Below are 72,089 nucleotides of genomic sequence, written 5' to 3' on the forward strand. Positions count from 1 at the left end.
CCGCTGAACTTTGTTTGGCTCAGCAGACCGCGGCATCCCCTTTGTCAAGAGAACCATAGCGGCCACTGGACTTGTAATGGTCAAGCTCCAACGCCTTAACTACAGCGTTTGTGGGAAAGAGTGAACTGGCATATCCCTTTGATTTTCCCTAAATTGTGCCTTTTGACGGGGAAAGTAGAAGAAATAATAAAGATAATTTTAGATCCAGCCTCTATATCAAATACAATCAGCTGAATTTACTTCCTTTCCGAAAATATATGCTGGAAAATAGCGAATTTTGATGACAAACAGATCAGGATCAGGCAGGTTGCTAGTACCTCAAGTGATGTCCTTGTAGGCTTCACTCCACTTCACCACCGCTACACTATGCTACACCTTCCCGAAAGGTAACTGGTAACTATTATATTAGTACTAGCTAGCAGCTTGCGAAGGAAAGCCGGTTTCAAAGTAATTGTTTCAGTGCGGTTCAGATGGGGGGGGGGGGGATTTTGGCGCTTGCCCACCCCCCAAAACAAGTAATAATAATAATAATAAATACATAAATGAAATAGAAATAAATAAATACAAAATAAACATAAAAATCACGATCAAGAAAAAAAACAAAGGGAAAGATGAAAAGGTGAAAAAAAAAAATTCTGAATATTATGCCATATAAAAATCGATTTTATTCTAAACCTAAAAATGACTACATCTTTGCTTACTCACATTGTTTTTTTGTTTTTTTTTGACCGATGCGCCATATTTGGCCCCCTTAAAATATTTGTCTCATTCCGCCACTGATTTGTTTCATTTATTCAAAATAGAATACGCTATTTCTTCCAATAACTCCATTGTTTTATATGGCTTTGTGGAATCGTTGGAGGTCTAGAATTACTTCATTAATATGCAATTTTATAAAAAAATCACAAAAAAATGTTATTTTTTTCTCCTAGTTATCAGTTGCATAATGAGCCACAAACTTTGAGAGGCCAGATATGTCTTATAGGCAAAAATCTACTAGAAGTTATGAGCGAGCAAGAAAAAAAATTTTTATTTCTAAAAAGTCAAATTTTGTGTCAGATTTGACATAAAAATTATTTGATGAATAATTTTCATACAAATGACTGGTTCAGAAAACTATTTAACACAGCCTTTCGTTAAAAACTACCCCGGTTGTCCCGAAAAGGTGCGTTTATTTGACTCCCCTCCCACAACCCATTATTTCGAGAGGAGCTCCCCCGGTTTTCTCGAAAGGGTGCCGGGCTAATAGTCCTATACCTCTAGATTTAGTCATAATTGTCTTACTCTTACACTTAGACTATAGTATAACTTAGGCCTAGATAAAATTTTACATTTGACGTTTAAACAACCTTTTTGCTGGGTAGAGTCTAGATCAGTATTTGATTCATATCTAGAGCTCTAGGTCTACCTAGGCTAGATCTAGAACCTTTGATATCTTTGATAGCCTGCGTTTGGCCTATCTAGATCTAGAACCTATTCCAACGTTAGACCTAGATCCTAGACCCTAAACTTTGATTAGATCTAGATCTAGAAATACAACTAGATCTAGGGGGATCTATAGGCCTAGTACTAACAACATTAGGCCTAGATCTAGAGCAAATCTCGATTTTAGATTATGCTATAGATCTATTCTAGATCTAGGTCTAGATCTACATTAGAATAGATCTAGATCTCTAGGACCTTAATCTAAGTTAGCGTTCTTTGTAACTGTTAGACCTAGATTATAAGCACAATTTCCCACAAATGTCTTTCTTAGCTAGTCATCTGGTCACATGAATATTTATAGAAAAGGTTGCCGCGGATCCGCTGCAACCTCCTGTAGATTTATCAGTTCCATTAATGAAGGTTGTGGCGGATCGACTTTTCATTCTGGTTACATTAATATTCATAGAAAAGATTGGCACGGATCCGCTGCAACCTCCGGTAAATTTACCAGTTCCCTAAATGTAGGTTGTGACGGATCCGCCGCAACCTTAAACGAATTGGCGGCAAGACTAATGTGCATGTGAAAAAGCAACCTGGTATATGGAGAAAGAGTGATGACGACCATAAGATCGGTATTAAGACTGGAAACGAAAAGGACTCATATATCATATACGACTTAAAATATACTTGAATAAATTCGCTTGTTTGTTATGTTAAAAAAATAGTTCAGTTCATTTTATTTAAGGCACTTGCTGGCTTGAAACAAAACTCAAATTTCAAGTTCATTTTATTTCCCAGAGTGTTTTTCCCATTGAGACACCGTAAAACAATCGCTAAAATCGTATCCGAAATCCACAACCCGAGTGATTACGAAAGCGCATGAGACCCGAGTGAATAGTACCTGCCGGTTATTATAAGGAAAAATATAAAACTATTGGAACAAAATGTCCTTACCGTTCATTTATTACAACTTATCTTACATTTCACAAAGTTTATCTTCTTTTCCACGCTTCTATCAGTCTCAAGAGCCAGTATCGGTTTCCTGACACGTATTAATTCACTGCCGATTTCAAAACATCGCAAACGCAAATTGCACATTTGGGGAAATCGCAGATCGATTCGAAATCTACCTGATGCAAAAGCGAAACGATCCCGATCTGTAGTCCTATAATGTATGATAAGATAAGCAAACACAGTTCAGCGGAAATAGGCCTAGGCCTAGTCTACACTACAGAGACTAAATGAAGGCGTACCTCATTTGATGTTCGTCTAGGCTCCATTCTATTTCACTACCGATACACGAACATCACTTAAGGTAGTGAAGGCGAAGCTTTTGGACTCGGTCGTTAGGACCTACGCCTCGGGATACATATTATTATAGGCAGGGCTAGGCGCCAGGGGCCTAATTAATTTGCCCTGCATGTGCATGAAACAAACGGAGGCCTTGGCCTACAACATATACGTACCAATTATTTTTGTATCGCCATGTTTTGATTTCCTTTTAGAAACCAAAATAACCATAATAAAGTCTTTACTAACCCTTTGCGTGCGGGCCCGCGAAACCGGATACCTCTTCCTGCGGCGGAACCGTTTTTGTACATTCCTGGTATTTGGATCTGTGGCGGTGTTTTTTCTAATCTATTGCTAATTGCGCCAAACTGAAGTATTTTCAGGATTTTTAGTGAATGTAAAGATGAAAGATCAGATATTTTTCTTTCTAGAACTAAAGGTCTCGCTTCTCAAATCAACAGAATAGTTAAGAAATTTACGAGGAAAAAGTCGTGTTATGTTGTCAAATCTTCGCTTTTTCCCAAGTCAATAGGCACTGTGTACAAAAATGCGTAAGGGCAATCAGCACGCGCGGACAAGTCGGGTTCGATCGATACCGCTTTGTTGTCTGCTCTGGTGCTTTTTTCATTGCCTATTGTCACACGCTACTCATGAATGGTCTCTTTACCCCCTTGTATACAGATCATTTGCAAAGTGTATAATTACGACGATAATCCGTTTTGGGTGAAATCACAGCATACCAAATTTTCCAGAATGAATAAAAAAGGGTGAATATTCCCTTGCAAGTACGATAATGATGCTGCGTAACGAAAGTCCGAAACTATTTTGTGATTTTTGGCTTCTGGGCTTTAAGACGGTGGCCTCAATGTTTCACTAAAAATCGACTTTGGTTTCTTCTTTTCATGAATTATAGTTTGTAATAAAAAAAAAATTGTTCCTGAAGATTGCATACCAGTCTTCGATTTGTTTTCCTGTTGCAATTTCAAAGAGCGAAGGGGGTAAATGTGACTCAAATAGTGGATCTGAAATCATACTTCCCAACGCTTTCCTCGTCTCGTTCTACGTTTCATTTTTCTATCTCCCCTTTTCCCTCCAAAATAACCATGCTACCGATTGCTGTTCGTCATAATGAGAGAAAGTGAATTATTTTTATCTATTGAAATTGTCATGATTGTGGTATCTAAATTAAATTTATTTATACATCTTTTTCAAATATTTGGGTGTTGATTCTCACCAGGGTAAGCGCCCCCCAAAAAATATAAGGTCAACTTGTTTTTTTCTTTCTTTATATGGATCCTTTTGTGCTACGCTATTCGCCAGAAAAACAAAAGAAAAAAAAGAAGAAAGAAACTGGCCAAAAAAATTATTTCATTTTTTGGGGGGAGGGGTAGGTGTAAGATTGAGAGGGGTTTGTCGGGACACGTCAAACAAACGTGTTTTTTTTTTTAGGTGGATGCCTCAACGTAAATTCTCATTCTATTTCCTCAATTTCCGGCGAGGAAACTTTTAGTTCATTGTTAGTTTTAGCGTTTGAACTGATTATGCTTTTGTCAAATTTTCAGTGCAAAAATTTTCACATGGGAGAGAAAGAGATAATGAGATGAAGAGCTTCCAAAACCTAACATGACAAATTCATTCTATAAAATGGCGTGAGTTACAAATTGAGGTGGGGGACTAGTATTCTATTATTCTTTATAAGTAAATATTCATGCAATAGCAAAAGCGCACAGTATGGTTTACATTATACCTTTTTGGTCTATTTCCTTTTTGTTTCCCTCTCATCCTTTCTGTCGTTTTATCATTCTTCTATACATGTATCTCGATTTGCATTTTTTTTTTATCTCACTTGCATCTTCTTCCATCCCTATATGTATCATCACCCAGGGGAAATTGTATTTTTTTTTGGAAGAAAGCACTGTCATGCTCAAGAAGAAAATGTTCTTGCCATGTTTTAAGCGCCTGCCATGTTTTGTCAATAAATGAGTAAACATTTAATTTGTTTAATGTTACTGTCCTAATATGAAAAGTAGTAAGAGCTTTTTGTATTGCTAAATACGCGAAGCATTTAGTAGGTCATCCTGACGAAATATACTAATCTTTCTTTTATTCAGGGCGTTGGCTATTTGTCCCCTGCTCTTTTTATAAGGAATTTGTTTGAGCGTCTGTCATGACTTTCTTTTTGTTTGGGGAGTGCCGATACCAAGAACTGCATGGACGTTTTTATTTTCAAAAGAGCAAAGGATAAACGGTGTTCTAAATTCCTTTATTTTCTGTTTGTTTCCTTTGAAATAGAAGACAAAAATAAGAGCAATATCGGATGAGAGAACGAGAGAAAGCGAGGGGGGGGGGGGGTGTTCAAAAATTTAACAGGGGCCCGTTTTATATAAAATTTGTTTACAAATTTTCAATAACACTTGAAAGCTACTGAAATCCTCCTATTTCACTGGCAGATGGTAAATTTGTTTAAATTATTGCGCATTTGTCAATATAAAATGTACATGTATAATATATTTATAAAACGGTACCAATTAGGGATTTCCTCGTTTTCCCTTTCTCTGGTTTTTAACCTGTAACCGAATGTATTATCTACCGCTTTCATTCCCTTATATATATATCGTCTTTATCCATGTTATCCCCTCCCTTCTACACCTTTTTTCCCCCTGAGTTCTTCTCATTTAAATTATATATGTATCGCCCCCATCCCCCTCAATCCTTTCTGATTTTTTATTCTCAGTACCTGTCATTTTACATTACATCTAACGTCTCCCCTCCCCCTCTCTCTCTTCATCGGAAACGGTTCCGAGAGAATGCCTCGTTTTTGCCAACTTGTATCCATGGTATCGGAGATGGTTGGATTTGTGGGCCTCTCGTCCAATTGCATTGTGGTCATCATGTCGAAAATTTTGGGGGGTTTTCCCCCAGTTTCTCAAATAATGTCTCGAAAAACCTTTTAAAATTTTATATCATCTTCCATTTTCTTTATTGATAACATGGGTAGATATCTTTCGCATAAGACAATATGATGATGATCATCATCATCGTATAAAAATGCACAACTAAACTATTTTTTGTGAACTTCGGGCTTAGGGTTGTGGCAAGACAGAGGCTTCAATCTTTCACTAAAAGTAATTTTCTTTTTTTAGATTTTTTCTTAAATTATATGTCTCATTTAATTCGATTTTCCACGCAGCTATTATAATGATAAAATAATTTTGTTTCTGAAGTTTGCGCACCGGTATTCGATTTGTAATATCCTGAAATTATTTCAAAGTGTTAAACGAATAAAAGTGACTAAAATTGTAAGTCTGAAATCATACCTCCCAACTCTCTTCTTGTCACTTTCTACGTTTCTTTCTTTATCTTACTATTCCCTCAAAAAGAGCCATGATAGCAATTACTGAAAGTACGAGAAAGTAATTTTTCTTGAATAAATTATAGCATCCGTAATCATAAGTGTTTTTTTTTGTTCTTTCGTTTTGTTCGATTATCTTCTTCGTTTTGTTATATTGTCTCCTTGATTTCACAGCCGAAAACAAAGTAATATATAAATCATTAAAAAACATTTACAATAGTTATAATTCATTTTTGTCTCTATCGTTTTCATCGTTCAATCTCATAGTACAGAGGCAGCGGAGTTGGTAGGAAGTTTCAGTCCTCACCCTTTCAGCAAACATGTGCAAAAAAATCAGAAGTCTATATGAATTCATGATTTTTTGGGGGACGGTCCACTCCCTCCCACATTCAGCTCAACCCCTCCATTATAAAAAAACGCTCAGTGGCCCCTGTTTTTTTTTTTTTTTTAATCAGATATTTTGGTTTTGATGCTAACCAGGGTAAGCGCCCCATATGTTTGTTTGCAGTTACGGAAACAATTTGTTTCCTCTATGAATCTTTTCTACCACGCTATTCGCCGGTTAAAAAAAAGGAGAAAGAAATTGGCGAAAAAGTAGGAAAATCAATAAAATTTGGGTCGGTATCAACATTTTTTTTTTGGGGGGTGTAGGTCACACATGAATAAAAGTTTGTAGGATTGAGAGGGTTCTATCGGGTGACACGCCAGACAAACAAATCATCATCCTGTATCATTCTATTTCCTCCATTTCGCGCGAGGAAACTTTTAGTTCATTATTGGTTTTATCATTTGAAGTGATTATGTTTCCGGCAACTTTTCAATGCAAACGTTTTCATCTGGGAGAGAAAAGGAAATAAGGTGAAGAGCTTCTAAAACCTAACCTATTGTAAATTCATTCTGTAAAATGACATGAATTAACGAATTGTGATTTTTTTGTGCCGCTTTACCCCCGTCCCACAGCTCAACCCCTGCACCATAAAAAACATTGCTGTCCCTGTATAACATATTTTTCCAAATATTTTGGTTTAGATGCTAACCATGGTAAGCACCCCAAATGCGATTTTTTTTTTGGGGGGGGGTCGTAACGGGGGAAAAAAGTGGCCAGGACGGTCTTTATTTTTATCTTTTCTACCGCGTTACTCGCCAAAAAACATAAAATCGGAGAAAGGAGACAAACAAGCAATATTAGAGTGTAGGTCAGAACATTTCCATCGGGGGGGGGGGGGGGTATGGCAAGGTCAAACAAGAATAATGATAAAAAGGGTCTGGGGACCGAATTGCGACAAACAAACGTTGTGGGATTTTTTAAAAGTAATCTAACCAACAAATAAAGTCATGTTGTTATTCGTTTAAGTAGATATTCATGGAATTTTAGCAAAAGCGCACTTGTCTATTCCCCCTTTTATCTCTGTCTCCCATTCTCTCTCGTTCTCCGTGTCATCTGAAAATATTTTTTCTATAATTTCCCTAAATGATTCTTCGTTCATCCTTATATGCGTCATCACCCAGGGGTAGCGCTTTTATGCAATATGAATCACTGACGGATGTCATAAGCACCTGTGTTGTCGGTAAATGAGACAATTTTTTTTTTGATACGGTATGTTGGTCGAAAAAAAAGTATTTATAAAAGCTTTTTCTATTGCTAAGTACGAAAAGCATTAAATGGGTCATCCTGCAGATAAACACTAATCTTCCTTTTGTTCGGGGCGTTGACCATGTGAATTCTGCTCTTTTCGGAAGGAATTTGTTTGAGTGGCCGCCCAGACATTCTTTTGTTCGGATAGTGCTGATATCATGAACTACATGGACGTTTCCCTTTTGAAAAGAGCAGAAGATGAATGGTGTGCTTAACTGCTTTCGTTTCATCTTTTTTTTTCTAGAATAGTAGACAAAAATAATAAGAAGGGGGATGATGGGGAGGGAAAAAGTTCAAAAGTGCACCGAGATCAGCTCAAAGTACTAAGACATTACAAGCTTTTTGTTTTTCTGAAAATACAATCGATCGATGAAACCAAGGAGATATCATTCTATCTAGAGTGATATCTTCTTGATTAAACACATAAGACGAAAATGGTGAATAAACGCGTAGCTTATTACGTGACGATCTTGCAGAAAAGATGTTAGCGTATATATTCTATCAGAACAACGATATGGATCAAATCACGTGATCAAAACAAATCATGTGATCAGGCCTTGTGCGCGCGCGTACGTGCTCGTCACAAAATGTATCCTCCCCGTCAGGCTCCAACGAAAAAATCGGGTAAAGTTGAAATGATTTCCTTTTTTCGGGATTTTTCCCCACGTAGCTGTATATTTTTTTTCAATCTGTTATCGAAATAGGTTTATAAAGGAAATAGTGGCAAAGGTTTTAGTACATAACAATTACGAAAAAGCTGAAAAACTTCATTGAATTAAACCAAAGATATATCGGCTTCTGTAGAAGCCCGTTGTAGCTAAGTGAACGACTCGCTGGGCTTCTGTGGAAGCCCGTCGCACGCAAAGGGCTAAGTTCCCTAGCACTGCTGCTGCTGTGATATGACATATCACATGCCTTGCAGCTAGCTAGCCGGCCGGCACGGGTGATCGAACGCGTGAGATGGAAATGGAGTACCGACCAGCTGCAGCTAATTCTTTATCGACATCAGCTGTGCTAGCGCGAACATAATAGTCTCCTTTCCAGTGCCTGAGTGGGAAAAAAACCCGCAGATAACAAGTAAAGAAACAATTCAAATATAAAATAGTGATAAAAAGAAAGAGCGAAGAGAGAGAGAGAAAGAAAGAGACAAAGAAAGAAGTAAAGAAAAAAGACAGCTAGTATCGTACGCAATATTTTTAAAGTGGGGGGGGGGGATTAACCACAATTATGAAAAAAAAAATAATAATGAAAAAAGGTGTCTTTATGCAAACAAATTTTAGGGGGAGGGGTGGAATTATTGGGAGGATGGTTATAAAAAAAAAACAAGATTTGAAAGGGTGAACATTGAACTATCATTTTATCTTCCAAATTTCTTGGTATCTCTACAATTCCTCAGGTTATTTACTTTGTGAAATGTTCATGAAATCATAATTTTCTAGGTTGTACTTATTGAAAAAAAGACGATGTAAAATATTACACCTTTTCTCCATTTTTCCAAACGCAAATATGAAAAATAATAACATGACCATAACGCCCATGAACCATGCACAGTGGCGTACCTAGAATTTTTCACAGGGGGGGGGGCAAAACCGTCCGCCAAAAAAATTGACAAGCAAAAAAAAAAAAGGTCTTCAATCACAAATGAAGGATTTCGTACCAGAAAAAAATTTGACAAGCAAAAAAAAAAAAAAAAAAAAAAGCTTCATGCTCGTCAGGGGGGGGGGGGGGCAATAAAGGTCTTCAAGCTCGTCAGGGGGACAAAAAAGGTCTTTCAAGCTCGTCAGGGGGAGCAGGGATATGTCCTTTGCATGGGTTGTGGCTCGTCGGGGGGGGGGCAGACTGCCCTCTCTGCTCCCCCCGTAGGTACGCTAGTGACCATGCATCATTTCGTGTGTAGAAGGTTTCATTATACAACATACGGGTAAAGAGTTATGACCATTTTAAAATCAGTCGCTGCTCACATTTCGGTCAATTTAGGATTCCCTCGAATATCCCTGGCAGTAGAGGGGTATTGGGCCTGGCAGAGTATTTTACCTGCGAAATTGGACAAGCCACAAAAAAAAATCACCGGCTTTATTTAAGATCAAATCGTCTCTCTTTTATTATTTTTTAAATCCTATGTTCGGCTAGCGCCAATACTATAGGCCTAAATGTATGTCTCTTTATTATTTTTTATCCGAAGGGGGGCGGGGGGATAACGCCCATTCAGCCCCCCCCCCCCCCCTCTGGATCCATGCTGCTATCATCGCTTCTGAAGTGGAAGAAATAAAAAAAACCGGCACAAAGATAACAAAGAATAAATAGAGAAATAAAGAAAGAAACAAAGAAAAAGAGGGAAGTAAGCAACGAAGAAAGAAAGAAGAGGACAGATAGCATCATCGCTTCTAAGGAGAAAAAAATAAGACTCCCCATAGATTAAAAAAAAATTGAGAAAGTTGGAAAGAGAATGGGTAGAAAAACAGAAATACTAATTACAAAGAACGAAAGAAAAAAAAAGGAGAAAGAAAGAATTAGACAAAAAGAAAGAAAAACAATAATACGAAGAGAGAAGGAAATGGAAAAAAAGCATCATCCCTTCTGAATAATTGAAGATCGACGTACATCGCTGTTGCAGGAGGGAAGGGGGGGCGATGAGGATGGGAGATGTGGCCAATTAAAGAACATGAGGCTATAGCTGCATGCACGAGGTCAGTAAAATGCTAGTATAGCACTGAATACTAGCTGAAGCTAGCCGCCAATATATTGCGTAATATTAACTTATGCTGCCATTTGTTTGAAGCGCTAAATTCCACATGCTTAAAAAAGATTTTGAATTGTGACATCCAATCTTGTTAACCTTCATCTCTATTTGGTGATAACATACCTAGTCGTTGTCTAAAAGAGGCAAGGTATTCTCAGTATTTTCATTTGAGTATGTGACTGTTGCGGTGCATTGTACAGACATATGCATAGTACTACTAGTTATGAATTAGATTTGATTTTTAACTCTCATCATTCTAAATATCACTTAAACACATGCCCAAAGTATGGGTTGTAGACTTGCTCTGAAAAAAAAAACGATGCATGTTAATAATTTCTACATCTCTATGTTTGATCTTTGAGCCAAAACGCTAACGTAATTTCGTATTCCTTTAAAGGTTTTGCAATGTGTAATATATGATTTCGTTTCATTTCCAGAGGGAGAAAGTTCGGCCAGTTTCCTTTTTATGTATTACGAAATATGCAGCATATCGAGCAATGCCATTTGTGTACGAATTTTGCGCATACATTCGTAATTCCGAAGCTTCGTTATTTCGAAGGTTCGGATATTCCGAAAGTTCGTTATTCCGAAGGTCCGTATTTCCAAAGGTTTGTAATTCCGAAGATTCGTTAATCCGAAAACGAAATGAGGTTCGTATTTTTGAAGGTTCGTTAATACGAGAACGAAATGAGGTTCGTAATTATGAAGGTTCGTTAATCCGAAAACGAAATGAGGTTCGTAATTCCGAAGGTTCGTTAGTCCGGAAACGAAATGAGATTCGTAATTCCGAAGGTTCGTTAGTCGGAAAACGAAATAAGGTTCGTTTATCCGAAGGTTCGTTAGTCCGAAAACGAAATAAGGTTCGTTAATCCGAAAATTAAATAAGGTTCGTATTTCCGAAAATGAGATTAATTTATTTTGGTAACAAGAAAGGTGTTGTCTTGAGGGCGCTCTCAATGAACTATGCAGTAAACACGTATTTCCGATTTCATCTTAAACTCTGCCAAAATTCACATGTTATACTAACGTGATATAAACTGAAGTAACATATTTTGATTTTTGATGGTTATGTACTTTGGAGACCAAATATGGATCAATCAGAGCAATTAGTAAGTACAAATTCACCCGCTAGTAAGAAACAAAAGTTCAGTCACGTAACTGTAAGTGATTCTCCCCGGGCTGGAACCGGGCGAGAGTATCGCAGCAGCTCGATGGACCGCTCTCGCAACCGTACTCGTATGGACCTTGTGCATGTGATGGGTGATAACACTGACGATGAAGCGGTATTGAGTGGCAGTGCAGCTACCTGGAAAGAACTGTCATATCAATCAGAAGAAGCTCCACCTCAGTGGTTTAAAAGATTTTTCACAGATTTTGAAACCCGAATTGAAGCTCGTCTTGAAAAAATCATTTCCAAGCAGCTACGTGATCTTTCTTTGAAAGTGAAGAAAAGCTCAAAAGTGTGGATTTTGATGTTCGTAATGTTCAAGACAAGATAAAACACCTGAAAGAAAAGAAAGAGCTACTGGTTGAGAAGTTAGACGATCTCGAAAACAGAAGTCGTAGAAGCAACCTGGTAATCTTTGGGTTTCCTGAAGCTCCAGTTCCAGAGAATGAAGACTGTCGCAAGACAGTAATTGATTTTCTGCAATTTGTTTGTGCCGAGGAGGATGACACACGACAAATAGAGAGATGTCACCGAACACCAACCCGATTTTCTGGCAGCTCAGGAGAAAAATCTGCTCCCAGAAGGATCCATATGGCGTTGGCAACCTTCACTGCAAAGGAGAGAATTTGTAAGAAGTGCATAGAGAAGCTGAGAGTCACAAAGTATCAGGTCAACAACCAGGAAGTCAGAGTTTTGTAGCCGAGGATCTTTCTAAACGAGTGCAACAACTCCGAAAGAAGAAACAGGGAAAGTTCCAGCAGCTCAAGGAGGAGGGCAAAAAGCCCTTTTTCTTGTACCCAGACAAATTTTGCTACATAAATTCCCTTGGGAAATTTATTCTCATCAAATGAAAACTTTGAAAAAAGGAACTTGATCTAAAAGTATGGTCATAAAATCTTACCTCAATGTGGAAGAGCATAAGCTATAAAGATGCTATAGAGACCATATGAAAATAAAACTGAAATCTCTGAAAGAAGACGATTTGTTCTTACATAAGAACTTGATTTTAAAGTATGGTTATAAAATATTTCCTCAATACGGAAGAACATACACTATACAGACGCTATAGAGAACATATGAAAATAAAATGAAATCTATGAAAGAAGGCGATTTGTTCCTACTTATAATGTATGAAAACTTTTACATGTATTTCTGTTGTACTTTGCAAAAAATCAACAAAAGCATTTCATTACATACTATAATGGATCTCTTTTCTACAGTTTAAAGTTATAGTAGTGCTGAATTTGGAAGATTAAGCCCCATGTTTAGAAAAAGATGAACAGACAGCTTACCGAGGTTTATTTCAACTATAATAGTTATACTCGACAATTTTGGTTTTTGTATAGATTTTACGTCATCATCTCTATTTGGTGATAATATACCTAAATGTATATTTTCATATACCTAAAGGTATATTATCACCAAATAGAGATGATGACGTAAAATCTATACAAAAACCAAAGTTTTTTAATCAAAATGTCGAAGAAGGTTAACAAGATTGGATGTCACAATTCAAAATCTTTTTTAAGCATGTGGAATTTGGCTAAATGCCGCACTATTCGCATTCGGCCTGGACTGTTTTTTTATTTGAAGTCCTGTGTTTTTTTTTTGTGTGCACCTGCGCTCTTTTTGTTTTACTTGCTCTATAATTGTTTTACATACTTTCAATCATTCTAATCTTTTTAACCCTGATTGCAGCTACCATTCTTACGCAGCCTCTGATTATTATGTTAACCTTCATTGAAACTTACCGGTGCGACTTGCTGGCAGTCACTTTGTCTTTTGTATCTTTGTTACATGTATGTCATCACTGTTTAAGAACGCTCTTCAGGAAGTTCAGCGTTAATAATAGAATCTTATTCCCCATCTTTGAGATATGAATATCATATTAGTTTCTTTTAACTGCCGTGGGATTCAATATTATGTTAAAAGATGCAAAGTATTTTATTACTTAAAGGACAAGTCCACCCCAACAAAAGTTGATTTGATTAAAAAGAGAAAAATCCAACAAGCATAACACTGAAAATTCCATCAAAATCGGATGTACAATAAGAAAGTTATGATATTTTAAAGTTTCGCTTAATTTCACAAAACAGTTATATGCATATCCTGGCTGGTATGCAAATGAGGAGATTATGACGTCATCCACTTACTATTTCTTTTGTATTTTATTATATAAAATATGAAATATTCTAATTTTCTCCTCATTGTCAAGTGATACAATAATTAATTCCTCCCTGAACATGTGAAATTAACATTGTTTAATACTATATGGTTCAGTCAAGTTGGTCCTTATTGTCAAAAAAAAAAAATAATATTGTTTAATTCAAACAATAAAAAAAAAAAAATAGTGAGTGATGAAAATCATCACCAAGTTGTGCATATTACTGTTTTGTGAAAAATAAGCGAAACTTTAAAATGTCATAACTTTCTTATTTTGCATCCGATTTTGATAAAATTTTCAGCACTATGCTAGTTTGATTTTTCTCTATTTATTCAAGTCAGCATTTTCTGGGGTGGACTTGACCTTTAAGATCTATTGAATGTGATGTCATTTTTCTTCAAGAAACCAATTCCTCTAAATCTGACGAAATCTTTTGCAAACAACAATGGAGTGAAAAGGCATGGTTTTGTAGTCACACTTCAAAAAATCGTCGGGTAGCCGTCCTACTTCGTAATCGTGTTTCATTGACTGTTTATTCATTGTTTAGTGATCCCAATGGTAGATGCTTGATCATTTTTGCAACTATTAATGACGTCCCTTTAATTCTAGTCAATTTATATGGTCCGAATAATGATGATTCTATTTTTTTCCTTGAAGTTTTTAGTAAAGTAGATCAATTCAATTATACCTCCATTTTATGTGCGGGTGATTATAATGTTGTTCTTGGATCTACCGATTATCAAGGGTCACGCATAAAGAGTTACTTAAACCTATCGCATGACTGGCCATCCACCCAGCTTTACTTTGCCATTCTTATCTCTGTCATTTTTGCCTTTGTCTTTACCTCTGCCATTTTTACCTTTGCCATGTTTACCTCTAGCTGCCAATTTTACCTCTGCCATTATTATCTTTGCCATTATTACCTCTGCCTTTTTTACCCCTGCCATTTTTACCTCTGCCATTTCTACTTCTGCCATTTTTACCTCTGCCGTTATTACCTGTGCCATTTTTACCAGGCACCTCCACCACTATTGCCCTTCCTCTGCTTTCCCGGATATCATTTTTTGGATTAAAAGACCTTCGGAAAAAAGAACCTTATTTCGTTTTGGACTATCGAACCTTCGGAACAACGAACCTTATTTCGTTTTCGGATTAACAATCCTTCGGAACAACGAACTTTATTTCGTTTTCGGATTATCGAACCTTCGGAACAACGAACCTTATTTCGTTTTCGGATTATGGAACCTTCGGAACAACGAACCTTATTTCGTTTTCGGATTATGAAACTTTCGGAATAGCAAACATTTTTAATAACGCCACAAATGTTCGGATTAACGAACATCGAGGTATAGGCGATTTACGTGTTTCGGAATTACGAACCTTCGGAATTACGAAGTGTGACCGAATTTTGCATTATAATTGTAGTTGAAACTTACGTATTTTTAATGCATAAGAGGGGGGGCGGGGTTATGCTATGAATAATGCATGAGGCCTTGGCTTAGGGAGCATCAGTCCTTTTAGTACCCAGTAGCACGTACGTGAACCGCCTATAGATTATGTATCAACTCAGCGGAGCCCGCCATTATAAAAACCCTCTCGCGGTAGGTCGCCTACATGTAGCAATCTTGTTAGCAACGCTTACGAGCATCGTCTTGCTCACTCTCCAAAATGTCTGCGATATTAAAATCCTAAAAAACCAATGGAATCGTAACATTTAGTAAGGCTATGAATGTTTATCATTTACAATGACTATCTGTGTATCAACCCATATCGAATTTACAAGCAAGTGTGGGTAAGAAGGCGAATTACCAGTCATTGTGATGTGTGATACAATATGCCAAAATTTATGAAAATATAACGTTAATTTTATATAGCATTTCAAAATCCTTAAATTCAATATCTTCATATTTTTTATTGTTTTTAAAAACGTCTTATTACATTTACTAGAATTTTTCCCAACTGATAACGTTGGTAGACTATTTTCTCCATCATTGATAAGAAAATGTCAGGCGTTCAAAATCAGGGCATTTTTTGGTTATATTTCTAAAAGAAAATCGTTAGATTCGAACTACTATACTATTGTTCTCCCGAAAAAGGGTTATCATCTCATAATGTTGTGTACATGATACATAACATTAAATCTTACGAGTGTAGCAATCAATGTTGGATAACATTTTTCACGATGAGTTTCGTAATGAAGAGAAATATCAAGCTCATTCTTAGCACGCGAGCTGAAGAATGACAAATTTTAGCGTGTGCAGGGCAGGGCTGATCGCCCTGGCTGTCCGTTCAGATTATCCAGTCCGATACTGGAGTTTGGTGGTATATTCCACGTTGGTTGGTGGAATTTGCCACCTGACACCTGCAGCATGACCAGTATGAGACTAGATAATCCCGTCCGACACACTAGGGATCAGCCCCGTCTGCGCACGCTAAAATCTATCATTCTGCGGCTCGCGTGCTAAGAATGAACTTGATTTTGTCTCCTCATTACGAAACTCATCGTGAAAAATGTTATCTAACATGGATTACTACACTCCTAAAATGTATTGTTATGTATCATTTACACAACAATATGAGATGATAACACTCCTTCGGGCGAATCTAACAATTTTCCTTTAGAAACATAAAGCCAGGAAACAGTAATCTATCAACAATATCAGTTCGGAAAAAAATATAGTAAATGTAATAAGATGTTTTTTTTTTTAATTAAAAATTATGAAGATATTGAAAATAAGATTTTTTAAATGCTATATAAAATTTACGATATATTTTCATAAATTTTTGCACTTTGTATCACTCATTAAAATGACTAATAATTCATAATATAACCGACACTTGTCTTTCAATTCGGTATGAGTTTGTACACCGACAGTCAATATTAATGATAAACATTCATAGCCTTACTAAATTTTAACGATTCCATTGGTTTGTAGGATCTTAATATCGCAGACATTATGGAGATTGAACAAAACTATGCTAACAGGCGTTGCTAACAGAGTTGCTAGGCGCGAAAATCCGATTTAGCTCCGCCCACTTTTTACGCTGAGTTGGAGGGATTTACGTACGTGGTATGAATGCCATCGTGCACCTGACCATGGAAGTAAAGGATGTACTAACAGAGGAATGCAAATTAATTTATGTTGCTTCCAGTTTCTGAATAGTTACATGAAATACACAAGCACACTGTAGCATTTAGTGGCGACCTTTCATGTCATCAGTTTCATGGGAAACTGAAAAATTATTTGTATTAAAAAGAGAGTGCAAGTATTTCTAATTCTATTTGATCACAAAATATGGATATTAAATACACGACGAAATATATTATTAAGTCTTACCATATGTCCTAAATATTAAGATAATTATTGTATGATAACACTCAAAATTTGGAAATAATCCCTCAGAATTTGACATTTTTTAAAACATCAATAGATAATCGATAAAATATCGATGCGTTTGTGTCTGAAGGCATAAACACATTGGTAGTATATGTTGTCGAAAAGCGGCGAAAGGGAATGATTTGGCCTACAGCATATTTTAAGACAATTAAACAAAAGAAAAATCGTTTTGACACGTCGTGGGTAGGAGAGTACCCCAACCCCTCACTCCCATTGTGCTAGCCAAACATTTGCAACAGTGCCCGCAACTAGGCGACAACATTGTTTCGCCTTTGTAGGCATGCACATCTTCCAAACTGTTTAGAAATCATTTATTTATTGCGGTCAGTGTTAATGCGTACGTTGCTGTGCAAAGCTGTGTCAGAGCTCACTGGAATATTTAGCATGAAATAAGCATGGAGCAAACGACAAGAAATACGTTCATATTTCTGAACTTCATTTTTTTCCTTTTTGCTTGCTATATTCAAGCAAACTTTCTATCAACTCCCAACTATTTGTTTCGAGATATTACTAGGAAAGAGATCAGGCCACCTTATCAGCAATTCAACAGGACAGTTTTTTTCGAATCTGAAAACAAAACACGGTGTTACCGGCAGGTACAGGTATGGCGTGGGAGCAGCACACCGCAAAAATTGATAAAGGCTGAATGTCCAGAGCTAACCTGCGGGATAAATTTAGTAAAGGATACAAGTTATGAAACTATGGTAAATAGTGATGCCATCATTTTTTATCATCTCTCTTCATGGAACTGGGTAGAATTACAGAGGCGGCGACCAATGAATCAAGCTTGGATTTTTTATTCCAGAGAAAGTCCTCCATTGACTGGCAGATATGCAGTACCCCCCAATAAGCTTGATCGTATATACAATTTTACAATGACATACAGGCTGTCATCAACCATACCGATATCATATGGGGTATACCATAGCGGCATTGGGCAGATATCTTCTGATGACAATCGAAATTGGGCCGAGGGAAAAACTGGATTAATAGCTTGGGTTTCATCGAAATGCCGTGGACGCGGACGGCAGTCTTGGCGGCGACTTGAATTTGTAGAAACACTTGCAAAGCACATTAGCGTCGACACTTATGGATATTGTGGAAACAAAGTGTGCAAAAGAAGGTCGGACTTTTGCCGGAGTGTATTAAGGAATCACAAATTTTACCTCGCACTGGAAAACCATGAATGCAGAGACTATATCACGGAGAAGTTCTGGAAAAACGCTCTCCTTCACGAAAGTGTACCCATCGTCTATGGCGCTCCACGGAAAGATTACGAACGCGTTGCCCCGCCCAATTCGTTTATACATCTACAGGATTTTAAAAATTTCAGCGACCTAGTTTACTACATAAACCTATTGAATTCGAACGATACCCTATATAATATGTATTTTGAATGGAAGAAGAAAGGATCAATACAATGTACAGGGAATGAAACAGTTGTTCTCAAATCTCCTTTTTTGTGTAAAGTGGTTTCCATACTTTTAGACCAGCATTTGCTTACGTCAAACAGCAAAGAAGGAAGGAAAAAGCACCCATCAATACATGAATATTGGACAACCTCCTGCATGACACCAACAGGCTTTCCTCGTGACTTTTGATGTCGCCCAGTTTTAAGCGGTAAAATAAAGAAAACAATGCATCTTTCTGCTGAGTCAATCAAAGTATTAAAAAAAATTGATAGATTGTTGTTGTTCAGATGTAAAAAAGTTTAGAAGAAGTAACATACCAATCTATATCAATAGCTTCTTGTTATCCACTGTGTCTTTATATTCATGTTTATCCCCCATTTTGGCAAATATTTTATCCATTTACACATAATATCTTTATTCATTTTTTTTATTGGGTTTATGAATATTTTTGTTGTGGCAGCTTTTGGTCTAAGCAATTTCGGTCTGAAGCAAAATATCACCAGCAACCCGAAATATACGAATAAGCCTGAGAGAATGTTTTCTGTAATTAGCCAAGAAGGTAAATTGGACTTTGAGAACACCAATACAAAAATTGCTTTCTGCTTATAGTCCGGCAGCCCAGGATATTTATTCAACCGAATGCCGGACAAGCAAATGCCCCCATTGCTGGATGAAATAGTCCCTAAAATTCACATAAATGAATTGCTGTCGGGTTTTATACGTGGTCTTCCCGACAAAATAACGTAATATATGACATCACTACAAATTGACTCTTTTTCACCCTTTTTCAGACAGTCTACATATAGCCCGAAATCGAGAGAGTCAATCTCCGCTAAAATATGCCTGATTTTATTTTAACTTTCAGAATATTATTTTTATTTATTAATCGATTAATATAAGAAAATCAGCAACATAAATTTTTGTTTACATATGCAAATTTGGTCATGAAAATGTATATCATTAGTTTTGAAGATTTTTTGCTTAAAAAAATTGCCGAAAATGGATAAGGAATTTTATTTTCTATTCTATTGTACTTCATATGATGTATTTTCCCTCAAACATCAAATCATTCTTTTTGTCAATCATCTCTACTTTTAGTCCAGTAGATATGTGAAAAAGATGCTCGAATCTGGCAGAAAGTGTGAAATTTGGCGTACTGGCGTATTTTTGGGCGCTGATTAAAAAAATTGCCGGCCCCAAGCGATTTGACCATCGGGTCGGCCGCCATTTTGAAATCCAAGATGGCCGCCATGAAAAATCATTAAATGTCATTTTCTTGAGTTTTTCACGTCATGTGACACTGAAATTTGGCATATATGGGTATTTTGAGGCACTGATTTCAAATATTGCCGGTCCCCAGCAATTTGACCATTTGGCCGGCGGCAAAATGGCCGCCATCTTGAAATCCAAGATGGCCGCCATGATATATTATTGCAATAATTTTCTCGAGTTTTATATGAACTGCGGTCTTGAAATTTGGCATATAGGCCTAATTTGGGGTGCTGATTTCAAAAATTGCCGGCCCCAAGCGATTTGACCATCAGGTCGGCCGCCATTTTGAAATCCAAAATGGCCACCATGAAAAATCATTAAATATTATTTTCTTGAGTTTTTCATGTCACTTGACACTGAAATTTGGCATAAAGGGGTATTTTGAGGCACTGATTTCAAATATTGCCGGCCCCCAGCAATTTGACCATTTGGCCGGCGGCAAAATGGCCGCCATCTTGAAATCCAAGATGGCCGCCATGATATATTATTGCAATCATTTTCTCGAGTTTTATATGAACTGCGGTCTTGAAATTTGGCATATAGGCTTAATTTGGGGTGCTGATTTCAAATATTGCTGGCCCCAAGTGATATGACCATCGGGTCGGCCGCCATTTTGAAATCCAAGATGGCCGCCATGAGAAATCATTAATGTAATTTTCTTGAGTTTTACATGACGTGTGACACTGAAATTTGGTATACAGGGGTATTTTTAGGCACTGATTTCAAATATTGCCTGCCTCCAGTAATTTGACAATTTGGACGGCGGCAAAATGGCCGCCATTTTGAATTCCAAGATGGCCGCCACGAAAAGTCATTAAATGTCATTTTCTTGAGTTTTAAATAATATGTGACTCTGAAATTTGGCATGTAGGGGTATTTTGAGGCACTGATGTCAAATTTTGCCGGCCCCCAGCAATTTGACCTCCAGGTCAGCAGCAAAACGGCCGCCATCTTAAAATCCAAGATGGCCGCCATGAAAGATAATTTGCTTAAGGCTTACGTATGGCCTGTAACACCTTAAATTTAGAGAAAACTTGATCTTTGCATCCTTGATCAATGAAAAGAACATAATAAATAGATGCTATTTTGAATTCCAATATGGTTACCAAGTTTAAATGATGTACAACATTATAATGGTGAGTAAAACCCATTGTATAGGCACTGAAAACAAATCCAACACAACCACATCTTTGTCCGTTGCAAGGATTACAATAATTTGGCACCCTTAATTGCTGATATAGATGTTACGTAAGTATGAAGCACCATACATAAACAAACCAGCTAGCTTCTTCTGCAGTTACACATTTGAAGTGGCTTTGGTTGAATAATAACCATCCGGAACAATCATTTTCTGTTGACAGGCTGTAAATTATTTCTTCATATGATCTGCAGTATTGCACTTTGATATATCGACGGAGTGTGGGGTGCTTATTTCAAATATTGCTGGCCCTCGATCTGATCCCGAGTCATAAGCAAAATGTCAGCCATCTTGAAATCCAAGATGGCTGCCATGAAAAAAGATCATTGAAAAAAAATCACTTTATCTAGTATCACATAACGTATTATTTTAAAGTATGGCATCTAGGGATATTAAAAATGCCCCCAGTAATCTGTCCAATAGATATGCTGCAAAATGGCCACCATCTTGAAATCTAAAGAGGATCGACTGTAATGAAAACTAATCAAAATAATTTTCTTGGTTTTAAATAATTTGAGGCACTGCATTTTAGACATACAGGCAGGTTTTTGGCCTGCTGGTTTTAGAATATTGCTCCAATAATTGCAATATTTTATTACAAATCAACATGAAGAAAACTGCTCCAGACTTGAAGTACTGATGGTTATAGTAGTATGATGATGATGATGATGAAATTAATATTAATGATGGATGATAATACACATTTTATTGTTCAAAATAAAATTCAGTAACAGAAATGCTCCGAAAATTTATTTTGCCCATACCCTGTAGATCATGAGCTCGGCAGCAACTTAGCAGCGCCACATCGGACGTTGCTGTATCCCTTAAAAAGGGGAGTTCACCCTGGAGAAAAGTTTGTTGTAAAAACAAAAGAAAATATGATATAAAAAAGATATTGGTGGATCCATCAAAGATATTGGAATTCTAAGTTTTTGATTTGTGACGTCATATAGGCTACTGTACGAGCAGCTGCCCCATTATATTGTGTGATATAAAATGCATAAATGGTTCATCATGGGTATTTTTTTTTCTTTCTGGAGCGGGTGTGAAATCATTTGTTTGTTGATATACTGAGGGTTCAATAAAAATCATTTTCATTTTATTTGAGGAGGCTACATTTCATTGATTTTGTAGTATAAGAAACATGGGGGAACTGCTTGCATCTGACGTCACAAATACACCAAATGAAATTCCAATAGCTTTTAAAATATTTGATGAAATTTCCTCAAACCTTCAATATTTTTTTCATTATATATTCTGTTATTGTTTCAATAAACTTTTTGTCAGGTTGAACTTTCCTTTTAATTCGTTGACCGACAAACAGGTTAGAAGCAACTCCCCTCTTTTAACATCTTTTGGTCTGATGCTGTCGGAGCTTGAACTCCCGATTGTGAGGCGAACATGCACCCATTGTCAGATTGTCGAACACACGATGGATATCCAAAAATGTCAAATTTCAAAATAATAACTACGTTATAATTATGATACTTGATTTATTTTAATGATTTTTTTTATGGCAGCCATCTTGGATTTCAAGATGGCTGCCATAAATTGGATGAACATGACTGAATTCGAAAGAAGTCTATGGAGATCACAGGGCAATCCCAGTTGTGGGCGATGCCATCAAACTTAACACACGTGTAGAAAGCAACTTGGACGCCAAAAGAAAGCTTATTTTTTTCTCTTTCGACTGATGATACCAGAGGCGTCGATCCTGGGGGGCAGGGGGGGGGCGATCGCCAAACCAATGAAAATATTGGGGGGGGGGGGGGGCAAACATATCGTTTTGCCCCCCAATAATTCCGCATGTGCAAAAAATAAAATAAGATTTTAATGTTACACAGAAATCAGCAAGCGAGATTAAAATACACAACTCGTTCTTTATTTAAAATCATGCTCAAAATGTCCGCTTTTCAGATTGGAATATAAAAATTTTCAGCTCGCGCTTCGCGCTTGCATCATTTCTGTAGAATAAACCCATACTTTTCATGATTAATAGGTGAATAGAATGTCCCGTTTTCAGTTCTAAACCTCGAAATAACTCGCGCTTCGATTTGCAATAATCTTTTGTTGGATAGATCTTGTTCTTTATTAAAAACGTCCATTAAACTCAATTTTTTCTGATCGAAATATCTAGATTTTCAGCTCGCGCTTCGAGCTCGCATTCATTTGTTGGTGAGGTATGTGTCTCTATCTTATGAGTCTATATTATATATTTATATATATAGGCATATATGTGTGTGTGTGTGTGTGTGTGTGTGTATGTTTGTTTGTTTTGTGTGATCGAGCGCCTTTGGAAAGTTGATTTTATGATTTTGCCCCCCCCCCCCAATCTGAAAAATGGATCGGCGCCCCTGGATGATACATATATTTTGATTACTTGAAAACACTTGGTTATTTACCATCTAATCAAAAGACACATTTTATTTCACCCAAGACCACAATAATATATGCACGTGCATAAGCCCGTTTTTATACAGTATTCAATGGGGCTTCCACAATGTGCCCGTACCGCACGTTCCAGGTACGAATTTTGTGTTTCATTTTTAGCCATCGAACTTATGACGATATACATTGTTTAGCTCAAAATTTTACATTTTCTTGTCGTAAAATTATGAATTCCTCGATATATAATTTGCAAGAGAAGTTCAGTTGTTGAAATATCATATCGTATGCGATATAGCTCCCATCGTTTTGCCTGTAAAGCGGGAAATCTATGCAGTTTCAGACTCGTAGCAAGAAGGATTGGCGATAGTACCATGACAAATCTGTGTGGTGGAATAGTGTATTCCATGAAGGGTGAAATCAAGCTCATACAACAACGGTCACCCTTCGCACCCATTGTTCACCCGACATGTATATCTACCATGCACCCCTATTGATCTCAATCGACGTGTCTTTATGTATTGGTTATACGCTTAAGTGCACTCGAAAGTTTGCAGTGAAAGGGAGAAGAAATTTGGGGTCTTATTTTTCGATATACATGTCGGCCATCTTGGATTTCAAAATGGCGGCCGACCTGATGGTCCAATCACTTGGGGCCAGCAATATTTGAAATCAGCACCCCGAATTAAGCCTATATGCCAAATTTCAATACCACAGTCCACATAAAACTCGAAAAATTATTGCAATAATATGTCATGGCGGCCATCTTGGATTTCAAGATGGCGGCCATTTTGCCTCTGACCAAATGGTCAAATTGCTGGGGGCCGGCAATATTTGAAATCAGCACCTCAAAATACCCAAACTGTGCCAAATTTTAGTGTCACATGTCATGTAAAACTCAAGAAAATTACATTAATGATTTCTTATGGCGGCCATTTTCTATTTCAAAATGGCAGCCGACCCGTTGGTCAAATCACTTGGGACCGGCAATATTTGAAATCAGCGCCCCGAATTAAGCCTTTATGCCAAATTTCAAGACCGCAGTTCATATAAAACTCGAGAAAATGATTGCAATAATATATCATGGTGGCCATCTTGGATTTCTAGATGGCGGCCATTTTGCCGCCGGCCAAATGGTCAAATTGCTGGGGACCGGTAATATTTGAAATCAGTGCCTCAAAATACCCATATATGCCAAATTTCAGTGTCACATGCCATGTAAAACTCAAGAAAATGACATTTAATGATTTTTCATGGCGGCCATCTTGGATTTCAAAATGGCGGCCGACCCGATGGTCAAATCGCTTGGGGCCGGCAATTTTTGAAATCAGCACCCCAAATTAGGCCTATATGCCAGATTTCAAGACCGCAGTTCATATAAAACTCGAGAAAATTATTGCAATAATATATCATGGCGGCCATCTTGGATTTCAAGATGGCGGCCATTTTGCCGCCGGCCAAATGGTCAAATTGCTGGGGACCGGTAATATTTGAAATCAGTGCCTCAAAATACCCATATATGCCAAATTTCAGTGTCACATGCCATGTAAAACTCAAGAAAATGACATTTAATGATTTTTCATGGCGGCCATCTTGGATTTCAAAATGGCGGCCGACCCGATGGTCAAATCGCTTGGGGCCGGCAATTTTTTAAATCAGCGCCCAAAAATACCCCTGTGTGCCAAATTTCACACTTTCTGCCAGATCCGAGCATCTTGGCCATTTTTTGTCACATAACCGCTCCACTATTTTAGAAAATATAATGTCGAAAATGTGAAATGTCCAACAAGCCTAACACTAAAAATAAAAATCGGATGTAAAATAAGAAAGTTATGACATCTAAAGTTTCTCTTGATTTTACAAAACAGTTGTACATGCACAAAATGATCGGTTTGGAAATTAGGCGACTGATGACATCACTCACTATTTATTTTATATTTCATTATATAAAATATATTAAAAATCCCCTCATTGCTATTGAAACAAAGTTTCATTCCTCCCTTAACATGTAGAATTACCATTATCTTTTTTTTTTCAAGATTTTTTTTTCTCAACTCATTCAATACATAAGTATCACATGCACAGATACATCGTAATTGAAAACAATAGCATACATTTTAAACAATTCAAATAAATGGTACATTTTGTATACAAAATATTCATTTTTTTTCGATGCACGGTCATCAAATTACGTTTAAAAGCGATAATTCTCGCGGTTGTTTCAATTTTTCCAAACCAAGCATAAAATGAGCAAGAGTGGGTTTTATATTTCTGTATTTACACGAATAAATGATATATTTTGCAAACAACACAATAATATTGCTAAGATGAAAATTATTGAGGGTTATAACTCCAAAACAAATTTCAATGTCACTGAATTGTGTACTTCTTATATGCTTCGCCTTCAACAACTCATGAACTTTGTTCCAAAATGAAATTACATATTTACATCTAAGAAATAGATGAGCAATTGTTTGAACGTGGTTTTCACAGAAATTACATAAAGGAGAATCTTTTACTCCAATTTTTAATAAAAAATATTGTGTTTAAATTCTTCTGTAAATGAATTTTAATTGGAAGTTTCGAAGTCTATTGTCAATTGATGACTTATACAAAAGAGGGAAGCGAGAGTTCCAAATATGAGAGTCTGACAAATTATCACTCAAATCATCTTGCAATTTGATTTCTTGGTTCGTCATAGAAAGGGACATGTTCCTTTCTAAAAAAAATATTATAACACAATTTCGTAACCTTTTTACTTTTCGTAAAATGACTTAATCTTTCATCTACCATGTGATAATCGTGATTGATGTCATGGACATTTTTTATTAACCTTTTCCATTCTAATGGTATAGCATGTAAAAGAGAAAAAGAAATAGCATGAAAACGATTAATTTCCAAATTTATTACATATTTGTTCATATGTCATAAATGAACCGTCTACATTTAAAACATCTTTGACATATCGCATACCAGCTTGGAACCAGTTTCTGTATAAAATTATTATTTTATCAACTTTGATGTGTGAGTTAAGCCAAAGAGTTTGAGAGATAATTTCTTTAAATTTTACAGGGTTGTAGTATTCATAAAAAGTCCATACATAAAGAACGTCTTTCCAAAATACATTATCAAAGTTGATATGCAAATCAACAGACTTCATATTACATTGAAAAAAACAAATCGTCAAACCTGTTAAGTAACCGTTTCAAAAACAGTTTCCACTTCACATTATTGTCCGTGTCTAACTAACGCTTTACCCAAGCTGTTTTTATTGCATAATTAAAATTCCACACATGTGGCATTCTAAGCCCGCCTTCTTTATAATCGTTGTAAAGTAAAGATCTTTTTATCCTATCTGGCTTGTTGCTCCATAGGAAGTTAAATAAGAGTTGTTGCAGTTCAACAAAAAAATTGGTGTGGTGGATTCGGTATTATACCAAATACATATATAAATTTCGGGATTATAAGCGTTTTTAAAATCACAATTTTGCCGTATAGGGTAAGAGTTCTAAGATTCCAAATGCGAAGTGTCGATTTCACTTCTTTAACTTGTTGTTTGTAAATGAGCTCATAATAATTATGGCAATCGTTAAGTGGAATTTTTATACCAAGATACAAAATGAAATCACTTGGCCATGAGAGAGGAGTATCTCGACAAACAAAACCTTCAAAATTACCAAGTCTAACGACGTTACATTTATCAATATTAACTTTCAGTCCTGACATATAGTTAAAATCATTCAAAACTTTTAAACACATCTGCAAATTGGATTCGGTGGGATGGAGAAAAATCACAGTATCGTCTGCATATTGGCTTAATTTTAAATCATAATTTTCTATGGAGATTCCTTTTATATTCTTATGTTGACGAATCATTATACCTAGAATTTATAGTACAAATTTCTAGTACAAATTGTTACAAAGCCTAGAAATAAAGAAAAAAAGAATTTGAAGAATTACAAGAAGAACAAGTCCGCGGAAACATTGTAAGGACGAGAGCAAAATGGGTGGCGGAAGGAGAACGGAATACAAAATATTTTTTTCAATTTGGAAAAAAAAAATTATGAAAAGAAATGTATTACAAAATTGGAGACAAGTAATGGTCTTGTTACAGATATGAAAAAAATACTGGAAGAAGAGAGATTTTTCTATGGTAAACTCTATTCATCAGAAGAGAGTGTAGAGACTTTGAATTTTCTTGACGACCTAAATATACCAAAACTAAGTTAAAATGTACGATCTTTGTTGAGTAAAAAAATAACAGAAAAGGAATGTTTTGATGTGATGTGTACTTTTGCTAACGATAAAACATCGGGTTCAGACGGTCTTCCAATAGAATTTTATAGAACTTTTTGGAACGATATCAACACTCTATTATGTGCCGTTTTCAATGAATGTTATGAAATTAATTCGCTTTGCCCATCAATGCGGAGAGGAGTCATTACCTTAATCCCCCAAAAATACAAAAATATACTTCTTTTGAAAAACTGGCGTCCTATTTCACTATTGAATAATGATTATAAAATTTTGGCTAAGATCATTTCATTTAGGTTAAAAAAAGTATTAGACCCAATTATTCATGAAGAACAGTGTGGCTTCTTAAAAGGCCGTTACATCGGCGAGAATATTAGACTGTTTATTGACACAATGGATTATTGTAAATATAGAAATATACTGGGTGTTGCACTCTGTATAGCTTTCGAAAAAGCATTCGTTTTGTACGTTGGATACAATTGTTATACTCTAACATTGAAGGATGTGTCATCAATAACGGATTCTCCTCAGGCTTATTATATTCACTCGCGTCGCGTTGGTAATCACACGCGTTTTTTATTTCTGACGAATTTTTTTCATTTCGGTGCGATTTTTTTTCTAACGTTGTCTTCAATGGGACAAACACGCTGGGAAAATAAAATGAAATTGAAATTCGAGTTTCGTTTTAAGCCGGCAAGTGCCTTAAATAAGATGTACTCGACTACTGTTTTAACATAACAAACAAGCAAATCAGCTATGTGGCTCAACTAACTTAGAATAGATCCGGACTTCTACTGTGTCTTATGCGAGGACTCCGAGTCGGAACTTGCCATATCTGCCACATCGATATTACATCGTATCATTCCCATATGCGGACATGCCTGCATGCAATGGCCCCAAGGCGGCCGGACCCGGCCGCGGTCGGACACGACATGCATCGGTAGCATGGAGCAAGCTAACGTGAGTCGAGCTGAGTTAGATCCCACGTTACATATGAGGCGCCGATTGTACCAATATTATATAGAACAATTATTTGTTACATAATCATTATTCATTAAATAATAATTATTATTTACACATAATTTACATTCTATTTGTAAATAATTACTATTATATAAAATAACATTTCTAATTATTTATATATAATTACAAGTAATACTTCATTATTTGTAAATAATAATAGTTCGACATTCTATTATTTATAAATAATGATTATTTGTTTTTCATTATTTATAGATACTGATTATTTGTATGATGTATTTCATTTCTGATAGTTTCTACATTATTTTGTTTATTAAGTAAGGAAGTGTTCAGTTTCCAGAAACCTGGTCCTCTTTTTGGCACAGATTTTCTCAATGACAGTGATACAAGAGAGTAATAAGATTTATAGCCAAATGATATATATGATATTTCAACAGATGATGCAAGGCTTCTCGATATAGGAAAATAATCCAATCTACTTTTTTTGGTAAAATCTGGTGAATTCCATGTATATTTATATTCATGTTTGTTTAAGGTTCTCCAAATATCTATTAAATCTATATCTAAAATCATATTGTTAATTGCATCATTACATTTTGGGTGGTTTTGAATTGGATTCGGGTACCTATATATTGTAGCATCTAACACAGTGTTAAAATCACCCTCGATAATAAATGGATCTTCCCCTTTCTCATTTAACATAGTGTGTAATCTCAACAAAAATGCATCATCGTCAATGTTTGGGCCGTACACATTGGCCACGGTAACCGGTGTACCATTCACTTTCAAAATAATTATAATAATCCTTCCCGAGTCATCACGTGTAACATTTAAAATATCATAAGCAGCAGAAGGTTTAAACAATATACATACTCCTGCACTGTCCGATCTACCGTGACTAAATACAATTTTATAGCCCCATTCTTGACACCATACATTTTCAGTGTTTGGAGTGCTATGTGTTTCTTGAAATAAGATAAGATGAAAATCAGAGTTTCTAATCCAATTAAATATACATCGTCTTTTAAAATAATTGCCTAACCCTCTCACGTTAAGAGTGCATATTTTTATGTCAATTACATTTTCTGTCATAACATAGTAAGATTGTAAGTATGCTTATAATTTTACAAGTAATAATGAATTTATGCATGGAATTACATACAAATAAACTTGCATATTTGTTCTTCAGAAAGAGTTGATATTTTATCCTAGACTTATAGGATTGTATGGATAAAACAAGAAAAAAGTAAAACATTGAATAAAAAACGAACATTGTAGATTTATATTAATGCACGCTTAAGAAAAAAATTACAAGAGGGTTCAATTTAATTCCCTTTCAGGTTCAAAAAAAGAGCAGGGACAGTTTATCTATATGCCTTCAAGATAAATTACTGTTTAACAATACAACAGTCAAAGTGAGCATCTGACACGAATAAACAGAGAAAATACTTCCAACAAGTATCCATTGTATTGTTAGTTTATGATTTTTTTTTATTGATTGATATAACTGGTGAAAGTAAATTATAGTAACTTTTTTATAAAGTTACTTTAAGCCTGATCCTAACTTCACAGTTTTATAAGTCTGACACTCGTAATGTTTTTAGAGCACCAGGAGTGTCCTTTGGTCCATCTTTGTATTTAATCATACGGGGGACAGAGTTCGGGATGAAAGCAAACTTGTTTTGCTGTCGTAAGGCGTCTTGTCAAAGGTGTGCGTGCGTCTTTTCCTTTATATTCTACGGCGAACCCGTTGAACGTGCCATTGTCAATTTTCCTTACCTAAGGGTCAGTGCTCTTGCCATTCAAGACGCCAGCGTGCCCTTTTGCAGCGAAAACGGAAGCGTGCGCTTTTATCTTTTCTTTTGACACTCCCGGTTGGCTCTCCGATAAGATGTTTTTGCATGAGCGCCCTCTATGTCCACGATATCGGCGTTTTTAGGCAAACTATTAAACGCCCGATCTCTAGTCACTGATCTGAATATCGTTGTGTCCTTGTATCGGTGTGCCTAGTCCAGTGGGGTATATTTTCCAAAGTTACGCTTTCACAATTTCTGTTGATAATTTTTCGTATCGGGTTTCAGTATATGACAAAGTTCAATTAGATTTAGATTTCATTTCTTTAATAGAACAATTAAGCTTTAGCCCTTCAGCACGAGCATGTTGTTTTATTTTGAAGAACATAACGTTAATATATTGAATTTCTGAAAGTAAGTGTTCAGGCGCGGGTAAGATTTTTGTCATCACACTGAGCCCACGTAGCATTGTCGGGTGAAAAGGAAAAATATGGAATTGTCCTTAACATCTTTGTAAACGAAATGCAAAAACCCTCGCAAAAGATACAATATAAATCATACCTGGGTCCAAAAATGACGGCATTTAAATTAATACATTGAAACGCTACTGTGACAAAAAAAAAGCATAAAATGCAAACGTTTTTTGTAGAAAAAAGGCTGAAAACTAAGAGCATCGTTGAAATCCCCCCCCCCCCCTCCCCCTGACGAGAAGTTGAAGACCTTTTTTTTTTTTTGCTTGTCAATTTGTTTTTGCTGTGAAATGTCCTTTATATCCTGTTGAGGACTTTTTGGGGCGATTCTCCCCCCCCCCCCCTCCTGTGGAATATGCTAGGTGCGCCACTGCATTTGTTTAAACATTTAAATTCTAGAAACTTATTTATGCACACATAATACAGATGCCGTGCAAAACAAACGAATAAAATATCATTAGTTTGAACTTTAAAAAATAAATTGGATGCTCAAGCAGTCATATCGGTAATTGTAGCTTAAATGCACAATTCTTGAATTTCATTGCCCGAAATTCAGAACAAAAAGTACTTTCGTTACTTTGTAAGGCCATTACAAACATCTTTACCTTCGAACGAAATCAAAAGCACTTAAAAGTAAATATTGAAATTATCAAAGTTGAGGTAGTATTGACCATGAATCGAGTTGAGTAGTTATAAAGGAATTATAGCGTGTTCTATTAATCCCATTCTAAACTTTGAATTCATTCATTCATTTATTTATTCATTTTTCCAAACAAATTTTTAATGCAATAATTACAATATATAAAACATAACATTAGACAATATAAATATGAATGACCGATGAAAAATATCGCGTGAATTAAAATGCAAATTAACACATTTAAGTGACTCCGACATGATATTGGACAGGAAAAGCTATATTATCTTTATACCTGGGATCCGTTTTTATTATCTTATTTAAATTTCCCCTGTGATCTAGAGTGCTCTGATACTATAGTGTTCTTGATTACCATCCAGGAGCCACAGAACCGAAGGGGGTCTGAGGCTGAGGCATCCACAAGTACCATGATTCTATGCATGGTGACCCCACCCATTCAAACCAGTCCGCTGGGGGGGGGGGGTGACTTAATTATTTCTTTCAATTTTGCTGTTCTACTTACAATATTCAATTTTGTCAACTTAATTCTAATGGTTCCTTTTTTCACCCAACTTCATTTCTTCCTTTGAATTTTTTAAAATCTTTTCTATACCTATTATTTTTTTTAACCTTCACGTTTGACTTGTACAATACGTGTATATTGCCGTTGATTTCTTCTTCCTATCAAAATTAATCTGCAATGTGTGTGTGTCAAATATTGCAAATTAGATTCCCAGTGTCTAAGGTAAACATAATTTACCGACGTAAAGTTAGTAATACGAAAGCCTCTTTGGCCTATAGTTTTCCTTCCAACTTTTTATTTCACCTCTTAATCGTATAGCTGCATTCTGTATAGCTTGCATATTTAAATATACAAAATAAAAATCAATAAACGTACAGGAAATGGTAATACCTCGGTCACATTTGCTCTACGGCGGCCATACGGCGAGTCGAAAACAGAAACCTCCTATATTTAGCTGGTACAAAAACTTAAAACGGCTGTTTTCGACTCGCCTTAGAACAAATGTGACCGAGGTATTTGGCATACTAGGTCAACAAGGATGGAGTGCATGCGGGTGCGGATCCTGCCGGAGTAACACAATACAATCCAATAGGCGCCGTATAAACAATAGTTGGGCTGTCAAAAGTATTGTGGTCTATTTTTTGACCTCTATAAAAGAAGTCAGTGGGTCTATATTCTGCACCTGGAGGGTACAGTTATGTAGTGAATCCGGGGGGGGGGGGGAGCATCCGGCCGGTGCGCCCCCCCCCCCCATTTGAAAGCCATTATCAATTTTGTTAATATAAATATGCCATTTCTATACAATTGTGCCCCCTTTGAAACTCACCGCATGTATTTTAATGAGAATATGTCGTTCATACACAAGTAATGACGTTCACTTTTGCCTGGTAAACACCCATTTTCCAAATATATTTGGTTATTAAAATACACAGAGAGATGAAAGGCAAAGGATATAACTCGAATGTTCATATTAAGGATATACCTATAAAGAGGGAAGTTACATGCTTAATTAAAAATGTGTTGATAAAAGCGAAAAGAAACAAAATCAAGGTTCTAGTATGGGGACAAAACGAGCACAAGAAAACTACCCATTTGATGCTCATTTTAATTCCCCGAAAGCCGGACGTTGAAAATAAAATGGGTCAGCGTATTGCAAGCTGTATTTAACGGCTTACCCCATTGTCAAGGTAGATTTAAATTACCCCATTCTTGATTGGGGAGACTACCCTATATTCTTGAACACTGAGGTGGTCCGACTGGTGGCGGATTTTAATAGAAAGATGACCTCTTGATTGGTTGGGGTATTTCAATAGGAGATTATCACTTTGTCAGCGCGGGTGACTCTCTTGATACTTTGATGTTCCCCGATGTGTCTTCTACTCGAAAACCGTGTTTGCTGCTAATCCTAATTATGAGACTATTTGGCATAAAAATGAAAGCCTCACTGCACCCTTTTCATAGATTTCGTTTGAAAATAAAATACTTACGTTTTAGGTAAAATTGGAATATGAGAAGGCGCTTTATGATATGTAAACCAAATGTGATTTGTTCATTAGCATCTTTATAATAAATGTTACAAAATCAAGTTTCATAGAACAAATGTTATACTCGATTTAGTTACAGCCAAAATATTTCAAAGTCATCGAGAGGGTAAGTATCAGACTTAATAATTCAAGCGTGAATTGCGAGCTTGAAAAGGGATCATTTTATCAGGGCGGATCCAGCTTTCGTCAATACAGAGAGAGGACGCAAAATTCCCCCCCCCCCCCCTACAGCGCAAAGCTTAATTTTGTTGGTTTCTTTCAAGGGGGAATCCAAACAGTGAAAATTAAATTAATTTATTCATCTAATAAGCCTAATCAGAGCACGAAATCTGTCAATATTATATATAATATATTTAAGGCACTTTTGTAATTATGAATAAGATGCATGAGTAATATATTTTCAACAATCAATGTGTGCGCAAATTGCCAGCTGAAAATTGTCGATAAACTGTAATAAAATGGAGATATTGATTAGTTTGTAATAGAATTAATATTGAAATTTTCATAACTCACCAATCAAAATGCGAGCATGCAGCGCTAGCTAATACGTTTATACAATCTGACATGAATAGGGATATTTTGATAGCTAAAATGGAATACAGGAAAATAATAGGTACCTGATACACCAAATTTTGCGCAGCGGGAGCACAAAATGTTAATAATCAGACAATACAAAAAATAAATCTTTACAGAACACTTTTTAAAAAATGATTTCAATTTCCGAGCTAAAAAATGTTATGTGTATTGACTTAAAAATTTGATATTTTAAGTTCCATATGTGTAAATCACCTAAAAGGCAATGCGAGCGCGAAGCTTGAGCGAAAATGTTATATAATGACATGAAAGAATTTTTAAAAATTGTTTTCGAAGTCTTTCTCTCATCTTATTTATTAAATAGTTTTCCTCCTCCTATGTTTTTTTTTCTCCTCTCCTCTCATTTCCCTTTTTTTTTTGTCTTTCTTTCCCCCGGCTTTTTTGCTCCGCCAATAGAGGAAGGAGGGAGGGGGCGGGCCCCTTGCCCCCCAGGATCCAACTCTGGAAAAATCTACCAGAAAGTTATAAACAGGCAGATTCAAAAGAGAAATTAAAATCCGTGTTGAAGCTTTTTTTTTTGGGGGGGTGGGGGTTAGATAGCCTTTCCCGCCGCATTTGAAGCCCCTCTACGGTTTTCAGCCTACTGTGAACTGTGCAATTACTTTAATTTTTGGTGAAAATTAGATGGCCATCCATTCTCTCTCTTTTTAATCGAAATATAATCTATGTATTTCAGGATAATGATTATGAAAACCTTTTATAACAAAAATGATAAAGGAAAAACGCGTCTCAAGTTGTACATGGTTCATTGCTGCATAATATACCAATCATCTTCATTTGTTAATATTCAATCATCAACATTATCACTGATATTATTATTCGCATTATCATGTCCGTTAATATCACTTCAAAGTTATGATTATCACTATCATCATCATTGTTATCATCATCACCATCATCATTCATTCATTATCTATTCCCAATCGTTCTCCAATATCAATTTTATATTTTATATAATTAAAAATATATGAAAGATAATGGTAATGACTATGGTGATGCTGGTAATCATGAATATTAGATCCGTTATGTGAGATAATTTATGCGATTTTACACGCTAATCGCTACTCGATGATGGTGAAAGAAATCTTTTAAATAGCACAAAAGAAGTCGGGACGGTAGTTACTACACGTACTATAATACACTATATTATTACAAAAGATTCCCCATCGGACGGGCCAACGGTCTTTTGAAGTAGGTTCATCTAATCACGACAGCGGATATAGGGAATTAAAGTATGTGAGCGTCTCCCATTGTTTTCTGTGGCGAACCCGCTGAGCATGCTATTGTCAATGATTCTCTACTATACGGGTGAGTGATCTTGCTTTTTCATGATCATAGGCCTGGGCAAAAAAATATGAACAGTTCTATGAGTATCAATGCCAAGCAATCCTGAAAGGTCAATAATGTTCAATTCTCTTGATGGAGAAGACTATAATTTATCATGGCCCTATTTGCTTTTGCTTTTAGGCCAGTAAGTGTACTAACTAATATAAATAATAATTACATTCCATTTATTTTAGAGTAATGATCTAATGTTTGATCTGATCTGAGCTGCACTGAGCTGCACTGAGCTGCACTGATCTGCACTGATCTGAGCTTTATTTTCTGTGGATTTATATGATTTCGGAACTACTCTTTCAGCAAAAGCGAAAGTCTTATAGATTTTTATCCAACAAGTGTCATTATATTTGAAAACGAGACTCTGAGAAGCTTATGAACCAACTCTTTCGATTCGGACAGCGGATTGGTAAGCCTGTCAGCGAAATTCAAAAGCACATTTACAGTAAACTAACCAACATACTAACAAAACCCAATGCTAACAGTACTTCTAATAATATTCAAACTATCCAAAAAGGGATAATGGAAACGGAAGAAACATATATTTCTTCGGGAGAAGAAGCATATTATCAAGCCGCAATTGGTAATGTAATGATGACCCCGAGCAGTAATAGAAAACATGGTATATTCCAAGCTCATCTCAATAAATCAAATGATAGAGAGAGTTCTACAGAAGTTGAGAGTGAAATGGAGTGGCGAAAAGTGGAGAGAAAAAAGAGAAAAGCAAGTACAAGAACTATAAATGAAGACGACAAGAGAGTTAGGAAAGGAAGTTTCGAAAACAAAGAAGGGTCGAGTTCAAATCGTAAAAAGCAGAATATCAGACATGTCAGAAGTGAGAATAAATCTATGATAGTAGAAATAAGAGATGTAGACGAGAATTCAAGCATAAGCAAAATAAGCCCAGCAAAACTCATTAAAGAAATCAACTCAAAGTATGGTGAGGTGAGTAAAAATATGAAACACAGATGAAAAAGATTTTAGAAATGACTGAATTAAGTCACACCCCTGTCAAGGTTGCACAATATATACCCATTACTCAAATCCGTGGTGTTATTCATAAAGTAGATACACTAATCACGGAGGAAGAACTCAATGAACTCTTGAAAGAACAAGGTGTGACGTATGTAAAGAGATTCAATAAAAGAATAAACGGTGAATTATCACCAACCCCTTCTGTTCTTTTAGTATTCAAAGGACCAAATCTTCCACACCATGTCTCCTTTCTATACCAAAAATATGTAGTTGATGAGTTTGTCCCTACTGTAACAAGATGCCATAAATGCCAGCAATTTGGGCACATCCAAAAGAATTGTAAGGGTCATTTAAGATGTGTAAGATGTGGTGAGGCCCACACTTTTGAAATGTGCCCCAATAAAGATAGCCCAAAATGCTTGAGATGTAACCTTAATCATTCAGCGGCCTATCAAGGATGTACCTATTATAAGGAAGCAAAAAATATTCAAAATGTCAGCCTGCAAAATAATTTAACTTATGCTCAAGCAACAAAAATATACCATCAAGAAAAAAGAGAAGAAAATCACTCGAAAGATCGTGAATCATCAAACAAGAATATTATCAAACCCCCCAAAGGAAAGAAAATCCCAGATCAACCGAATATTTTGGAAGCTAAAGTAGATCAAATACCAACGGTAAAGAGGTCGACAATAAAAACGGCGACCATATCCACTCAAACAGAAACGGCGGAAAAGTCTGTACAGACAGATGCGCAAGAATTCACTTGTAAAGAGAATAATCATAGGCCTAATGAAGCAGAAGAGTCTGGACCTGTAATTCCCGCATCCACAGAAAATGCTAGAGTCGACTTTTTGGCATTCATCACTTTTATAGTTAACAACCTTGACAAAGAAACTTCTCATTCAAACAGAATTAGATTAGTGGTTGAGGCAGCCAAGCGATGCTTAGTCATCAACGAGGTGTCTCCAGAGATGATCCACGATCGTCTTCAGTAATAAAGACAGCTCAAATACAATTAACGCTCGGCCTTTAAATATTTTACAATGGAATGCCCAAAGCATGAATGCTCACGGTCCAGACTTTTACAAAGAGCTAATAGAAAATGTAGAATTAAACTCCATCCCTGCCTTGATATGTTTACAAGAAACATGGTTCACTGATTTTAATATATTAGCAATTCCAGATTTCATCCCAGTAATAAAAAATAGAGGCCAAGGAGGAAGAGGAGGAATTGCAATATATGTGCATAAAACAGTTACTTTCAAAGAAGTCAATTTCCCTCAAATCAAGGAATATCAAAGAATTGACATTCTCACTTATGACAAGGTCATTTCATTAATCAATTATTATAATCCTTGTCAAAAGATAGAATTGCGAGATTTAGAAAATTTGATTGAAAATTGTTCAAAAAACATAATAATTACAGGTGATTTCAATTCACACAACCCTCTGTGGGGTAGCATAAAGCGAGATAGTAATGGGACATTAGTTGAAAACTTTATAACAAAACATGATTTAGTTGTGTTGAACGATGGGACGCCTACAAGAATGGACATCCATACAGGGACAAGGTCTTGCCTAGACTTAACAATTGCTTCGAAGGAAATCGCCAGCAAACTAAAATGGAACGTGCTAGGAAATTTCGGGAGCGATCACAATGTTATCAAGTGCTCACTGCACGAAATAGAATTTGTAGATGATAACATCAATCCTCATGAAAAGAATTGGTCCTTCAAGCACGTAAACTGGGAAATATATCGGGAAAGATTGAAGCATAAATTTAGTAAAATAAAGATATTACATTTTTCACATGATCTGAATATTCAAGATAAGTACAATTTGATTTTGCAGATTATTAACGAAGTGGCAGAAGAAACCCTTCGCAAAGCAGGCAGAAATCGAAAAGCAAAAAACCCAGTACCTTGGTGGACACTAGAATACCAAGAAGCAATCAAAGAAAGAAATAAATATAGAAATCGATTAAATAGACATTTTAGAAAGGATGACTTGGAAATGTACAGGAAAAAGAAAGCATATGCTCAAAAAATAAAGAGACGAACACAAAAGGAATACTGGTTAAACTACTGTCAGTCTTTGAGGAGAACATCCAACTTAGGCAAAGTATGGGATATGGTGAAAGGACTACGAAATGGTTCTGTCTCCAAACATATATTTCCCAATTTATTAACAGGAAACAATACACCAATAGCTAATGCTCAAGAAAAGGCAGAATTGATTGCTAAGGCTTTTAAAACGATCGACAATCGATTAGACAATGACGAGATTATTAGAAGAAATTCATTTGAAAATTTGATACGAAATACGATCGAAGAAAGCTACTCCTCTGAAACACCTCTTAATGATGAATTCACATATAATGAATTAACAAGCGCTGTTAAGGATATGAAAAATTCTGCAGCAGGTACAGATGGTATCAAGTCAATTATGATACAACACCTACCAAAAATAGCTCTTCAGTTCATATTAGTTTTAATAAAAAGTATTTGGAATTCCTCAATTCTACCCACAGATTGGCATTATTCTACCCAGATCCCTGTACTTAAACCAGGTAAAGATCCAACGAACCCTTCTTCATATCGACCCATTTCCTTGACATCAACTCTCTCCAAACTGATGGAAAGAATGGTTAAAAATAGACTCGTATGGTTCATGGAGCGATGCAGTATCCTGACACCAACACAGGCTGGATTTAGAAAAAATAGAAGTTCTTTAGATCAGCTCCTTAGATTAGAAACAGATATACAGAAAGGATTAGCTAACAAAGAGTATGTTCTAGTTATTTTCATTGACCTTGAAAAAGCATATGACCTTTTATGGAGAAAGGGAATAGTATTTAAATGTCATCAAGCTGGTATAAAAGGAAAAATGTTACAGTGGATTAATTCATTTTTACAAGATCGATATTGCAAGGTAAAAGTTGATGGTCAGTTATCTTCACAGTTTGTTCTGGAAAATGGAACGCCCCAAGGTAGTGTGATTAGTCCAATTTTGTTCAATTTAATGTTGAATGATCTAAAACTGAAAGAAAAATCTGTAAAAATCTCTATGTATGCCGATGATATTGCCATATGGTGTTCAGGCAGAAATCTTGACTTTCTACAAAAGAAAATTCAGAAAGCTTTAAAAGAGATTGAACAATGGTGCTCAACCTGGAGTATGATTATATCTCCTCAAAAGTCTGCTGTTATGATTTTTACCAATAGGCAGCATATAGAGGTAAATATTAAGGTTAAAGATAACTCTATACCACAATACAAAGAATATAAGTTTCTGGGTATTTGGTTTGATGTGAAACTCACCTGGAAAAAGCACATAGATTATATAAAACTCAAATGTTCAAAAAGAATCAATTTGTTACGGTGTATAGCAGGAACGAGTTGGGGAAATAATAAAACGATTCTTTATATTATATACAAAGGTCTTATTAGATCCATATTAGACTACGGATGTGAGTTATACGATTCGGCTAGCCTTTCACTAAAACAAGAATTAGATTCAGTCCAATATCAGTCACTGAAAATAATAACTGGTGCAGTATATAACCCTGCCCTTGAAGCACTGCAGGTTGAATGTGGTGAACGACCTTTACAACTAAGAAGAGAACTGTATGTTGATAAATACATGTTTTATCTTTTAACAAATAGAGATACTCATCATCCTACTTTAGAAATTATTGAACCTTCCTGGTATATTGATCAATTTACTTGGAAAGTAGGTCATGGACCCTTTGTAGTTAGAGCATGTAAGCCAAATGAAGAAATCCAAATTGAACAACTAAGCCAAAGAATATTACGAGAACCTTTTTGGTCATATGCAATACCAAATATATCTTACTATATCCATAATGTTATCAACAAACAACGTAACTTAGTACAAGATATGAAAAACTGTGTCTTAGAAAGGACACATACAATATGGAAAGGTTACCTAAAGATCTACACTGATGGATCAAAACAAGAAGACAAGAGAACCGGCTCTGCTTTTTATATACCAGAACTGGACATTAAAAAATACTATAGATTAAATTCTGTAAGTATAATGAGAGCCGAATTAACAGCAATTGTAATGACACTTGATTGGCTAGGAGATAACAGAGGAATGTCCATCATAATTTTTACAGATTCATTGTCAGCTCTTCAAGCACTCGAAAGCAATCGAATTCAAAACAATCTTATTGTTGATATCTTATATAAAATCAAAGTTTTACAATCATCAGATATTTATGTCAACTTTGAATGGATACCATCCCATTGCGGTATTCACGGGAACGAAGTGGCAGACCAATTAGCAAAAAAAGGAGCATCAAAAGAAGAAGTTGAATTACACATTCCATATATCAAAGAGGAATGGAAAAACCACATGTCTTTGATTTATAAAGAAATCTGGCAGGCTCAATGGGCATCCTCATCTAAAGGAAGACATTTATTTAGCATCCAACCCAACGTGGCAGAAACAATTAGTTATCAAGGTCTCATTCGATTTGAAGAGACTATGATTCACCGGCTAAGACTTGGAAAATGTAAATTGAATTATTATCAGTATAAATGTAATCAACATGAAAATGGTCTATGTTCACATTGTCAGGTTCCTGAGACAATAGAACATTTTTTACTACATTGTAATAAATATGAAAGAGAAAGAAGAACTATGCAAAGAAGCCTGAAATTAAATACGCCAATATCAGACCTAGCAACATTATTGGGAAGAAATGCAGATTATAAAGTAATCCTGAATTATGTGAAAAAAACAAAGAGATTCGAATAAGAATATTCCACTGATCTCTCTCCATCTCTCCCTCTCGCTTCCTTTTGTTCTGAGGATTATATTTAGTGATGTTAATTCTTAAAGACTACTAAAATTGTGTTTCGACATAGCTTCTTATAAAAGTTTGCATACTATGAAGTACAAAAATGCACAGTTTAATGGTGGAGGTAACTAATCTTAATTATATTGCACCTCGCTATATGACAGGTCAGACTAGTCTAACGCCGGCCGAGGACATTGAAGCGGGAATTAAGCAACATGGAAACGACCTGGCGCAGATAATCTACCAGATTGAAGAGCGCCAACTAAACTCCAACACCAACCAATGTTAATGTTACCTATTCTACATTATCTCCCTGCAGCTTACGGCCCCATATCTTCACCCGTGAAGTACTGAATTTTGAAGTTTAAATTATTGAACATCGTGGCATCCTAGAATAGAAATGATGTTTACCATCACTGCAATATAGATAAAAACATTAATTTAATTCTACTCACATTGATTTTACTTTAGAACAAACTCACCCCTTCCCGCTACAACCTTTCTCTCATTTTTATTATTTCCTTACCCAAATTATCAGAATTTCATTAACTACGATAATGACATAGATGGTTCTGTTGACATAATTGACTATAATGATCCTGCTGATGATAGTGATGATAATTAACACTGATGATGGTGGTGGCGGTGGTAGTGAATGTGGTAGCCTTGATGATTATAATAAATGAAAATACTGAAAGTTACGAAAGTCACACATTCAATGAATAATACCAAGAAACATAATTTTTGATGATATAAAATTCACACACAATGTTGGGGTTGGGGTCCGGGGCGGAGCCCCCGAAATTTATTGATATCAAAGTCATTTAAACCTCGCATTGCCGCTATTTTGATCAATGTTGTATGCAGTCCATCCATTTTCCGCTCTTTAATTTCAATCATCGGCAGCCCGGTCGTGTTTTTTTTTTTCTTGACCTTTTTCTTCGTTTTCCAATTAAGCTTTTTATTAATTAAATTTTACCTTCGTTTCCCGCTATTGTTACCATTTTGTCATCTTTTAATTTATTTCCCACCGTGCTTTTGCATTACATAGGCCTAGTTCGGAATGATTTTTTCTTTCTCAAATGTTCTTCTTTCTTACATTTTCCCGCTTTCCTTCCTTTTCCATTAAAAATGTTTTTTTTTCATCGTTTTCTTTTCCCTTTCCCTTTCCTTTTCCTCCTTTCCTTTTCCCCTTTCCTTCCCCTTTCCCTTTTTTTCTACCTCCCTTTTTTCTTTTTCCCGTTTTTCATTTATTTTCCCGGTGAAATCCGCCAGGGGGGGGGGGGGGCAACTTGCCCTCCCCCCTGCCCCCCCCCCCCCCCCGCCTGTTACGCCACTGGCTACCGCATGGTCTTCTGATTCATGTGAAATTAAATCGACGGGTTGGTTCCCCCACAGTCATTCCAATCGGGCGGAACGGGTAATTATCATAGGTCCAAGAACTCATGGGCAATGGCAGAGCTAGGGAAGCGATCTGCAGATGTAAGAGGGTTTCCTGTTTGCAATTCTCCCACTCCATTTTTGTCACTTGTATTTCTTATTAATCTTTTTACCTCCTCGTTTCTTTATCCCTTCCCCTTGTCATGTTTCCTTGCATTAATTCTTCTTCCTTTTATCTTTGAATCTTTAATCCATTTTTTCCGTCGCCGCAAATAGGAGCCCGCTTCAACCCCTATAATCATGTTGCTTTTGTTATCTTTCCTATCCTGATAATTACTGATGTGGTATAAGTGCTTTAGGTTCCTACATTAGCAATTCGATAACTATATTTCTTTGGTACACGATTTTCCCTTTCTCTTTCTCATGTTTTTCTTAAATCTTAGTAGTTATTATTTTTTTTCTTCTCTCAATTTCTTTTCACTCATTTTCCTTTTTTATTCACTTATTTTGCTCTGTATATCTTTTCATGAAATATTGCTAGAAGGGGTTCGCAATCAGATTAAAGTTGCGGCCAATTTAACTCCGAGCTTTTAGGCTTCATTCTTCTTCATTCTCTTCTTGTTACCTGAATGAACAAAGAATAAAGAACCGTTTCAGCATGGCCACTCCATGTCTAATTCCCCTCTGTTCCCCTTTCACTCCCCCCCCCCTTTATTTCTCCCCCATCGTCCACCAGCTCTCTCTACTTCTTTCCCCTTATTTTCTGTCTCTATCCATTTCCATATTATTTTGTCCCCCCCCCCCCTCTCCCGTTGATTCTCGATCCTAAATTTCTTCCCCTTTCAAATTTCCTTTTTTTTTCTCTTTCAACTGTTTTTCTCCCTATTTTTGTTCACCCTTCCTCTTCTTCCATCCCAATATTATTGTCCTATTTCTCTCTGTTTCCCCTTCATTTTCTTTCCCTATGACTTGTTAGTTTTCTTCTTCCTCGTTTCACCTTCCCTTGTGGTCCCGCTTCTTTAAAACAAGGAGATAAAGAAATTATCCCGGGGAAATGGTTGCCCGTCCAAAATTGAACAAACTATTAAAAATAGTTTCTAATAAATCTTTGATATATCTATGCGTAATAGTGTCAAGCTGTTCCGGTCATATTTATTTTATCATTCTATTTCCTTCTGTCTTTTTTTTTTTTTTTGGGGGGGGGGGGGGGCTCCCGACATTTGTTTCAGATGCGAGTTATAATGAACATTACAAATTGACGTGAATTTTACGAATGGCTTGGGCCTACGAAACGAAAATGTGCGGAATCTTATTTTTTCACCTAAAACATCATGAATTGACTCTCTTCCAATTGCACAAAAAAAGAGGTTTTCATGGTTATTGCAGCAAATTCGAAAGATCCGTAACGATTTATGAAACGTGCGTGATTTTTTATTAAGCTACCGTGGCTTTATGAATGCACCCGAACTTCCATTACAGACATGATAGATGCGAACCACAGTTCAGAACAGTGACCCGAACTCTCCGATCCGACAGTCAATATGAAGGCACGCATTTGTTTTGGTCGTAGAGGGAGCTATTTAGAATAGATTCTTCGGTATTTCGACAGAAATTAAGATTTGCAGGAAAGACGAACAAAAGAACGGTGGCATCAATGGGCCTTTGATGGCGGCCGTTCCTTTGAAGAGAAGGGAACGTTGGGCAGGAAAGCCGAAGCGAAAACCCGGATGCAGTAAAGACGGTATAGAACGGTGCATGGACTTTTGACAAGCTCCCTAACTGTTTTACTTTTTCCATCAGTTTCTTGTGCTCTTCTCTTGTGTCGCTGTGTACGTCGTCACTAATGCCGACCTTCTGACCTCTGATACGAACATCTTTCAATGTTGCGCTGCGTTTCAGTATGTTATCTCTGTCCGTGAATCGGAGAAGCTTGACGTGGATTGGGCGTGGCTTCACTGGTCCTTCCCTTGATTGGCGGAGTATGCGTTTCCCACTCGGTGTTCTATGTGCGCGTTCAATCTCTGCATCCGGGACATTGAGATGATCAGCGAAGAATGACTGGGCGTATGCAGTACAGTCGTATGTGTCTCCTTCTTCGCCTTCAGGAATGCCGTATAGCACAAAATTATTCCGTTTACTGCGGTTCACCAAGTCGACAACATTCCCACGTAGCTCATTTACAGAATTTATGTCCGCTTTTTTCACCTTGATTTCTTTCACTTCTTCTTTCAATTCTGTAAATTCAGTTTCCAAATATCCAACTCCTTGCTCCAAATCCACAACTCTCGTATTCAATGATTCAAATTTCTGTTCAATGTAAATGATTTTTTGCCCAATCATATCCACTTTCTTATACATTTCATCAAGCCCAGAAACTTTTCTCAAAATCTCACGTAGCATACTATTCGTAGAATCAGTGTTATAAGCACCTACCGCCATGTTCAGTTCCGTGTTGGGAGTGGCACCCGTAGGATAAAAGTTGCTAAAATCTCCTTGTTTCTCCTCTGATGAGGTAGGTCTAGGTTTCATAAACCTCAGCATAGTTTAGCAAGTATATCTCACTTATCAATTTTTTTCAAAATATCAATATAGGCGAAAAAACTGAAGTTTTACATTGTCCCTGCTCTCCTTTGCCGTTTGATTATTGATCCATCAAGGGCGCCCTCTACCGAATTACCATTATCTTAACATTTTGGGGTTCATTCAAGTTGGTCATTATTGTCAAGTATGTGAAAATTGAAATATTGTATATTTCCTAAAAAACAAAAAAACAAATAGTGAGTGAAGGACATAAGAGTTTCTCTCATTTGCATATCATATGTGCATATAACAGTGTTATAGTGCCTTGATGCCCGGCCTGCGAAATTATTTTTCCCACCGAGTTCTGGACCAACATATGAATATTCATGACTTGCGCCTTCGGATTAAGAGTACGCATGCGCGTGGACCAGTGCCGGTCGTAAGCATTCACGTTCAGTTGCTCAGAATGAATTAGCATCGTCAAATTACCGGTACCCTTACATAGTTACATAGGCCTTACAGGCTTAGGTCTATATACATTATATATATATATATATCCAATTCTTAAACACTTATCAAACTAGCTGCCATTAATGGCAAGACATGTGCTAGGCTAGGACTTGCTTAGGCTAGCGCATTAACTTTACCTCAAATCTGGACCTGTCTAATGCCTAATACTAATAGTAATAGCCGACTATGCCATGGTTAACTTCGAACAGCATGGGAAAAAAATAGTGTACCAAAGGGGGGGGGGCAAACTGCCCCCTGATGATTTACAACTGATCCAGGGGACGTGCCCCCCGTTGCACCCACAAATGTAATAACGCCCACAAATGTAATAACGCCCACAAATGTAATAACACTTTACCCACAAATGTAATAACGCCCACAAATGTAATAACACTTTACCCACAAATGTAATAATTTCACCCACAAATGTAATAATGCACTTTACCCACAAATGTAATAATTTCTGATCGCCCACAAATGTAATAATGACTTTACCCACAAATGTAATAAATTTGAAGGGATTTTTGGCGAATCCGTTCTAAACTAAAATCCTATAGTAATGCCTTCATAAAGCACAAATGTGCAAAGTCTTTTTTCCAGACCCGGTTAATAAAACATTATAGTACAAGTCCAAAGTCTTTTTCCAGACCCGGTTGTTTCAAAATTATAATGTACGTCCAAAGTCTTTTTTCCAGACCCGGTTAATTCAAAAATTATAATGCAAGTCCAAAGTCTTTTTTCAGACCTGGGGGTCGTTTCATAAAGCTGTTCGTAAGTTAAGAGCGACTTTAAGAACGACTGGTGAACCCTTCTTACGCGCTTAACTATCGCCAATGAATATACCATTTTCCACAAGAAAGGATCACCAGTCGTTCTTAAAGTCGCTCCTAACTTACGAACAGCTTTATGAAACACCCACCAGGTTGTTTAAAAAATTGTAATATAAATCCAAAGTCTTTTTCCAGACCCACTTGTTACAAAAATTATAATATAAGTCCAAAGTCTTTTTTTCAGACCCGGTTGTTTCAATAATTATAATATAAGTCCAAAGTCTTTTTTTCAGACCCGGTTGTTAAAAAAATTATAATATATGTCCAAAGTCTTTTTTTCCAGACCCGGTTGTTTCAAAAATAATAATATAAGTCCAAAGTCTTTTTTTCAGACCCGTTTGTTTAAAAAAAATTAATATAAGTCCAAAGTGTTTTTCCAGACCCGGTTGTTTAAAAAATTATAATATATGTCCAAAGTCTTTTTTTCCAGACCCGGTTGTTTCAAAAATAATAATATAAGTCCAAAGTCTTTTTTTCAGACCCGTTTGTTTAAAAAAATTTAATATAAGTCCAAAGTGTTTTTCCAGACCCGGTTGTTTCAAAAATTATAATATATGTCCAAAGTCTTTTTTTTCCAGACCCGGTTGTTTCAAAAATAATAATATAAGTCCAAAGTCTTTTTTTCAGTCCCGGTTGTTTAAAAAATTATAATATAAGTCCAATGTCTTTTTCCAGACCCGGTTGTTTAAAAAATTATAATATATGTCCAAAGTCTTTTTTTCCAGACCCAGTTGTTTAAAAAATAATAATATAAGTCCAAAGTCTTTTTTCCAGACCCGGTTGTTTAAAAAATTATAATATAAGTCCAAAGTCTTTTTTTCAGACCCGGTTGTTTAAAAAATCTTAATATAAGTCCAAACTAAGATACAATAATGATATTCCAGTGGGAAAAAACTGAGAATCGAGCTTAGTCTTTTCTCCAGACCAGTTAATTAAAACTGGTGGAATTAATGTCTTTGTTGTTGTTTCAGCTTATATGGCATATATTGTGAATATATGCGCTAAGAGTAAATTGAGAATCAAGCGTAGTCTTTTCTCCAGACCCGGTTACTTAAAATTAAAACTAAACCCTATAGCACTGCGTTCATATAGCACAAAAGTGCATTCTTTTTTCCAGACCTGGATAATCAAACAAATACAATATAAGTCCAAAGTCTTTTTCCAGACCCGGTTGTTTTAAAAATGTTAATATAAGTCCAAAGTCTTTTTCCAGACCTGTTTATTTCAAAAATTTTAAAATAAGTCCATACTAAGATACGATAATGATATTCCAGTTGAATAAAAATGAGAATCGAGCTTAGTCTTTCCTCCAGACCCAGTTAATTAAAACTAGTGGAATTAATGTCTTTGTTGTTGTTTCAACTTATACGGCGTATATTGTGAATATATGCGCTAAGGGTAAGTTGAGAATCAGGCGTACTCTTTCCTCCAGACCCGGCTATTCAAAAAATGAAATTAAAAACTTCAAATCTAAGACCAATTTTCCAAAGTTTCACCCAGTAAAAAAATATGTCTTTACCCCACACCCATTTTTTTTTAATAATACTACGACCAGGGGCGGAAATCTCTCCCAAAAGGTAGGGGGACAAGGGTCTCGAAAATTTGACAAGCAAAAAAAAAGGTTATCACCCGAAAGTAAGGTCATCTCGTCCTAAAATACATGTTTTATTTCGATTTTGAATAATGAATTTCTTACCATCATAGAAGACCAGAAATAGTAGGGGGAACATTTGATAGTGTGTCCCCCTACTATTTTGAGTAGGGGGGACACGTCGCCCTGTCCCCCTGGGATTTCCGCCCATGACTACGACCCCTACAAAACACTGTAATAATGCATGGTTAAGCAAACATCCTTTCTCCAGACTTTGTTATTATTTAAAAAAAAATAAAATAGTTTTTACAAATATTCTAAATCGAATACCCAATAATACAATTACTGTGGAATAACATGAAGACCGACTGTCGAAGATCGACTTTCCTCCAGACACAATTATTTGAAGAATAAAAAATCAATAAAACCAACAATCCTCCAAATTAAGACCATGCATGTAGAAAAGCACATGTTTAGAGCGTTCTCTTTATTCCAGACCCAGTAATTTAAAAATGATTTTAACAATCTTAAAAACAAAAGACTTTGTCATATTCTTATTCTTGTGGAATAACACGAGTATTATGCTTAGTCTTTCGTCTAGACTCGGTTATTTAAAAGATACAAAAATATTGAAAAAAAATCACAGCTAAGACCAATCTTCAAAATTAAACCCACTTAAAATGCTTGGACTTAGAGTGTTGTCTTTAACCATCACGCAGTTCTCTTAAAAAATACAAATTAAGCGAAACATTAATCTTAAAACTTAGACCCCAGCATCTTCCAAACTATGAAACCCTTGTGATAACGCATACTTAATTTGACCAGACCAGTTTATTAAAAAAAGAACCAAAAAAAATGATTTTGGTTATTTTGAAATAATTGGGTCTGGAGGAAAGACTACGCTATATTTCCATGTTTTTCAACATAAAGAGGATCGTGGGTCTTTGTTTGCTTTTTATTATTACTAATTTATTATCATTATTATTATTCATTTGTTATTTGAAAGATCTGGGTCTTGAGGAAAGACTACGCTATACTTCCATGTTATTCAACATAAATAGGATCGTGGGTCTTTGTTTGATTTTTTATTATTACTAATTTATTATTATTATTATTATTCATTTGTTATTTGAAAGATCTGGGTCTTGAGGAAAAACTACGCTATATTTCCATGTTATTCAACATAAATAGGATCGTGGGTCTTTGCTAGCTTTTTTTATTACTACTAATTTATTATTATTATTATTCATTTCTTATTTGAAAGATCTGGGTCTGGAGGAAAGACTACGCTATATTTCTATGTTATTGAACATTAATAAGAGAGTTGGGGTCTTTGTTACTTTTCCACCAGTTTTAATAAACTGGGTCTGGAGAAAAGACTAAGCTTGATTCTCATTTTTATTCCACTCGAATATCATTATCGTATCTTAGTTTTGACTTATATAATAACTTTTCAAACAACCGGGTCTGGAAAAAGACTTTGGACGTATATTATAATTTTTTAAACAACCGGGTCTGGAAGAAAGACTTTGGACTTATATCAAAATTTTTGAAACAACCGGGTCTGAAAAAAAGACTTTGGACTTGCATTATAATTTTTTAATTAACCGGGTCTGGAATAAAGACTTTGGACGTATATCATAATTTTTTAATTAAACGGGTCTGGAAAAAAGACTTTGGATGTATATTATAATTCTTGAAACAATCGGGTCTGGAAAAAGACTTTGGACTTATATTATAATTTTTGAATTAACCGGGTCTGGAAAAAAGACTTTGGACATATATTGTAATTTTTGAATTAACCGGGTCTGGGAAAAAGACTTTGGACTTGCATTATAATTTCTTAAACAACGGGGTCTGGAAAAAAAGACTTTGGACTTGCATTATAATTTTTAAATTAAACGGGTCTGGAATAAAGACTTTGGACGAATATTATAAGTTTTGAATTAACCGGGTCTGGAAAAAAGACTTGGGACTTACATTATAAATTTTTGATTAACCAGGTCTGGAAAAAAGACTTTGGACGTATATTATAACTTTTGAATTAACCGGGTCTGGAAAAAAAGACTTTGGACCTGCATTATAATTTTTGAAACAACCGGGTCTGGAAAAAAGACTTTGGACTTATATTACAATTTTTGAAACAACTGGATCTGAAAAAAAGACTTTGGACCTGCATTATAATTTTTTAATTAACCGGGTCTGGAGAAAAGACTTTGGACGTATATTATAATTTTGAAACAACCGGGTCTGGAAAAAGACCTTGGACTTGTACTATAATGTTTTATTAACCAGGTCTGGTAAAAAGACTTTGCACTTTTTTGCTATATCATCATCATCATCATCCGTTAAAGTACAGTCAACCAGGTTGGTGTATCATCGTACTTGTATAATTATGAAAAAAAAAAGAAAACAAATCAGCGCAGTCTTAGCGCAATTGGATTTTCTGCACCTCAGCCTTGAAGCTGGTTACTGAAGTGCAGTTAACTGTAATGGCAGGGAGAATATTCCACAGTCTAATGGCCTCAGGAATAAAAGTTTTCTGATAAGTAACAGTGCGAGCATGTGGGACGTGTAACCTCATCTGATGACCACGAAGCGAAGTGGAAGTAGCAGCCTGGTTGAAATATAGGATTTTAGTTTAGAACGGATTCGCCAAAAATCCCCTCAAATTTATTACATTTGTGGGTAAAGTCATTATTACATTTGTGGGCGATCAGAAATTATTACATTTGTGGGTAAAGTGCATTATTACATTTGTGGGTGAAATTATTACATTTGTGGGTAAAGTGTTATTACATTTGTGGGCGTTATTACATTTGTGGGTAAAGTGTTATTACATTTGTGGGCGTTATTACATTAGTGAGCGATTATTACATTTGTGGGTGTAACACCCCCCCCCCCTCCCTTTGAGAAGCCAAATTAATAATTTGTAATGTCAAAATGCAACAAAAAAAGACTTATGTCCCCTCTTTTGAACGTGAAGGTTTTTTGTTTTTTGCTTGTCAAATTTTTTTCAGCTAAGAAATCCTTAATTTGGGGTGAAGATAGGGATCAAGATCACTGACGTTAGAATACGTTCCATGCACTGCAGTGGCGTAGCTAGGATTTTTTTCCTGGAGGGGGGCACTGCTGGGGGGTCCTTGCTTTTTCAGAAGGGGGGCACCGGCCATTTTTCCGGTGTGTGTGTATGTGTCATAAGGGCGGATCGGACTTTCGCCAATAGGGGACGGGGCCCGAAATTATCTTCACCTATATTTTCCCCGATCAGTCACTTCTTAGTGTTATTCTTATAAAGCAACATAAACATGAACTAATCTCATAAGCCTTATAAAAAGTGTGAGCACGAAGCGCGAGCGATTTTTTTTTTTATATTATGGGCAATGGTATGTGTGATCCTAAACAAGATTCGTATGTAACTAGATGGTTACTGCAAACGCCAAGCACCAGCAGAAATTTGTATTAACTGTTCTAGCATTATCGAACAGGGACCTGTTAAGGACTGCTTTCAGTTACCCACGAAGACGGTATATATTTCAATAATGCGAGCGCGAAGCGCGAGCAATTTTTGACATTCCGACCTAAAAAATTGTCATTCTAAGCACTTTTAATATTAATAAATGGGATAGGTTTGTAACTAAACAATTGATGCGAGCGCGAAGCGCGAGAGGAAGGAAATTGAGATTTTAGACCTAAAAGCAGGACACTATTCATTTTTGTAATCATAAATAGGATATAGTTAATTGGGTATCATTAATAATGCGATCGTGAATATCCTGATGTGAAACTTGATAATTTAAGTACATTTAAAATAAAGAACATGCAGGCTATCGCGCATGTTTTAGATTTAGACTTAGAACATTATGGAATACACAGGCATTATGAACTTGGTAAATAAAACAATGTGACCACGCAGCGTGAGCTTAAAATGCTGATATGTAGACCATAAAACGGACATTTTACAGAGCACTTAAATTTGTAAATGAAAAATGAAAAATGCTCGAACGAAGTCCGAGCTAAAATATGTTTTGTATATTGACTTCAAAACTTGCTCCATATCAGCCTATTGAGCAAAATATGAATCTCATCGAACAGGCAATTCTGGCGCGAAGCACAAGCAAAAATTTTATATAGTAACATGAAAGATTTTTTTTTTCAAGTCTTACCCTCACATTATTTCATTCATTCGCCTTCCTCCCCTTATTTTCCTTTTTTTTTTCTTCTGTCTTTATTCTTCTTTTCCCTTTTCTTTTCTTTTTTCTCCCTTTTGTTTTGCTCTGCCAATTTTTTTCTCGGGGGGCACACCAAATCTCAAGGAGGGGGGCACGTGCCCCCAGGTCCCCCCCCCCCCCACCGTAGCTACGCCACTGATGCACTGGCGTACCTAGGATTTTCCATAAGGGGGGCACATTTTTGGAGGATATTTCGTCCGCGAAAAAATGTGACAACCCCCCCCCAAAAAAAAAAAAAGAAGATCTTCACGTTCAAAAGAGGGGACGTCTTTTTCATTGCATTTTTACATTACAAATTATTAATTTGGCTTCTCAAAGGGGGGGGGGGGGGTGTTACACCCACAAATGTAATAATCGCCCACAAATGTAATAACGCCCACAAATGTAATAACACTTTACCCACAAATGTAATAACGCCCACAAATGTAATAACACTTTACCCACAAATGTAATAATTTCGCCCACAAATGTAATAATGCACTTTACCCACAAATGTAATAATTTTTGATCGCCCACAAATGTAATAATGACTTTACCCACAAATGTAATAAATTTGAAGGGATTTTTGGCGAATCCGTTCTAAACTAAAATCCTGTAGTAATGCGTTCATATAGCGATTGACCTATTGTAATAGGTCCATGATATAGCACAAAAGTGCAAAGTCTTTTTTCCAGACCCGGTTAATAAAAAATATAATATAAGTCCAAAGTCTTTTTTCCAGACCCGGTTGTTTAAACAATTATGATAAAAGTCCAAAGTCTTTTTTCCAGACCCAGTTGTTTAAAAAATTAAAGTATAAGTCCAAAGTCTTTTTCCAGACCCGGTTATTTCAAAAATTATAATATAAGTCTAAAGCCTTTTTGCCAGACCCGGTTGATTAAAAGATTATAATATAAGTCCAAAGTCTTTTTCCAGACCCGGTTGTTAAAAAAATTATAATATAAGTCAAAAGTCTTTTTTCCAGACTCGGTTGTTTGAAAAATTATAATATAAGTCCAAAGTCTTTTTTCCAGACACGGTTGTTTAAAAAATTACAATAAAAGTCCAAAGTCTTTTTTCCTGACCCGGTTGTTTCAAAAATTATGATAAAAGTCCAAAGTCTTTTTTCCAGACCCGGTTGTTTCAAAAATTATAATATAAGTCCAAAGTTTTTTTTCCAGACCCGGATGTTTAAAAATTCATAATATAAGTCCAAAGTCTTTTTTCCAGACCCGGTTGATAAAAAAATTATAATATTCGTCCAAAGTCTTTTTTCCAGACCCGGTTGTTTAAAAAATTTTAATATTCGTCCAAAGTCTTTTTTCCAGACCCGGTTGTTTAAAAAATTCTAATAATCGTCCAAAGTCTTTTTTCCAGACCCGGTTGTTTAAAAAATTATAATGTAAGTCCAAAGTCTTTTTTCTAGACCCGGTTGTTCCAAAAATTATATTATAAGTCCAAAGTCTTTTTTCCAGACCCAGTTATTTCAAAAATTATAATATAAGTCCAAACTAAGATACGATAATGATATTCCAGTAGAATGGAAATGAAAATCGAGCTTAGTCTTTTCTCCAGACCCAGTTAATCAAAACTGGTGGAATTAATGTCTTTGTTGTTGTTTTAACTTATACGGCGCTTATTGTGAATATAAGCGCTAGAGTAAATTGAGAATCAAGCGTAGTGTTTTCTCCATACCCAGTTACTTAAAACTAAAAACTAAAACCCTTTACCCACAAATGTAATAATTTCACCCCACAAATGTACTAATGCACTTTACCCACATATGTAATAATTTTTGATCGCCCACAAATGTAATAATGACTTTACCCACATATGTTAGAAAATTTGAGGGGATTTTTTGGCAAATCTGTTCTAAAATAAAACCCTATAGTAATGCGTTCATATAGTGCAACGTCACAGTCTTTTTTCTCTAGACCCGGTTATATAAAACATTTAAACAATCTTCCAAATAAAGATCCCAAAATTAATTCTTCTTATTGTTGAATAACATAGAAGTTTAGCGTAGTCTTTGCTCCAGACCCAAATATTTCAAATAGCAAATAATAAATAATAATAAAAAAAAACAAAGACCCCACGATTTTATTAAGGTTGAACAAAATGTAAATATAGCATAGTCTTTCCTCCAGACCCAGTTATAAAAAAAATCATTCAAAAACAAAAGAACAACAACAACCAAAAACAGACCCCGCAATCTTTTCAACATTGAATAGCGTGTGAGTATTTGAGTTTTGTCAGACGTGTATCAATCAGATATGATTATTTACGCCTGGGACCGACCTTTAACGTCACCATCCGAAACACGTGACCAGGGCTCCAACCTCGAACCTCTGCATCAATTTGAAACTTCCCCACATAGCTTGGATTACAGGCACACGCCACAATGCCCAGTTAGTATCGAAATATGGTGTAGTCTTTGTTCCAGCCCCGGTTATTTCACAATTACATATCATAAAGAACACTTTTAACAAAGACCCCACTATCTCATTGATGTTGAATAACTTGAAAATATAAAGTAGTCTTTTTTCAAGACCCAGTTATTTTAAAATAACAAATCATAGAAAAGATATATAATAATAATAAAACAAAGGCCCCACAGTCTTACTGATGTTGAATAACATGGAACTATAGCGTAGTCTTTCCTCCAGACCCACTTATTTCAAAATTACAAATCATTTTTTAAAGAGTCAACAAGAAACAAAGACCCCCACTATCTTATTAATATTAAATAACATGGGAATATAGCGTAGTCTTTCATCCAGACCCAGATCTTTCAAATAACAAATGAATAATAATAATAATTAATCAATAATAATAATAAAAAACAACGACCCACGATCCTATTCATGTTGAATAAGATGGAAATAGAGCGTGGTCTTTTCTCAAGACCCAGTAATAAAAATCATTAAAAAACACAACAACAACAACAAAACAAAGACCCTGCAATCTTATCAACATGGGATAGCATGGAAATATGGTGTAGTCTTTGCTCCAGACCCAGTTATTTCAAAATAGGAAATTATAAGAAACAATAAAAACAAACAAACAGTATCCGTAAAGATCCCACAATATCATTGATGTAGAAAAACATTGTTGTTGTTATTTTGGATTTTAAGGCGCGTATCATATGAATATGCACGCCTATGATTAATTTGTCGTCTTTGTGGTATGCGTTATCACATGATTTTTATAGTTTGGCTTAATTTGTATTTCTAAGAGAACTAGGTGTGGGGTAAAGCCTAGATTTTTTCAATGATTGTTTATCTTTTAAATAACCGGGTCTAGAAGAAAAACTAATCATAATACTCGGGTTATTCCACAGGAATTAGAATATGACAAAGTTTTATGTTTTTAAGATTGTTTAAATCATTTTTTAAATGACTGGGTCTGGAATAAAGACAACGGTCTAAATATGTGCTGTTTTTTAAATAACTGGGTCTGGCTGAAAGACTACTCTATATGTCCATGTTATCCATCATTAACAAGATTATGGAGTCTTTATACTGTTTTTGTTGTTGAATTTTTATTTATAATTTTGGAATAACAGGGTTTAGAGAAAAGACTAAGCTCAATTTTCATTTTTATTCCACTGGAATATCATTATGGTATCTTAGTTTGGACTTATATTATGATTTTTGAAATATTTGGCGCAAATATTCACTACTGAATGACACGCGCCGTATAAGCTAAAACAACAACAACAACAACAGCTTTTTTACATGGTCTTAATTTGGAGGATTGATGGTTCTTAGATTCGTTGTTGGGGGTTTGGGTTTTTTATTGCTTATTTATTCTTGAAATAACTGTGTCTGGAGGAAATTCTACAATCGATCTTCATGTTATTCCACAGTAATTATATTATTGGGTATTCGTTTTAGAATATTTGTAAAAACTATTTTATTTTTTCAAATAATAACCAAGTCTTGAGAAGAGATGATTGCTTTACCCATGCATTATTACATTGTTTTGTAGGGGTCTTAGTATTATTTAAAAAAAAATGGGTGTGGGGTAAAGACATTTTTTTTCTGGGTGTAATTTTTGAAAATTTGTCTTAGATTTGAAGTATTTTTAAACTTCATTTTTTAAATAACTGGGTCTGGAGGAAAGAGAACGTTTTGAATCTCGTCTTATTCCACAAGAATAAGAATATGATAGGGTCTTACGTTAGAAGATTTTTTTTGGGTAATATTTTCAATGATTAGGTCTGGAATAAAGACAACGTTCTTAACCTCTTTTCAAAACAGGTTCTTAGGTTGAACGATTGCTTGGTCTTAGATTTGTAGTTTTTATTATTACTATTTGCGATATTTTGAAAAAAAATAACTGGGTCTGGCTGAAAGACTACTCTATATGTCCATGTTATCCATCATTAACAAGATTATGGAGTCTTTATACTGTTTTTGTTGTTGATTTTTTATTTATAATTCTGGAATAACAGGGTTTAGAGAAAAGACTAAGCTCAATTTTCATTTTTATTCCACTGGAATATCATTATGGTATCTTAGTTTGGACTTATATTATGATTTTTGAAATAACCGGGTCTGGAAAAAAGACTTTGGACTTATAGTATAATTTTTTTAACAACCGGGTCTGGAAAAAAGGCTTAAGACTTATATTATATTTTTTACTCAAACAGGTCTCGAAAAAAGACTGACTTTTATTATAATTTTTTAATTAACCGGGTCTGGAAAAAAGACTTTGCACTTTTGTGCTATATGAACGCATTACTATAGGGTTTTAGTTTTTAGTTTTAAGTAACCGGGTTTGGAGAAAAGACTACGCTTGGTTCTAAAATTACTCATAGCGCATATATAAACAATACGCGCCGTATAATTTATAAAAATGACGAAGACATTTATTCCACCAGCTTTAATTATCTGGGTCTGGAGAAAAGACTAAGCTCGATTCTCATTTTTATTCCACTGGAATAGCATTATCGTATCTTAGTTTGGACTTACATTATAATTTTTGAAACAACCGGGTCTGGAAAAAAGATTTTGGACTTATTTTAAAATTTTTGAATTAACCGGGTCCGGAAAAAAGACTTTAAACTTTTATGCTATATGAACGCATTACTATAGGGATTTAGTTTTTAATTTTAAGTGACTGGGTCTGGAGAAAACGCTACACTTGATTCTCAATTTACTCTTTGCGCATATTTTCACGATACGCGCTGTATAAGTTAAAACCACAACAAGACATTTATTCCACAAGTTATATTATAATTTTTGAAACAACCGGGTCTGGAAAAAAGACTTTGGACTTATATTATAATTTTTTTAAACAACCGGGTCTGGAAAAAAGACTTTGGACTTATATTATAATTTTTTTAAACAACGGGGTCTGGAAAAAAGACTTTGAACTTATATTATCATTTTTTTAACAACCGGGTCTGAAAAAAGACTTTGGACTTATATTATCATTTTTGAAATAACTGGGTCTGGAAAAAAGACTTTGGACTTATATTATAATTTTTTTAACAACCGGGTCTGGAAAAAAGACTTTGGAACTATATCATAATTTTGGAAACAACCGGGTCTGGAAAAAAAGACTTTGGACTTATATTATAATTTTTGAAACAACCGGGTCTGGAAAAAAGACTTTGGACTTATATTATAATTTTGGAAACAACCAGGTCTGGAAAAAAGACTTTGGACTTACATTATAATTTTTTATTAACCAGGTCTGGAAAAAAGACTTTGGACTTATATTATAATTTTTGAAATAACTGGGTCTGGAAAAAAGACTTTGGACTTATATTATAATTTTTTAAACAACCGGGTCTGGAAAAAAGACTTTGGAATTATATCATAATTTTTTAAACAACCGGGTCTGGAAAAAAAGACTTTGGACTTATATTATAATTTTTTATTAACCGGGTCTGGAAAAAAGACTTTGCACTTTTGTGCTATATCATGGACCTATTACAATAGACCAGTTTGTAGTTACTCATGGACAATTTTAGTCAAATGACCTTTCATTTCTTTCATTATGATAGGCAAATTTCAAAGCAAGGTATTACGTAAGCTTGCCTTACATAGCAGGATGAAGAAATTGAATAGACCTGGGGCCCATTTCATAAAGAGTTGCTATCATAGCAAGTTGCTATGATAGCAACTTGCTATGATAGCAGCTTTTGCTTGCTATGCTAGCAACTTGCTATGCTAGCAACTTTGCATTTCATAAAAGCACATTCGCTGGAAAGTCATCTTGACTTTCCAGCTATTTATTTGAATAGTCATGTACGAGGCTGATTAGGGGGAAATCCCCTTTCTCTCCAGTTTTTTGTTTTCAATTCAAGTCATAAGTTTAGGTAGAAAGCACTGGCGGATCCAGGGGGGGGGGGGGGGGCACAGCCGGCCCGTGGCCCCTGTTGCACCCACAAATGTAATAACGCCCACAAATGTAATAACGCCCACAAATGTAATAACACTTTACCCACAAATGTAATAATTTTACCCACAAATGTAATAATGCACTTTACCCACAAATGTAATAATTTTTGATCGCCCACAAACGTAATAATACGGAGCCCGAGAGGGGACATGCATGAACATTTTTTTTTAGTAAGTCGTTCCCACCACTTATAAGTCGTTACCACCACTTATAAGTCGTTCCCACCACTTATAAGTCGTTCCCACCACTTATAAGTCGTTCCCACCACTTATAAGTCGTTCCCACCACTTATAAGTCGTTCCCACCACTTATAAGTCGTTCCCATCACTTATAAGTCGTTCCCACCACTTATAAGTCGTTCCCACCACTTATAAGTCGTTCCCACCACTTATAAGTCGTTCCCACCACTTATAAGTCGTCCCCACCACTTATAAGTCGTTCCCACCACTTATAAGTCGTTACCACCACTTATAAGTCGCTCCCACCACTTATAAGTCGTTCCCACCACTTATAAGTCGTTCCCACCACTTATAAGTCGTTCCCACCACTTATAATTCGTTTACTGCGTCTGGACTAAATTCTTCGTAAGGCCTATGCTAGAGCGATTTAGAGTCGATTCAGAGTCATCTTCTTTAAAACTACTGACTTTGTTCTGACCATTTTAGCCAAAAATGGATGAACGAGAGCAAGAACGAAATGCAGTGATAAAGATATGCTTTGAAATGGGACTCATGTACAAAGACATAGTTACGATTCTTGCCACAGAGTGTGGAATTGTAATTTCTTTCCGTCATTTGAAAAGGCTGCTCAGACAGCATGGCCTGTCAAGGAGAAAAAACTACAGTGACATCGGTGAGGTTGTAGACTTTATTCTAAAGCAGGTCGAGGGATCGGGTCGTCTGCATGGCTACCGATGGATGTTTGAAAAATGTCGGGCACATCATATCAATTGTAAAAAGGAAGATGTAAGGATAATCCTTGGAGTTGTCGACCCAGAAGGGACAACTCAGAGGAGAAGGAGAAGACTGAGGCGACGTCAGTATTCATCCAAAGGGCCAAACTTTTTGTGGCATCTGGACAGCTACGACAAACTGAAAGCATTTGGAATATGCATTAATGGCTGCATCGATGGGTTTTCCAGGAAAATAATGTGGATGAACGCCTACCACACTTCATCAGACCCGAAGGTGATTGGAGGGTACTACATAGAAAAGGTGTCAGACATCGGAGGATGTCCATCTGTTGTACGTGGGGATCTAGGTACCGAGAATGGATATGTGCGTGACTTTCAAAGGTTCTTCCGTGAGGACGACGAAGATGGCATGGCGGGCATTCGCAGTTATCTAGAAGGTCCAAGCACCGCCAATCAAAGGATCGAGTACTGGTGGTCCTTCCTTCGAAGGGAGTGCATGGAATTTTGGATCTATTTTTTTCGCGATTTGCAAGATGACGGTGATTTCATTGGCAATTTCGTAGATGTCAATCTCCTACGGTTTTGTTTCTTACATCTTATCCAGGTAAGAGCAATGGCAATTTTTACCTCCATTTTAGATTTGCATGACCATCGACCAAAATTAAGAATCAGAAATTAAGATTAGAAGAAAATCTTTAACTTTACTTTATAATATCATATAGATCTAGGCCTTTAATTGTTCTTTTACAGTGATCAACTTTTTTGTTCGCACTGCAAATGAATTGAAGCAGCGCAAGGATCTGGTTCTGGACATTTGAGAATGTCGATCCCCAAGAAGTAACGAAGTTGGATATTGATCAAACTTTCAAAAGGATCAATGTAAAAAAAAGTTGGGGCGTTTTTGCAGGGTAGCTTTGCCCCCCCCCCCCTCCAAAGGGTCAGGGGTGCTGCTCTCAGGGGCCTGATTTAATATAGCATTTAGTAACCGAAGCCATAGATGTTTAATCATGCTTCAGTGCCGAATAGAATATTGCCAAACATTTTACATTTTAAATTTCATGTTTCCTCCCTTGTGTCTTTTGTTGACGGTATACTGGTTTATGCTTAAAATATTAAATGACGCCGTTTTATCTCTTTCCCATCTCAATTGCAGGCTGAGCTTGATGAAGTGGTAGATGTATGGGATCGGCATCTCATTAGACCATCGAGGAACGTCCAAGCTCCTAGCGGCCGCCCAAACATCATGTTCAACTTGCCGTCTTTGTACACTACAAGAGATTATCTGCATGGTGTGAGCCAGGAACGTATGCAAGCATGCAAAGAGGAATGTGTTTTCAGAAAAACAATACCATGTGATGAAGACATCTTTGAACTCTGTTGCATCGTGATGAATGAAGTTGGGTACGAGTATCCAAGAGACCGACACGGTGCTCGACTTCTTTATGTAGCTCTTCGACATGAGATAACACACTTGCTTAACAATTAATTCTGTCTGAAGGTGCAGCAGCTATAGGTTCAAACCAACTTAACCAAGGAATACAAACAATGCCTGTTCATGTGGGTGTGTTTTAAGTTTTTCCTTTTTGTTCTTCTTAAGGAAATAAGCATAGTCTAATTGCCTTCTCGCCAATCATTGGTTTTGTACACAGTTTGACCTAGATTATCTGGCCACTATCTGGCAAGGAATTTTTTTTCCTCACTCTTTGCTTCAAGATTGAGGGAAAGTTTCTTACTTTGTTTTATTTAAATTTTGTACAAACAAAATGAAACAAGTCTGGAACAAAAGCTTGCCATTTAAATGTATAAGTTTGTTCATATACCAGTTTAATTAAGTAATAGGATATGCTCTATATAGAGACATGTTGTCTAGGACTTGTCTCTCATATATGGCCAAATCAATTATCTGGATGAAGGCCGGTCCCGACCAGATAACCGAGGTCGAACTAAAATAATTCAGCAATGAGTCAATGGAGGTTTACATTTCAAAGTGATGGACAAGTATTGATTTCTTGTAACTTTTTATTGAAAGTAGAAAAAAAGATTGACACAGATCTCGGTACAAAATCTATAAGGACTACATAGGCACTCTGTAGGCATCTTAAGCATTTTATTGAAGTTTTTCATACTCAACTTTCTTACTGCTTTGTTCGCCTTGGACATATTGTAATTGTTCTGTTCATGTCATATTACTACATGTAATTAAATCAACTTGATTATCTTCCAGACTTGCCTTTGATGTTCTATGTGTTATACATACAACTCGGACTCATGGACTCAGTAGCATTATGGCACTGCATGGGCCAGCAGCTGTGGGTATGCGTTACTTGTGACCATCTAATTAAGGCCCCTAAGTTTAAAACAAAAAACATATATTGACCCTATATGGAAAGTGGCACTGAACCAAACAAATTTACTGTGGACTGTGGAGCCCTACAAGTACATGTATGTTACCAAAAACACACATTCAATGGAATCTGCAAGTGGGACAATGTACATGGTTATTTTCAAGATTGGTAGATAGTGAAACACAGCAAAATGAAAGTCGTATCATTAATTCTTCTTAAACCAACTTGTTCCAATAACATATTTAAGTAAACAAAAGAAAATTCTCTGGTTTTTTATAATATGCCTTGGACCAATAACAATAAAACACAAAAACGCCATAAACGTTCTTTCACTATGGTCATTTGGTCCAGTTAAAATTAACAACATGAAGGATTCTCTTGGTACTTTATGATATGCCTTAACCAAACAACATTAAAACACAACACCATAACTGTTCTCAAAGCAATACGCCTACCTACCATGTTCATGGTTATTTGCAAGGTTGGTAGATAGTCAAAACACAACAAAATGAAAGTCCTAATAACCCGTTGAAGACTAGTCCTGATTATACTCCGGCTGGGGTCTACGGGAAATGTGTGTTATAGCAAAATAAGCTCGTCTTCAACGGGTCAATGCTTCTTTAACTAACTTTTTCCAATAATATACCGTAAAGTAAACGAATTGAAGGTTCTCTTGGTTCTTCATTATATGCCTTGGACCAATAACATGAAAACACAACACCATATTAAACCCATTTGATCCGAATAAAACATGGCATGAAGGTTCTCTTGGATCTTCACGATACATGTATATCCTTGGGTCCAACATTAAAACACACCACCCTGAATGTTCTTTTCATGTCACTTCATAAACCCACTTAATCCAATATCCTTGAACACCGGGGGGGGGGGGGGGAGGGGGTACATGCCTAGTAAGGTATACACAGAACAGGAGTGTGACGCTCTAATGGGCGACTTTTTGGCCCAAAAAATTATACTATATATTTTTGCCCATTTCGTCGATAAATTGCACAAAAAGGTAATTATTCTTAATAAAACCCCTAATAATGGGTTCCCTTCTCCGCCAAAATGAACCTTAACAAGTGGAATGCCTCTGGCCGTCTCACCTGCATCACGCGATTCAATATAGCAGCAGTGCTGATTTTGAAAACTACTATAACTCGCACAAGATGTTCAGTGATACTTGGTTACTCTTATTTCTACGTTTTATGAACTAGACCCATACACTTATAGAGATATGATGGTAATTCAACATATACCCCCAACGTGGCCAAAGTTCATTGACCTTACATGACCTTTGACCTTGATCATGTGACCTGAAACTCGTACAGGATGTTCAGTGATACTTGATTACTCTTATGTCCAAGTTTCAAGAGAAAGATCCATCAACTTTCCAAGTTATGATGGTAATTCAACAGATACCCCCATTATGGCCAAAGTTCATTGACCTTTGACCTTGGTCATGTGACCTAAAATGCGCAAAGGATGTTCAGTGATACTTCATTACTCTTATGTCCAAGTTTTATGAACTAGACCAACACACTTTCAAAGTTATGGCGGTAATTCAACAAATACCCCAATTTGACCAAAGTTCATTGACCCTAAATGACCGTTGAACTTGATCATGTGACCTGAAACTTGCACAGGATGTTCAGTAATACTTGATTACTATTATGTCCAAGTTTCATGAATCAGATCCATAAACTTTTAAAGTTATGATGGTAAATCTACAGATACCCCCAATTCGGCCAAAGTTCATTGACCCTAAATGACCATTGACCTTGGTCATGTGACGTGAAACTCATGCAGGATGTTCAGTGATACTTGATTAACCTTATGTATAAGTTTCATGAACTAGGTCCATATATTTTCTAAGTTATGATGACATTTCAAAAACTTAACCTTAGGTTAAGATTTTGATGTTGATTCCCCCAACATGGTCTAAGTTCATTGACCCTAAATGACCATTGACCTTGGTCATGTGACGTGAAACTCATGCTGGATGTTTAGTAATACTTGATTAACCTTATGGCCAAGTTTCATGAACTAGGTCCATATACATATTAAGTTATGCTGTCATTTCAAAAACTTAACCTCAGGTTAAGATTTGGTGTTGACGCCGCCGCCGCCGCCGTCGGAAAAGCGGCGCCTATAGTCTCACTCTGCTATGCAGGTGAGACAAAAATGGGTTGGGTTTTGCGGCTTCAGCGACACACTCCCATCAGAACCAAATCTGAGTCCCCCCCCCCCCCCCCCCCTTGGGTTTTAACATCATATTATGACTGTTCTGTGTTTCTTTGTGGAATTCCTGGGTCTAATATGATTTAAACTCAAAACAGTGAACCAAAATTCACTTGTTAATTAAACAAAGATGGGTTCTCTTCTATAGAAACATCATGTTAAAAAAAGCCCATTTATACAATGAAAACAAGGGACAATCTTGACAAGAAGAGCCAATATCAAAACAAAGTGCAGTGTATCAAAATGTACAAAACATTTGGCATATTATAGTCATTGAATTTAACACCATCATTGTACAAAAACATTGATATTCTACAGTCTCTTGAACTCTCTTCGTGAACCAAATTGGTCCTACATTAATCTAATTAAGAATGAAGGTTCTCTTTAAGTGCTTTGAACATGATATGCCTTGTATCATGTACATTTTAACAACAGATCATTTTAATTATAGGGTAGAATACCTCATTTCGATTACTTAAGAGTGAATCGACATAAAATCTACCTATTTTAAATTGGGGCTTTATTGCTGCACATACTTTTTTCTTTGGATTGGTTTTCAATTTTGTCTCTTTCTGATGTCAAATACCATTTTGATAAATTTGAGCTCATTATTAAAAGGAAAATTGAATAATGTACATACATCTATATTCATCCAATCAAAGCATATTCGGAGCAAGAAAAAAAATGCAGCGGGAAGTGGTTGTCTCTATGGTAATGTTAGTAAACAGATTTTCCAAAAGTGACACAGAAGATTTGTTCACCTTTCACAAAAATCGTCTATGCCCACCAAAGAGTGAATGTAAGGGCAAAATGAGATCATCACTGAATCACGCACACCCAAATTTATCTGAAATGGTGAAATACGTTTATACATTTGGTACCAAAGTTACTTGGGAAGCCATTTTCTGAGAGTACACTTTTGTGATACACTACATTGTATGTATAAATACCAGATTGATTTCTGCATATTAATTCATTCAATATAATTTTTTGGTGTTTCAACACCATATCTGAAGCATGAAGATGTTTAATACTAAACCTTTGCAAATATGCACAATTGCTATCACTGCCATATGTCTCACACCTACAAATTTCAAGCTAATTAATAAATGTAAACAATTAGAGAAGACAGCCTACTTTCATCTTCATAAAGCAATGAGTTGTTCTGAGGAAGTTTAATAAAGGACAAAAATAAAGGGTTTTCTGCAAAATGTAGTCAGGTAGTGTTATGTTTATGCTGCATATTTAATTAATGATGTATGCTGCGTACGGGAAGTCAACTTTGAACTTGGGTAAGCCTTCATGTTTCTCAAAGCCAATACACCGATATTTGACAGTTTCCCGCATTAATTTAAGATATAAAGCAACAAAATTCAAGATTAAACTTGAAACTGTGCAGTACCCTGGAGGAAATGTACGAGTAACCAGTAGCCATTAACCAAAATCAAAGTTCATATATCCTGATGCTAATACACAATCCCACTCTTGGCGAAATTCCCGGTAACTTCCATAGGTACTTGGAAGTTCAAGAGTAGGCCCACATGTATGTGCCACTGGTCGCCTGCCTGCACCTTCTAGAGACGTGAATTGAACCATTATTTTGGAAACGCTCATCACTTCAGATCCTGTCAGAAAATGCATTAATTTTTTTCAATCCTTTCTTGTCTTGCCCCTTAATGTACTGCATGAGGAAACGCACCGAGTTTGACTCTTCCTGGTTGGATGGAATAGCTGAAAAGATCTCACAGACTTTCTTTGTTGTAGGTTGGAGCTCTTGGTATATGCTGAGAACTACCGAGGGGGTTGGAAGCTTGCTTAACAACTGAGGAGTCACAACTTCCCTCATACACTGCATCGCATAGCTCCCGTTCTGGATGATGACCTTGTGCGCCAACTGGAACATAAGTGCTAACGATTCCCCTTCTTTTGGTATGGTATGCCCACCTTCTCGGTCAAGGAGGTCAACGAGTGCTTCATGCTCTTCCTCTGTTGTGTTTCCAGACAGTGCAGACTGAACACAAGCTCGATCTCCATCATTAAGGTAAAGCTTGAAAGACTCCATCAAAGTGTCAGGCAGGACTGCATCTTCACCAAATAGCATGCCAATGACGAAAGCTGGTGCCATTCTAAGAGGGAAAATTTTGTGGTCTATGAATCCTTTCACAAGGATTCTTCCAACGGCTTTCCACTCTTCTGGCCCTAGTTCTGGGCACAAACCTGGAACTCTGAAATCTTCCCCATCAGCATACATTTCAAAAAATTGTTTCCAAAAGATTGTGTAAACATCTCTCGACACTCCTTCTGCATCAATTCCAAGTTCGTCCACAAACTCGAATTTTAGAGGGGATGTCATCATATCAGGTGCTTTGAAAATACACAGGAGTTCAGTTATAACCATGCATCTGTGCAGCTTTACCAATGAACGCTTTTCCAACTCTTCTCCCAGAATTTGTAGACCTTGTGTTAGTAGTGGTTCCTCAATAGCAAGACCTTCAGTTCTTGAGGGTGGAGCATTGCTAGTGCTCGGTTGCTCATGATCGGACTCCATTTCCTGCTCCTGTTCTGGTTGTGGTACTAATTCAAAGAGGGTTAGATCAATTACTGACTCAATGGCAGTATGGCTAATACCCGTTTCCGGAGTCAACGGAATCATTGGTAATGTTTCATCCAAGTCCTCATCTGCCTCATCAGGATAGAATGAGATGTCTTCGTCAGTGTCATTGGATGTCTTTTGACTCTTTCCCTTCTTCTTTGAGCAAATATATATCCGCAACATTTTTACTTCTGTCTCTAGGTACAGATCTTCTACATTACCCTCGGAAAATAGCTTTCCTCGAAAATCTTCCACATGGAAATAGAAATCATCCACATGACCTCTGAATGACATATTATCTGGAAAGAAAAGTCTCCTCCCCTCCTTGATGACATCGCCAGCTGTTGAATTTTCCCCCAACTTTAGATGCCTCGTTCCGCCACCCTTAGATGTTCGAATCTGCTTGTACTCCATACTGGCCACATCAAAGTCTTTCCACCCTATCTCCACCCTCCTTTCCTCTTTTTCTGCATTCCTGTTACCAATATTTTTCTTCTGAGATTTCTTGATCTTAATTTTTAATCTGTCTACCATTGATGGCTTTGCTGCTTTTGGTGAACTAGTAGAGTATGATGGCCCTGATTCACACTTGCAAAATGTTACCACTGCTACCCGGTCTCCATATGCTGGGATGTACTGTGATGTTTCTTATCATCAAGCAATGGGATTATTTCCACATCAACCTAATAAGAACAAACAAAAAGATAAAATCTTAGCTTTACTGAATATTGAATTAACATAAAATAATATGATATGATAGACACCTGGATATCTTCCCCAAAAGTCAATATTGTGCAGCACCCCCTGCAACCAATCAGAAGCGCACATTTTGGACTTGAGATTCAATTTCAACCAATCAGAAGCACGCATTTTGGACTTGCGAATAATTTTTTTGAGGTGCAATATTAAATGTAGTTTTCCTAATTAAGTTCTTTCTTCTCCATCACAACTCATTGTTTTTTTCTTCTCCAAATTGGTGCTGTGCGAAAGGGTGGGTAGTGTCGCGTCACGTTGCGTGGAATGCCCCCACCCCCCCTCCACCACCGGTTTTGCCGAATGGGTGCATTAGGACTTTTCTATTATAATATTGATATTTGATAATAGGTCTTCTGATAATAAAAATAATGATGATGATGATAATAATAATAATATTTATAATTAATAGAAAGAGAGGAGTCTAAAGCCTCCCCCTCCCCTTCTTAAATTCCCATAAAAAGTATCCCTTTATCTTAATATTTATAATTCATTGATTTTATTCATACCTTTTTTAAATTCAAATCTCATGTGCCCCTCTGGGTTATCAAAGGGCATGGCCACAAATGATGTCAGTTCAGCATTCACTACAAATTTTGTTGGGGGAGTGGGGGGGGGGGGGTAGACATTTTTTAAATTCGAAATTTAGTCCATAAATTACTGTTAAAAAGACATTTTATGTTTTGAATTTTTGGAAATAAAACCTCATTTGAACTGTTGAACTGAACTGTATATGTCTCTCTTCAAACCCTGCCTTAGTATCTTGTTAGATGTGTGCTTTGTCTTCTGTGTGTGTGGGTGTACATGTGTCCAGGTGTGTTAGGGTGTGTGTGCATTTGTGTGTCTTTGACACAAGACTTGCATCCCAAGCATCACTTCTCCAACAGCATTTCATCACATTTCCAGCAGATGGATGAGATGGTATCATTTTGCCTTCTTTGGAGATGAAGCAATGTAGGGTGCTTCCCAGGCGTCCTTTTGTCATTGGACGGCAGAAAAGTAGCAACACTTCTTTACAGTTATGCCCAAAACTCTGCAGCCAACTCTTGTACAGGTACTAACCTTATCTTCAACCATTTTCTGGATTATGTCTTCCTTCAGCCCTCTCTGTCTGAGGAAATATTTCAATTTCTCCATGATGACTATACTGCAGATGGAAAGAAAAGTGAATAGAAATAAATAAATGAAAAGTGATGAATAAAAGAAAAAAAGTTTTGGGTATGCATAATGCATCCTTACCAGGTTCGAATGTGAAGGGATGGGATGTTATACAGCAGATATATCACATATATTCCACTAATATTTTCATAACTGCAGTATTTTCTTTCATCATTGATATGCTATGTGAGTATCCTAACAAAGTTTCTTATAGTCACATAGAACATTAAAGATGTACTTTTCCTGTATGTTCAAGCCCAGTTACCGGTACTCGCAATGACAATAAAAAAAAACAAAAGTAACAACAAGAATACTACTATAATAAGAACATTAATAGATGTGAGATATTGTGAGTAGGCTATGTACCACATGTTTGTGTACACACACTTGGGTCGACCCCCGTCAATAGCAAATAATCCCTCCAGCCCACGATCATCATTCTATCATTGTCATAAAGTATCCATATCCCCCCCCCCCCCCCCTGGCTACGCAAAACACATTTCTATACTCTTTCTCGACTGTGAATACGTCTGACTGACATTATAGTTTTATTTTCTCTTTTTGTCTTAACTGAGCCCAGGGGCGGATCCAGCCGGTGGCAAGGGAGGGGGCCTAAAAAGGGGCCGACTTCGTGCGAAAAATTAAAAATCGTGCCGGCCGATTTTTGGCCTAGTGGGGGGGGGGGGGTAGTGAGCACAATTTTTTTTTTTTTTTTTTTTTTTTTTTTTTGGGGGGGGGCACCCGAAAATTTTTTTACTATGAGAATACTTTTTTTTTCCACCGCCACCCCCCCCCCCCTTGGGCGCCAGGGGTAGTGAGCACACTTTTTTTGGGGGGCACCCCAAAAAAAATTTACTATGAGAAGGCTTATTTTTTTTCCACCGCCACCCCCCCCCCCCCGTTAGCCCCCTCTTTCTTTCTCTCTCCCTCTCTCTTTTTTTCTCTCTACCCCTCTCTCTATATTGATAGGTTCACATGGTGTGATTACCATGATAATCAGAATAGATTGATATATATGATGACGGTTGTTGTATCGTGGGTTCTTGAACTGATATATATGTACAGTAACTGAAAGTAAAGGCAGAGAAACTCAATAGGTCCAGTTGCAGAGAAGTTTAATGGCAGACTCCCAGAATATCTGGATAGCAAATCAAGCAGGCACAGCCTAGGATTGGAATCTCTAACATTCAGAAATGACCATGCTAGGCATGTGCACAAACACAATAGAGGTGGTGATGAATGTATTACACAAGGGTAGCTACTGAATTACCATTAATGGTTGCCATGCAATGTCTGAACACAACAACGGTACGTAAATGTAAGGTGAGGTAAATGTAAGGTGAGGTAGATCTAGGCCTATATCAGTATATGTAATTAAGAAAAGTAATATTTCAAAATGATATTGTGTGGGTTTACGTTAATTTTTAAACTCACCTAGCTGGCAATCACATTCACAACAGTACTTGGAAGTGTAATTATTTAAGCTTTGGAAATGTCTGACTTGTTATAGTTATAACAGGACCCCCTCCCTGCCCCCCCCCCCCTTCTCTCGATTCATCTCTTGATCCAACTCTCTCCCTATATATGGATCGAGGTTGATTAATCATGATATTAAGAAGAGATTGGTAGATATGACCACGGTATATGAATGTTTAGTGAGGTATTCTTAATTAAGAAAATAATTATTATGGGCCTACTCTTGATTTTGGGTATGTTTTAGTAGGATATCTCCACGCCGGAGTTATGGGTCAAATCTAGATACGATTCCGAACTAGCGTCGGCTAGGCTAGACAGAAAAATCTGTTCCGACTCTGAGGAGAACAGACGGATTTTTGTGTCTAGAGCTATAGCCAGGCCTACGTCACTCAAGGCTTGGTGATAATGTGAAATATTGATATCAATATTTCACATTATCACCAAGCCCTTAAGGCTACTCAAGCCAAGACCAAGCCATAGCTAGCTTTAAAACAATCAAGCTGCATACATTCGGATGGCTAAGCGCTGAAGGAGGAGCTCGCCGGCGATGGCTAACCGGCCTGGGGATGCAGCGGCACCCTCCGTTGATACCCTTTTCGCCGGCCTGGTCGGAACGAAGTCAGTCCTAATTAGACCTAACGTTACAAGACTGTGAAGACTCTCAATTAAATATAAATCGCTCTATCCTAGGCCTATAGGATAAAGGTTTATAGTCGATCTGTAGTCACGTTAAAAGCAGTAAAATAAAGTAAACGTACCAATACATCTATCCAGGTCTTACTTGTCTCCGTCCTCGGCATGCATGACCGACCCCACTCAGAAAATCGTCAGTAGCATGCTTCTTCTTCTTGTTGTTATAATGTTGGGTACCTATACCCAGGTCTGTTGACGTTGGCGCTATATCCATCGATTACGATGATTTTCGCCAGGCTTGGTTTGAGAGCTTCGGCGTCGGAGCTTCCTGGAGTTAGGGCGCGGCGTACTGCTCCCTTCTTCATAATTATATGCCATCAGGTGGTAGTTATAAATAAGTGGTGGGAACCACTTATAAGTGGTGGGAACGACTTATAAGTGGTGGGAACGACTTATAAGTGGTGGGAACGACTTATAAGTGGTGGGAACGACTTATAAGTGGTGGGAACGACTTATAAGTGGTGGGAACGACTTATAAGTGGTGGTAACGACTTATAAGTGGTGGGAACCACTTATAAGTGGTGGGAACCACTTATAAGTGGTGGGAACGACTTATAAGTGGTGGTAACGACTTATAAGTGGTGGGAACCACTTATAAGTGGTGGTAACGACTTATAAGTGGTGGGAACGACTTATAAGTGGTGGGAACGACTTATAAGTGGTGGGAACCACTTATAAGTGGTGGGAACGACTTATAAGTGGTGGGAACGACTTATAAGTGGTGGGAACGACTTATTAAAAAAATATTGTCATGCATGTCCCCTCCCGGGCTCCGTATAATAATGACTTTACCCACAAATGTAATAAATTTGAAGGGATTTTCGGCGAATCCGTTCTAAACTAAAATCCTATAGTAATGCGTTCATATAGCACAAAAGTGCAAAGTGTTTTTTTTCCAGACGTTAATTAAACATCATAGTACAAGTCCAAAGTCTTTTTCCAGACCCGGTTGTTTCACAAATTATAATATAAGTCCAAAGTCTTTTTTCCAGACCCGGTTGTTTAAAAAATTTTGATATGAGTCCAAAGTCTTTTTCCAGACCCGGTTATTTCAAAAATTATAATATAAGTCAAAACTAAG

General features: G+C 36.4%; 4 protein-coding genes across 4 annotated transcripts; 3 read left to right on the plus strand and 1 right to left on the minus strand.

Moving 5' to 3' along the window:
* Nucleotides 1-13,257: 13,257 nt before the first annotated feature.
* On the plus strand, nucleotides 13,258-21,204 carry LOC135158073 (alpha-(1,3)-fucosyltransferase 7-like). The gene has a single exon (XM_064115359.1). The coding sequence runs from the start codon at nucleotides 17,569-17,571 to the stop codon at nucleotides 18,772-18,774; it is 1,206 nt and encodes a 401-aa protein (XP_063971429.1). The 5' UTR covers nucleotides 13,258-17,568; the 3' UTR covers nucleotides 18,775-21,204.
* A 15,338-nt stretch (nucleotides 21,205-36,542) lies between these two features.
* LOC135158067 (uncharacterized) lies at nucleotides 36,543-37,547 on the plus strand. The gene has a single exon (XM_064115354.1). The coding sequence runs from the start codon at nucleotides 36,543-36,545 to the stop codon at nucleotides 37,545-37,547; it is 1,005 nt and encodes a 334-aa protein (XP_063971424.1).
* A 21,848-nt stretch (nucleotides 37,548-59,395) lies between these two features.
* LOC135158071 (uncharacterized) lies at nucleotides 59,396-61,972 on the plus strand. Its single transcript, XM_064115357.1, has 2 exons — nucleotides 59,396-60,353; nucleotides 60,903-61,972. The coding sequence occupies exons 1-2, from the start codon at nucleotides 59,508-59,510 to the stop codon at nucleotides 61,233-61,235; spliced, it is 1,179 nt and encodes a 392-aa protein (XP_063971427.1). The 5' UTR covers nucleotides 59,396-59,507; the 3' UTR covers nucleotides 61,236-61,972.
* LOC135158070 (uncharacterized) lies at nucleotides 61,751-71,163 on the minus strand. Its single transcript, XM_064115356.1, has 3 exons — nucleotides 71,074-71,163; nucleotides 68,744-68,828; nucleotides 61,751-67,611 (listed from the first exon to the last, which is right to left on the minus strand). Exon 3 carries the CDS (start codon nucleotides 67,460-67,462, stop codon nucleotides 65,954-65,956), a length of 1,509 nt encoding a protein of 502 aa, XP_063971426.1. The 5' UTR covers nucleotides 67,463-67,611; nucleotides 68,744-68,828; nucleotides 71,074-71,163; the 3' UTR covers nucleotides 61,751-65,953.
* Between the last annotated feature and the right edge of the window lie 926 nt (nucleotides 71,164-72,089).

The sequence above is a fragment of the Lytechinus pictus genome, unplaced genomic scaffold (genome assembly GCF_037042905.1).
Source record: "Lytechinus pictus isolate F3 Inbred unplaced genomic scaffold, Lp3.0 scaffold_28, whole genome shotgun sequence".
In the NCBI taxonomy this organism is placed as follows: domain Eukaryota; kingdom Metazoa; phylum Echinodermata; class Echinoidea; order Temnopleuroida; family Toxopneustidae; genus Lytechinus; species Lytechinus pictus.

Bases quoted from the DNA above. Each gene is read 5' to 3' on its own strand.
- LOC135158067 (XM_064115354.1), top strand. From the start codon at position 36,543: ATGAAAAAGATTTTAGAAATGACTGAATTAAGTCACACCCCTGTCAAG.
- LOC135158071 (XM_064115357.1), top strand. From the start codon at position 59,508: ATGGATGAACGAGAGCAAGAACGAAATGCAGTGATAAAGATATGCTTT. The intron at 60,354-60,902 runs GTAAGAGCAATG...TCTCAATTGCAG, and splicing joins GTTTCTTACATCTTATCCAG to GCTGAGCTTGATGAAGTGGT.
- LOC135158070 (XM_064115356.1), bottom strand. From the start codon at position 67,462: ATGGTAGACAGATTAAAAATTAAGATCAAGAAATCTCAGAAGAAAAAT.
- LOC135158073 (XM_064115359.1), top strand. From the start codon at position 17,569: ATGGAGCAAACGACAAGAAATACGTTCATATTTCTGAACTTCATTTTT.